Raw genomic sequence first — 71881 nt, 5'->3', positions numbered from 1 at the left:
GGGAAGGGAAAGCAACCAGTAATGAGTATATTATTAATCCAGCTACTACAGTGGGCAACTGGATCTCAATATCCTGGAGACACTCTGGGAAAGCTGTAGAACACACATGTCAGTGTTATCCCACCCAACAGGGCAAGGGAGTTAGGGCATTTATACTCTACCTCCCAGAGTCATTGGTTGAGGGCTGCTCCCAGTGGGTGTTACTTCTCAGTTCTTCCAGTTTGTACAGACATGTCCTTTTGCAGTTTTTTGTTTTGTTTTTTTTTTAAACTTAGGGGAATCCCCTGGCGGTCCAGTGGTTAGGGCTCTGCACTCTCACTGCCAAGGGCCCGGGTTTGATCCCTGGTCAGGGAACCAAGATCCCACAAGCCATGCGGTGTGGCTAAAAACCGCCCCCCCCCCAAAAAAAACCCCAAAAAAACAAACAAACAAAAACAGACACAGAGCTGCAGACACTGGCTTTTGGCGGTGAAGAGAGCCCACGGAATCAGGAAGGTGGACGGGTTGACCGTGGGGCACCGACAGTACCTCCTGCTGCAGGCCCAGTGCTTGCAAGCCATCTGCCGCTCCTCCTGGTGACAGTCTCATCACCTCCACACCTCAGCTTCCCCATCTCTGCAAGAGGGAAGGGCTCTCCAAATGTTGCAAACTGGAGGCCTGTGAACCAAATGAGTTTCTTGGGTGTGTTTTGTTTGGCCCACTTGGCTTTAAAAATTTTTTTTATAACTGAACCAACTTAAAATGAGGAGATTTTGCATGAAAACATGACTTTTTATTTTCTCCAGAAAAATCTGTTTGGCAACATTAGACCCCAAACTCGATGACCCCCAATAGCATATGGCTCTGAGAACCTACACTTTTTTCGACCCAAAGTCAAATGATTTAAGGGAAAACTTTTGCAGCTTGCCTGCAAAGTCTCTCTTATCCCCCTTTTTGTAAACGTTTTGTTTTTTTTTCTGGCTGTGCCTCACGCGCATTTCGGGATCTAGTTCCCTGATCAGGGATCGAACCCGGGCCCCTGCAGTGGAAGCACAGAGTCCTAACCACTGGACAGCCAGGGAAGTCCCTCCTATCCCCTTTTTTGAAAGTGTTTTTTTGTTTGTTTCAGTTTGTTTTGTTTGTAAAGGAACATGCAACTGTCTGCCTTTTTACAGAGTTGGGGGGTGGGGAATTGGGTTAATGCCCCAGGTAGCCTCCGCCTGCCCTGCCAGGGTTGAGAGCCAGGATGTTTGAGCATCAGCTGGCAGGCCGGCTGCGCGCAGGGAAGGCCCCGCCATCTGTTCCCAGAGACCGCGAGGGAGCCATCTTCCTCCCTCCACACCTGCCCCGAAACTCAGGCCCAGGGACATTTTATAACCTAGGAACAGCTCTGGTCTGAGCCAAATATAGGACCCCAAATGCCTCCATTCTTTGCCACATTCTCCTTCAGCTCCTCGCGTACAAGATGAATCAGCTGCTTCTAGCTCAAAGCATCTCTCCTCGGCTGCTGGGTTCCAGCCAACCCCCAGAGGCCACCAACTGTGCCCATCAACAGAAGTGGATGTCGAGGGCTCTCATCCCGTTGCTGCTCTGCCCTGGGAGTCGGCAGCTGATGACACGGGCTGGCCCCTGATTGCCAATCTAGATGACGCTTTCAAACATCCCATCCCCGGCGATCCCCTCAAACGCAGCTGTGATTAGTCTAGTCTCCAAGACCTTCGAGAAAAACCTCAGTGACAGAATAATAATGGGAAAGCCAGTCTAAAAGTGTGGAAAGTCTGAATCCGAGGGCCTTCTTGAACGCACTGAACTTTTATTCATTCTACGTGCGTGAAATAAGGGCTAACACGATGGTCGAGGAGCAGCTGTGACAATAAATGGATAAGAATCATCAACAGAGTCACCTTTTTTTTTAAGAACAGAAATGGGTATGATGAAAATGATGTTTGCATCCTTAGAAGCAATTGGAATTCTTGACTGAGCTGGGAGTTGCCTTTCCCTACATGATTGAGAACGCGGCTCTGGCACCAGATTGCTTGTGTGTTGAATCTGGGCTGTGTGACCTTGGGCAATTCTTAACCTCTCTGTGCCTCAAGATCATCAGCTGTAAAATGGAGAGAATGATAAGACCTTCCTCACAGGGTCTTTGAAGATTAAATGAAACACCCAGGTAAAGCACACCAGCCCCTTCTTCAGAGTCAGAACTCAGTAAATGTTATATATTATTGTCATGTTATTATGAATGACTTTTTTTTTTCAAGGATACTGCCAAGATTAACATCAGTTCTGGTTCTTCGTGATGAAAAAATAAATCCGAATTTCTGAATAGTGAGGTCTGAACGGATGAGCATCTTTCTTTCCCCTCCCCCCACCCCCCGCAGGCCCTTGTTGCACTAAATCTGATCAGCAGTGTGGGGGCGGGGGGGGGGGTTGCTTTCATTGCCAAAAGCCCGCTGTGGGGCTGGCAGCAGAGCCCAGTGTTGGCGGCTGGCCTGGGTGGGGCAAAGGGCAGGGGCCCAGCCACGGTGGAGCAGCGCCTCCGTGCAGTGCCCACAGGCCCCGAGGACTTGTGTATTCAGCTGGCCTCCCTGCTCATGCGCAGGTGGAGGTGAAACATCAGAATCCAATTTTTTGTCACCTTGTGAAATTACGAGCCTCCATTCCCGTTGCGTTGGTATCATCAGAGCACAGCGGACACGTGGGGTGATGGCTGTTGCTGGGTTACTCCTTGTAAGTTCAAACAGTTCCACATGCTGAATGACAACAGATTTGCCGTGACCTGGGTAAATCCAACCGATGCTTCCTGCCTAGGTAGACTTTGACGTGATGCCGTACATCTGCTTCTGATGAAGGGAATGCCTCACTCAGTAAAGCAGGAAGTAAAAACGCAGTCCTACCTTGCCAGTTGGTTTCCCTCCCTCCCTCCCTCCCTCCGTCCTTCCCTCCCTCCCTTCCTGCCTCCCTCCCTTCCTCCCTCCCTCTCCTCCCCCCTCCTTCCTTCTCTCTCTTCCCTCCTTTCTTCTTTCCTTTCTATTTTTCTTTCTTGGTTTTCTCTGTCATTTTTTTCCTAAAAGGAGAAACACCAGTGCCGGACTGCTCTGTGTTCTGGGCACCAGACCCTGCTCTCGTGTGTACACAGTCTGAGTCCCGTGTCCAAACATAAGACAGAAATGTGATCAGGGGCGGTAGAGGAAGGGATTTGACGGGCCTTCTGCATCCCAGATCTCCAAGATGCAAAGGTAAAGTCAGGCTCTTTTCTTAAAGGTTACATTTCACATTTTAATTGCCTCACACGGAGGCCGCTCTGAGCCGGGGCTCCCGCAGTCCGCTTGGCAGCCTTCCCAGCTCGCTGAGGCTGAGGTCTCCCACGGAGAGCCTCCCTCCTCCCTCCAGCTCCAGGAGAACTGGGGCCACAACAACCACAGATACCAAGGAGCTGAACAATAAGTGGGTCTGCAGCGCGAGGCGGATCTCGTGTTAGCCCCTCATGCTTGTTCCAGCTACTGTCTCTGGGTAACAAATCACTCAAAGACTTGGTGGCTTAAAATGATCATGACTGTCTCTTGGGTTCTGTGAGTTGACTGGATTCAGCTGGGTGGTTCTCACCTGGGCTCCCTCAAGTCATCGCAGCCAGATAGTGGCTGGAGCTGAAGGCTTCCAGAGGCTCAATAGGGCTGGACATCCAAGATGATGCCCTCACGGGGCTGGTGGTTGACAAGAGCTCAGGGAAGACTGTCCACCCGAGCACCTACAGGTGGCTTCTCCACGTGGCTTGGGATTTTCTCAGCGTTGCGACTGAGCTCCAAGACTGTCCAGAGAGGGAGCACGAGAAGCTGAACATTCCAGAAGCAAGCATTCCAGGGGAAGCAATCCAAAGGAATCAAGTGAAAGCCGTGTGGCCTTTGATAACCCCGGCTAGAAGTCATATAGTACGATTTTCTCGGTAGTCAATTGGTCAAAACAGTTACAGAGCCCACCCAGGTTCAAGGGGGGAGAACATAGACTCCACCTCTCAAGGGAAGAGGTGCCAAAGAATTTGGGGGACATATTTAAAAACTGCTACAACGTTCAAAACAACAACTCTGCCCATTTTCTTCAACTTAAAGGTCCTGATGGTGCTGGAGTCTTCAACACCAGCCTATTTGCTACTAATGCCTGAAGCATCTGGAGCGAAGGGTACAGGATTTGAAGGGAGAAATGAATGGCATATTTTATTTCTTATCTTTCAGCTGTCCTTTTAGGGCGCAGGTGACAAAACAGAAGTCTCCGATATGAGCATAGCCTGAAATGGGTTTTAAAAATTGATCCAATATTTTGAAGGTTGGAGATTTCCCATAAAACTCTGAATTTTCAGCATCTCTTACAAGATGAGATCTGAGCTGAATAGTGCCTGCACACTTTAGACAAGGCTGATGCACACCAGTTAGCCACAGTCCCACCCCTTCCTATCACCCAATACTGAGTGGATATCAGTACCCATCCATCTACATGGCTGCACTGTTTTTGTCTCCTTGCTTTTGCTTTAGTTAGAAAAAAAATTTATTGTGGTACCCTGTCTTTATCCAAAGTGAGAATACACTAGACCAGAAAGGCTACACATCCAACACCAATGGGGAAAGGCATTTTTAATGGGCATAAGAAAACATCCTATGTTATTTTTTTAATAAATTTATTTTCATTTATTTTATTTATTGGCTGCATTGGGTCTTTGTTGCTGTGCGCGGGCTTTCTCTAATTGCGGTGAGCAGGGGCTACTTTTCGTTGCAGTGCACGGACTTCTCATTGTGGTGCACGGGCTCTAAGCGTGCAGGCTTCAGTAGTTGTGGCACGTGGGCTCAATAGTTGTGGCTCATGGGCCCCAGAGCGCAGGCTCAGTAGTTGTAGCACATGGGCTTAGTTGCTCTGTGGCATGTGGGATCTTCCCAGAGCCGGGCTTGAACCCGTGTTGCCTGCACGGTGCCAGCAGGGAAGTCCCTGTCCTATGTTATTTTTAATACACACCAAAGAGGATTATGTTGGTTGTTCTCGCGCCCCTCCCTCTCTCCCTTCTTCTTTTCCTGTCTTTCTCTTTCCTGCCCTCTCCTCTTTCCGCCTTTCCTCCCTCCCTCTTTTCCCCGCTTCCCTCTCCCTGTCTCTCCCTCTCTTTCTTTCTCTTTCTTTCAGTAGTTAGCAGGAGAATGAGGAGAGGTGATCAATTCTTGTTAATTACACTGAATTGATTTTATTTTTAGTCTTCTGCTATTACTTCAATTAAAACAGTTTTTCTCTCTCCTGCTGTTTGTCTTTTACATGACAGCCAACCAAATAAACACGTGGGACCTCAAAACACTATCTTTGGTATAACAGACACATCAAGAGGCCTCCCGGACGAGTCTAAAGTGGTCTCCCAAATGATGTGGGTGGTCTGCTCTCTCCAGGGTGAGGCCCCTTGCCAGCCCGGCCCTGGGCCTTTTCAGCTGTGTTTATGTCCCAGGCCAGGAGAGGTAGCTACTCCAGAACAACCCCTCCAACTGTTCAAAGTGCAGCAAACTATGAGACAATGGACAAGTTGCTTCTTTTGACTGATGACTCTGTCAGGTCCACATTTGGGGTTCAATACTTGGCCACAGAGTCCCGCCGCCTTGGTCTGAAAAAGGCCTGTGACCTCCCCATGCTTGGCTTGGGACTTTTCTATTCCATCCATGTTTTCTAGCTCTCTTTTGATTGATTCCAGAAATCTGTTTTCCTCTCTCTCTCTCTCTCTCTCTTTTCCCCAGAAGCTTGAGGTCAACCCTATTGGCCCCCTGTTCCTAGTTCTCCCTGGCAGGGTCATCTCCTGCAGATGAACACTTACAAATCCCTGTACTCCCTTACCATAGACAGCAGTCTTCCGAGCATCCCTCCTGAATTTATCTGAGGAGGAGAAGTTCCTTTGAGAAGGAGCCTCAGAACATCCAAGTCCTAAGTAGTCCTAATGAGAACAAGGGAGGAGATGAGTTAGAAAAGGAACTTAATGACCATGTGGACCCCGCTGGAGGACACTCAATGACCCAGGTCTTTCTTTGTGGGACAGCCACCCACCCCGGCTCATGGCAGAGCCCCATGAGTCCCTGGGTGGATTCCCGGGTAAAGGAGCCAAGGTGCGGGGGATGCATCACTTGCCTCCATGTCAAGAAAACAAATGTTTGGGCAGGAAATGTCCCTTCAAGAATGATCTGCTTTTTGAAGGCAACATTTTTTCTGAATTATCTCCTCGGGGGAAACCACTCAGCTATCTCAGGAAGGAAAATATTCCTCCTTTGAGCTCAGTACGCCACTTTGACTCACAGGGGAGATGTGCCTGCGTAGTAATGAAACTGATTTCCCAACTCCTGTGAAAATCAGCTTCTGTGCGTGCATGTGTGCGTGCGTTCATGTGCATGCAGCTCTGCATTTGAGTGATTGTGCGTGTGCGTGAGATGAGTGTCAGCCTGTGTACATATGTCGATGTGTGTGTACATGTGCACTTGTGCATCACAATAGATCATAGAGACACTTAAAGGGAGAGAGGGAAGGCACAGGCTGCTGAAGGATGTGTTTGCCGGGATGCTGTGAACTCCGCATAGGGCTGTCGCTACCAAGCTCCTCCCATAACTGAATGCCTATGGCATCCGGCACCATGAAAACCAGAAGTAAAATCATTTCACATGTCCACAGGCCCATCGCTGACTGAGGCTGGGTCATCAGGGAGGCATGTCAGACTGTCCCCCAACCTACAGCCCCCCTGGCGCAGGGGGACCCCACGGCCAGATGTTTGCCCCCAGTGCCCCCTCCGCCCACTCAGAGCCTCCCTAGACCCCACCCTAGCATCATCATTCTGGACAGTTCCTATTTTATGACGTAAAGAATCCTAAAATTATGAAGTTGACCAAGAAGGAAATGATCTGAATTTAAAGATTTGGGGCAAGGACCTTAAATTCTCTGAGCTTCAGTGTCCTCGTAAGTGAAATGAGAATAGTCACATCCCCTGCCTCCAAGAATTCAGTGCGTATGTAGCTGGTTAGAAGATGTGTGTGAAACTAGCCTAATACGTGGACTGAAGTGGATGGGGTCCTAATAGGAAACAGAGAATTTTCTCCAACACCTGCCTTTACACCTGTAACCATCTGCCGCCTCCCGCCATCCCTTGATCACTTTACCAGCTCCCAGAGCTTCCAGTAAACTTTGGGGCTGAAATCGCTAGATCTGACCTCCTGAGGCTCGGCCTGAGGTTTGGGGACCTGAGCTGAGAACCGGGAGGAGAATCTGTGCTTTCTCTGTGCTGCCATTTCTCGCTCCTCTACCGCTCTCTTTGGCTGTTTTGGAGTCGTCCTTCTTTCCTTCCCTGATGCTTTGGAGTCTGGGAGGAGGGAAGGGAAAAAAAGTGCACATTTCATACCAGACTGGCCTGCCCATAATCCTACCATCAGTCTCTCTCCAGGGAGGGACCCAAAAGATGCCCTCCACACAAAGCCCTCAGCGGTCCCTGACGAGTGTGGGTGGCACACCATCTGGCCGTCCTTACATGGCGCCCCCTCCATCCCTGCCTACCGTGGTTCACCCCATCACCTCGCCCTGTGCCCCCCTCCCCCCAGCAGGCAGCTTACCCTTCTGCAGGACCCGTGTGGTCCCCCGGAAGCTCACTCACCCTTGCCATGCCAAATCCTGGGAGTGCCGTCTCGCTGCCGCATCCTGCCCTCATGGGTGATGATTCCAGCCCTCCTTCCTCCTCTGGATTCTGCAGACAGGAAGCAGGAGCTGGTCTCTGCTCTCAAAGCCCTCTCCTCCTAGGACCAAGTCAGGCTCTCGCAGGAATTCCAGGGCACTGGTGTGGGCAGCCCGCTCATCTCTGCAGCTCAGGATCACACCTCTGAGGGAGTTACCAGGTGCCCCTCCTGGTAGCTTCTCACGGCACAGGTCACAGCGCTTCTCCTGAAGGCCCCGACCTGTGCTGGTGCCAGCGGGTGTGGTGGGAAGTAGAGCGTGGGAAGGGCAGGAAAAATACCAAATTCTTCCTTCCAGATGAATCCCCTACACACACACACACACACACACACACACACACACACACACACCTCACATTTCTAGGCAGCCTGCTTACATAGGCTGACAGGCATGGGAGGGAGAGGTTTATGGGACAATTTCTCACTTGTCCACCTCTCTAAGGAGCCCAAATTTTGAGCCAAGGGTAAGTATAGTGTAGGCTGGGAGACAGCGTGTTGAGATCTAGGCTCTGCCCCTTCTCAACTGTGTGCCTTTGAGCAAGTTACTTCACCTCTCTGTGCCTCCATTTCCACAATTGTGAATGAGGACCTCCCCCCTCTAGGATTATTGTGAGGGTTAAATGAGTTACTATGGGAAGAGGGCTTCATAGTTGCCTGGTACGTATTAGGTGCTCAATATATGACAGCTATTGTGGGATTTTTCCCACCGAGTTACTATATGAAGTGCTGAGCATTTAGTGTGCAGTAAGTCCTCAATAAGTGTTAGCCTTTAGCCTTGATGAAGTGCTAGAACATTTGGGGCTTAAAATATACATCTCGCAGCCCAACTTTAGTTGACATTTAAACTCCCAGTCAAGGAGATCTGATCATGCCATTCTCCTCCTTTTCATCTTTTAGTTACTCCCCGTCTGGGCGACCAAAGTCTAACCTTCCTCTAGAGGCCCACAGACATGATATTCAACTACTTGTCGCCACGCTCGCTCTTGCCATCATGCCTTCGCTCATGCCCACCTCCTCCACCAAAGTAATCTTTATTTAGTGTGGCAGCCATGGGAAGTCCCCACCCAGGCTTCCCTTTGGTGGAGAAGGTTCTGGAAGGAGTGCTCTTAGCTGTCAGCCCCCAGCTGCCGCACCTCCAGGACCCATAGCAGCTGAGGCCACAGGCTCCCCAGGCCGCCCCACCCAGTGAGAGCAAGGTGGGGGCACCAGAGCTGGGCTGTTCTGCCGGACAGCGGACGTCTCTGATGGGCGGTCTTTGCTCTGGGACTCCCCATCGGCCTGGTGCAGACTTTCTCAGAGCTGCGCTGTGTCTAGGCTCTTCCCACCCCATCCTCTTTCCTTTCCCCTCCTTTCTCAGGGATCAGATCTGCATCCTGAATGCTCTCCCACCTACCCCTCTCCCTCCTCTTCGAGCCTTCACGGGTGTTTAATCTCATCTTGGTGTCTGCTTCCCCCAGGACCTGACCTGACACACTTAGCCACCAAGGCTCAGCTCAAGCTTCACTTCTAGGGGGTACAAGGGACCCGCCTTCTCCCCATGCTCCGTGCCTTCTCTCTGGGTTCCCAGACCACCTTGTGACCACCTCAGCCAGAGAGCTCTACTCATCCATTTCCGGTCTGTTTCACCCAACAGCTGAGTTCCTCACCAGAAAGACATCGTCCTATTAATCTCTGAATCCACAGTACATGGATGTAAAATACCAGGTGCATAGCAGGCACTTAAGATTGTGACTGAATGAATAGGAAGGCCAGCCAGAGAAGCTGTGAGTATGGAGCTTGGAGAATGTGAGCATGGGAGACATTCTTTAGAAGGAAGAAAAGGAAAAAAAAAAAAAGGATGTAAAGGGTAATTTCCATATTGTTCATGAATTTCAAAAGCCTGAATTCTAGGGCCTGACTGTAATTCTAAAGTTTCATGACCCCAAATACGCGTAACAGTGTCTATTATTGCCAGTCCTTTTTGTCTTTTAATGAAAACACATTTTATTGGGTTAGCCAAAAAGCCCTTTTGGGTTTTTCCATAAGACGGTCTGGAAAAAACCCGAGCGAACTTTTCGGCCAACCCATAGACTGAAAGTTGCTGAGAACATAGGACCTGCTTTAGAGCAATTCGGTCCCCAGTTGTCTCAGAATTCAGAGCACCACCAGTTTAAGCAAAGATTGTTTGATTTTAGAAAACAGAAACCCCCCAGGGCTGGCTACATAAAGGGGCTTTAGGTAAGGAAGCTGGGGTCGTTCAGAGGCCTCAGGGCACACAGGGTCTCCTAACCCACCAGGCCATGCACTTCTGCCCAACAGGCCCTCCTTCTGCCTAAGACCAGCTGCTCATCACTTCCCAGAGCAAGCATTCAACTGAGGAGACCAACTAAACTCCATGGGCCATGATCTCAAGTATCGAGCAGGGGCCTAGCTTGGGCCAGCTGTCCACGCCTACTGGCTGTCAGCTATGGTCCCAGGGTGTGGTCTCAGGGCCATGAGCAGGACTCACGGCAGGACACTAGGAGAAAAGGGGTGGGGCCAATATGGAAAGCAGCCACCCCTCATCCCCACCTCGCAGCCATGGAGCAACTTAAAGAGGCGGAAAGGATGCCTTGTTTTCCTCATCTCTGAGATGAAGAAGCGGAGGGTACCAGGTTTAAACCTTGCTTTCCTCCAGAGCCCATAAGTTCATCACTACGCCCCACCCTTCCCGTAGACTTTAAATTAATACTCAGCGGCACTCTTTCCTTCGCATTCAGCAAAGCCATGAGCTCTTAAAAAAATACTGCATTTAACATTTTAGGGCAAATTTTTCTATAATTCCCTCATAATACCCCCAATCATTCAAAGCCACTTTACTGTCAGAAAAGAAATATCTGTGCATATACTTAGATCATTTAAGCCAAATGCCTTCTTAACAACATTTCTCAATTAAATATTCCGCAGAGATAATATTAAGTCAGAAGCATTTCATCCAGTTAAAAAAAAATCTGAGGTGAAAGAATCCAAAATGGGGAATATCAGAAATTAGAATGAAAGGACCATAGCATCTGATGTTCGTCCAAAGGGCAGAACCACAGGTCAAAGCCACATCTCTCTGGATTTTTTGGCATTTAACTAGATGCAAAATGTCAGCACAGAAAATGGCTTGTCCAGTGCAAATATTAACAAGAGAGGAGTGTGTCAGTGTGCAAATGGAGCTTCAGCTGACCAGGGCCTTTCTGACTCCCCCCCACCCTAAAGTCACTCTGAAGCAACAGGGGAACTTTCTTTTTGGTTAATTTTCACCCTCTTTGCTGGAGGTAAAGCTGCAGGGCATTTGTTTCATGGGATTTGAAAGGCAAGGCTGTTGCAGGAACCACTAAGCAAGATGGTTTTGTTTGCCTACAGGGAGGTCAGTTTATTCTATCCTATTGTATTACCTTTCCCTACCCTATCTTATCCTACCTTATCCTACCCTACCCTACCCTATCCTATCCTACCCTATTTTATCCTATCCTATCCTATTTTACGCTATGGGCTATGCTATTCTACACTATTCTACTCTACCCTATTCTATTCTACTCCTATTCTATTCTATTCTATTCTATTCTATTCTATTCTATTCTATTCTATTCTATTCTTCTATTCTATTCTTCTATTCTAATGTTTCTTCTGCACATATTCAGAGGAGACTGGCACTTAGCAACGTTAATTTTATCAAGACCAGGAAGAAGGCAGAAGAATAAGAAAATATTTTCCTTTCTTCCTTCCTCCATGGTAGCTCAAAGCTGCACATTGTGCTTTCTGTCCCGACCCTCCTCTGCGCAGTCTTCTCAGAAAGATGTTCCTCCTGGCACCTTCCCCAGCTCATGGCATTTGCCGACTTGCTCTGAAAAGGGAAGCTTGCGTGTGAGTCTGATGTGGTGACAGGTGGAAAGCTTAGAGCTGCTCTTTCAAATATAAAGAGCCTTGATTCGGGGGCCATGGAGGAGCGATGTCTGCCCATCCTCCTCTGAGGTGGCATTTTGGTGAATCCACCACCCATGGCAGTTAGATCCTCAGCCAGGCAGCCTCAGAAACCGGATGCTCTCAGCCCCCTGAGAATAGATCTGCTCACTCGTCCAGCTCAACAGAAACTTACATCTACAAATCAGGATGACTAATCAGACTGATGCAGAGCGCTGCCAGACGTTCCCGCCAGCCCGACGATCACATTCTCTGCCACGAGCAAATGATATGGGCAGCCACATTAGTTGACTGTGGCTTGGTGTTTAGCACGAAGTCTGGCTTAATTGGAGCATTAAAGGAATTGTTGAAGCGATATTAGATGGTTCATTCCCCAAGCTGCCGGTAAAGCTGCTGAGCTAGTCTTGCAAAGCAGGTAGGACCAGAGGGCAGCTGGGAAGCCAGACCCAGGCCAGAGACAGCACCAGTTTGTCCTGCCAACAGATGACAGACACTCGACTCCTTTGCTCACTGATACCTGCTGGAAACTGGATGTTGCCACCACAACGGCTGCTGCCAGAAAGAATTCTCACTGTCCCTGGCTCCGGATTCAAATCTCTGGCAGGTGGACCTGACTGGCCAAGCCTGAGTGTACATGGTCTGCCACCAGGAATGTTGGAAATGCAGGTGTCTTAGTTTGGGTTTCCCCAGAGGAAAATCCCAAGATAAGGATTCGAGTGCAAGTAGTTTCCTTGGGAGTGATCCCAGGAAGTACCAGTACGGTAGTCGGGTGTTGAGATAGGAAAAGGGAGGAGCCTGCTGTGGACAGCTGGGGCTCATCCTTCTTGGGAACCTCTGGACAGCAGTTAAGACCTTCTTGGAGTTGTCCCACCTGAGGGGTGAGGAAGCTGGAGTTTTAATCCATCAATTCCCATCTGTCATTGGTTGAGGGTGGCCTTAACCCCGCCCACCCAGGGGATGGTCAACTTTCCCGCCCTTCCAGCGTGCCCTATGTGGAGAGTCACACGTGCTTACATTGGCGCATACAGGGACCATGAGTTCCGAGTGTTTCTGCGTGGGCACGACAGCATCTGCTACAGCGAGTGTATGCAGTTTTAGCTGCTCAAGTGACAGTGGGGACTCTGCCTCCAACCTAGATTCACAGAAAGGGATTCCAATGCCAGGCAACCAAAAATATTACAACATTCTCTACATGTGGATGCCTTTTGCTTTATCTGCCGAACTCTCCTTTCTCCTCTGCCTCTGTCAGCTGCACCGCCCCCTGTGCCAAAACCTGGTGGCTCCTGTGTGAATGACCACTTTTCATCATCATCACTGGACGCTGTAATTGGTCCAGAGTGGTACCTGACCCAAGACAGGGCGAATTAGAACTCTTCCCTGGAGTTTTCCAAGCTAGAAAGGTATTGGGTTTTCTTTTTTTAAAAATCTATCAGAAGTCTGGAACTTAAGATACGAAGTTCAGAAGCTCACAGACCTGAGCAAAAGAAGGCATTTCAGTGGCGTTCAAGTCTCCAAGATGGAGACCCAATGGTTTCCATTTTTCCTACGTCTTCACTTTCCTGGGATTTTGTGATCCAACTCGTTGTCCTTTTTGCCTAAGCTTACAACCCAAGGAATCCTGATTAATGTGGTGAGCGTAGAAATAGAAGGAGGGAGGGGATGGTTATGGCAGGTAAAGCTTCCCGGGAAGCAGACTCCCCCCCAACACACACACACACAACAGAGGACTGGACACATGACATGCCATAAGTCTGGGAAGGAAAGCTCTTGGAGCAAATGCCAGTTGGGGAGTGAAGAAAACAGGATAGGGCAGAGGAGGAACTTGGGCTGCGATGCCCACAACTGAGAGGCCTCAGCCAACCCCATGGGGGCTTGGGAGCTGAGATGGCCTTTCAGAGTTGTCACGGTTGGGGTGAGGACCTGGGCCTGTGTACCCCTAGATGATCAGCCCTAGGCTGCAGGAGAAGGGGACTGAGCTGGGATGAGGCAGCTCTCTGCAGCTGAGACAACCCCTGCAGAGGCAGACAGATGAGGCCTTCCTGCTGGCGGCTCTCTCAGCAGCTGGGGAACCAGTCCTGGGGTCCCAAAGGGGAACGTAGGTGACACATCCCAGCATTCCCTACAGTGACTTTAAGAAACATCTCTCAGATAAGCCTGAACGAGGACTCCCTCCTAGCAGAGAGGACACCTTGCCAAGCTAGTCATAACCACATACTGAAGTCTCTATGCTTAGAACCCGGCAAGCAACATCCTCCTTTATCCCTCTCTGAGACTGGAACTGCATCCCTATTTTACAGATGGGGAAACTGGAGTTTGGAGAGTTAAGAATCGGTTCAAGATCACAGAGCTAAAGAGTGGCTGAGCCCAGATTCAAAGCACACCTCCCAAGTCCAGGGCAGGTGCCTTAGCCTCTGTGCCAGGGCTGGGACCCGGGTGCAGCCAGTGAGCCACCCACAGCACATCACGGTCGGTGCCCACCCTACACTTCCATGACCCTGACACCAAGTGCCTCCTTAAATTCGTGCCTTCTTTGGGTGCCCTGCTTGCCTTACCCGAGTCTCAGAGCCCTGCTTTTGGCTCTTGGGCAGAGGAAAGCCACATGCTCAAGGACCCCGAGCCAAGACTTCTGCCCTGGAGTTGTTCAATGGGCCCCACCAGCCTCTGCCTCCAGGTCCCATTTTTCTGGACCCACCTTTGTTTTAAGTCTTTTTTCCAAACAGAGAGTAAGACAAAGGATTGGATTTATTAATTTAACATTGCTGAACTTCCAATCACGTTCCAGGGCTGCCTCCCAGAACATGCCCTTATTCAATTTAGGTTGGCATTTGGGAGCTCATTTGCTCTTCAGCTGCCCCATCACAGCCCCTGGGTGGGGCTTCACATCATAGCTAACAAATCACATCCGTTCTGTGCACATCGTCCCAGGTTAATTGTGAGGGTAGCCCTATAGCCACTATTTGGTGGTGTCGGGGTGATGGGCAGGGCTTCACAATGGCCTCCATATGTGGACAGCCCCTGACAGTTATTTTCTGCCTATAAAGGACCCTCAGACCTCGCCGACAGCCGAGGCACATTGCATTGTAATTGTCATCGGCCTGCCCCTCTCCCCTCAGGGCTGGGTCCCTGCAAAGCCCAGTGGTGTACAGCAGTTTCCTCACCCAAGGGTGCTCAAGATATATTTCTTGAATGAAGATTAACCAGCCCTCTCTAGAGCTTAGCTCAGGTGAATCCACTGTCCCAGCTGGAGTGAAAATCATGCCAGGTCTCCATCTGTTTTTAAATGATAGAAGGGCATTCCTACTCTTTGGGGAGAAACTGCAAAGATTTAATGAAATGTTTCTGCAGTTGAGGCTACGGATGATCTGTTGACATGGTCTAAAGGGTTGTAGGTAGTTTAATGTCTTTCTGTACCATCAATTCTGCACTTTGCACCGACTCAGCAAATTGGTCTGGATGTAGGCTACTGACAAGGACCTTGGAAATAATGTGGCTTCTGCAGGCTTAAGAAATGAAAGAATTTGAAAGTGATCCTCACAAAGTCTGAGACTGTAATCTCTGCCATCCAGTGCCTCCAAGGACTTGGCCCGGGATGGACGACAGCAGCACATATGGGTTTCCTGCCTCTGGTGCCCCTGCCTGAGGGCTCCAAACCTTCCTCAAAGTGCCAGCCTGGAGACTCTATGGCCCTCACCTACCCCACCCTCTGTATTTCTCCTTGCAGTAAGAAACCCCAAAGGCACACTATTTCAGGGCAGGCTTCCAACCCTAGAGGCAGTTGTTCAGCTTGATGCAGTGGGGCAAGCAGGCTTTGGAATTAGAAGACTTGAGTGTGCCTCTGGCATAGCCATTGACTAACTGTGACTCAGCATTTCCCAAAAAAAGTTCCATGGAGTGCTAGGATTCTGACATATTAAATAGGAATAGTGCATCAGGTAGCTATTGCCACTGCTAACAATGCTATGTAACAAACACTCCCAAACCTCAGTGGCACACAATGATTAGCATTTATTTCTTCTTGTGCATCTGCAGGTTGACTGGGGCAGCTCTGCTCCACAGGTCTCATTCTGGGGTCCAAGATGGAGGGGCACCAGTGCCCTGGGGAATGTCTTCTCACAGAAAATAAAACACAGAAGACAAATTTGCACAGAAACATGCAATGCCCCTTAAGACCTACACTTGAAACTGCCACAGTGTCACCTTCACCCTCATTCCATTGGCCAAAAAAAGTCACATTTCCAAGCTTTTCATCAATGGGACAAGGAAGTTTAGCCTTTCCATGAAGGTTTAGAGAGAGTGAATGAATTTTTGTTGCATAATAACTGAATCTACTACAAGTTGCTGGGAAAAATGTTCTATGGTCAAATAAGTTAGGGAAATATTTTTTTTAATGAAAAAGCATTGGATGTTAGAGATGGGGGGGTGTCAATTAATTTTTTTTTAAAGTCAAGCAGTTCTCTGAGGCTTTCATGTATATGTGTGTTCTGAACCTCCAATTGGGAAGCATGGAGTGTAATGTTTTCTAACATTTTTTCACCATGCCACCAGTGTTCCACAGAACCCACTTTAGGAAAGGTTGCTGTAGATCATGGGCAAGTCACCTAAGCTGAGCCCCAGGGATCCAGGCTGTTTTAACAGGAATAATGATATCTCAGACCATTGAAGGATGGTCTGGTGATCTCGTGAGATAAGGTGTGTGCAGCATTGGAGCATATGGTTGGGTGCATGAAGATGCCTATTCACTCATGAGTTGAAGTCCTTCTAGAACCCCAGTTAGAAAGAGAGCTCCCTAGCGTGGGACAGGCCAGACCCAGGCCACTGGCGATTTGTGCACTGAACTAGGTAGGCACTGGGTGGTAGAACCAGCTGTAAAAAAGGGAGAGGTCCCCTGAACGCTGACAGTGGTGACATACAGCAGAGGCGTCACAGATAGGGGAGTCTTAGGAGGTTACAGGGTTGTGGTGGGGTGTGGGGTTCTGGGCCAGCAAGTTTTGAGAGGCTCTGGGCCAAACTGGTGTGGCTCAGGGAAGGCTCCAGTGGGCTGCTGGCCTGGACTGACCTCTGATTCTGACCCTGGGGAAAGGCTAGGCCCTCAGGTCAGAAATCAGGAGCCCCAGTCACAGAGCGGAGAGCTATGGGGGCAAGAAGCCAGACCTGGAGCAAGGTCTGGTTTTAGTCAGAACCCTGCCTTTTCCCAGCACCCTCCAAATGTCTGTGTCCTTTTGCTTCTGTCTCATCCCTGCCCAAGCCAGTGGGAGGCCTGGTCCTCTTTGCCTTCATCTTTCCAAAGCAGGACCAGCTCTTCCTGTGACCTCTGCAAACAATGAAACACCACCATCATGAGCATACGGCCATGAAGGCAGGAACAAAGTTCACAGAAGATTTCCATTCCGCTCAGGTATGAGTAGGAAATTCTCTAAGGAATGGCAGGCGTCTCCTTAGTTACACATGTGGTTTTCATTTCTCTGGGAAAAAAAAAAAAGACTCCAGGTGCTGTTCTCCAAAATCTCACCCCACCCCCGCCTTGGCAGGCTCCCAACTGCCCCAGTCAGTCTGTAGAAGTGCCAGTGCTGGGGCCGACAGCTTCCAGCATCTTCCACAGCCACAGCCACAAATATGAAAGACTGTTATACACACTGGCTTTCCTTACATCAAAAACACTCAGGGGTTTGCGCTCTGCATCTCTCAGGGTCGTACCTCCTCCTTTCTTTGCCTGTGGCCATGATGAACAATAGTTGAACGATATTTTCGGGTTTCTCCCTCTTGTTATTCAAGGATCCTTACCCTAAAATCTCAGGTAACGTGTCTCAGAGGCCCTACAGGGCTATGTCCTGGGTTCCAGTGTCTCTGAGCCACCAAGATGGCACAACATCAACTCGTGGGGCAGTGCGGGGCGGCGGGGGGGGGGGGGGTTGTTGTGTTTTGCCTTAGACATTTTTTAAAGGAAACAGATACCACATCTTTTTCCTTTGGGGAAATAACAGGGGAGGGAAATGAAACCCTGGGACCATGCAGATGCATCCTGAAAATGAAAACATATCATGGAAAGAAAATTATAATAGTAAGAGCGCCCTCAAAATATCTATTTGAAGGAAATATTGTTTGAATGAGAGAGCAAGGTATCTGCGCAGATAGGATCACCCTGCTGAGGAAGCCATAACGTTACTTTGGGGCTTACATAAAAGTTCTCATGAGCACAGCCTCTGCAGCCAGGTGGCCCGCTGGGGTTAGGATCCCAGCTCTGCTGCTGACCGGTCATGTGACTTTAAGCAAGTTACTCAATCTCTCTGTGCCTCAGTTTCCTCCTCTATCAAATGTGGATGCTAATATATTATACCACCTCATGGGGCTGTTATAAGAAGTAAATGAGTCCAATTGGTACTGTTTTTGCTACAGTGCCTGGTACATGGTAAGCACCGAGCGTTTGTGAAACAAAACTTCAGGAAGAAGGCTGCCCTGAGAACGTCATGGGTGCCAACACCCAGAACACACTGGAAATGCAGAAAGCACTCATCTTTCTTCTCATGGGTTTGTCTTCACAGACCTCACCCCACCTCCCTTTTCTCCATGCCCTTATCTCCACACTAACGCCCTCTTATGCTGACTTTTTTGTATTCCACTTCCTTCTTTTAAAAGGGGATATGAAAAAAGAAAGAAAATGTCATTCTAGGAACCACAGCAAGAGGTGTTGCATTTTAATGGCAGAGAAAACACAAAGTCAAAGGAATGAATCTCTGATTGTAGAATTTGTGGTTGCTGGTGAGAGGACTGCTCGGTGAGGCAGAGGTGACAGGGCTGAGAAGGATGGGAGGGGAGGACAGAGGATCAACCCGAAATTCCTCCAGCCAGAGAGCTGCCTACCGGACCTGCCAGAAATGCCAGCCCCTACTGTGTACAAGGAAACATACTTCCCGTTAGGTCACTCCCATTCCAATGGAAACCCATGCGTGTCCTGGACCAGTTCTTCCAATTATGGAAAAGGACCCCAAACCTCCCCTGATTGGCATACCTCAAAAGCCGCATCCCCGCGATAACGATAATGATAATAGCATTGGTAACAGCCGCGATGCAGCTGTTCCTCAGCCTCGTGCATTTTCCGAGCCTCCTGGGGATTGGCGGTATGCTAAGAATAGTCCTAGCACCAGCATTCAAGAGCAATCAGTTGACCCAAGTGAACCCCACAAGGTAGGATCCTGCTTGCTGAATGGGCTGCCAGGTGTGAGGGGAGGGATTTGCTGCAAAAGCTGAGTCCAAGAGGAGCCGCGGCTGTGGGTTCAGGCTGGGAAACCCTGGAACAAGAACCAGGGAGAGACTTTTCTAAATTGCAGCAATCAGATTAACCCCACTGTCAAATTGCACCTGTACCCTGGCTCCTAGGACCAGCTCCCGCATTGACTTCACTGCCCAGAGCAGAGAGACAAGTTGGTCACACACATGGTCAGTGACTAGTGTGGAGAAGAAACAGTGCCATCAGGCTAGATTAGCTCTAAGTAATGGAAAATGCCAACTAAGACTTGTGGAAGTTTCTTCCTCTCTCATGTGAATAAGGTTCAGAAGTGGATAGTTCAGGGCCAAAAGAGTGGCTTCACAAAGTCAACAGGATCAAGGCTATTATTATTACCATTATCATTGTATAATTTGTATTGTATTGTATAATTTGCATATGGTGAAATACACAGATCATGAAGGTATAGTTTGATGAGTTTGGGCAAATATATACGCCACGTAATCAACAACGCAACTGAGATATAGGACAGTTCCATCGTCTTAGAAAGTCTCTTCATGCCCTTTTCCAGCTGACCTCCACCACACATAAACAACCACTGTCCAGGCATCTATCACCAACGAGGGAGTGGTTTTGCCTGTTCTAGAATTCTATATACATGGAGTCATACAGTATGTATTCTTTTGTGTCTGGTTTCTTCCACTCAGCATAATACTTTTGGGTTTCACCCATGTTGTCATACATATCTTTAGTTTGTTTCTCTTGCTGAGTAGTATTCTATTGTGTGAATAAACCACAGTTTCTTTAATCACCTGTTGATGGAAATTTATATTGTCTCCAGTTTGGGGCTATTATGAAAAAAACTGTTATGAACATATGTCTGCAAATCTTTGTATGGCCGTAGGTTTTTAGTCTCTCTTGGGTAAATACTTAGAAGTGAGATTGCTGGGTGTAGTGTGTGATATGTTTAATTGTAAGGAACTGTCAGTTTTCCAAAGTGGTTCTACCATCTCAGGATCTTTCTATCTTGCTCTCTACCATCCAGTTTACATTACTTCCACTTCATGATATTAAATGGCTGCTTGAACTCCAGCCATCACATCCACATTCCAGCCCACAAGAAGGAAGATGGAGGTAATGGTATGTTTCTCTTGTTTTAATAACACTTCCTCGAAGCTTCTCACAACACTTCTGCTTACATGCCATTATCTAGAACTTAGTCACAAGGCCACACCTGGCTGCAAGGGAGGTTAAGATATATAATTTTTATTCTGGAGGTCTAAGCACCCCAGCTAGATAATGGAGGTTTTATTGGATGTTGGGAGGCAAGAAGCAGCATCTGCCAAGACATGTGACCAGAAATTGGGCAGGGACTATATCTGTGTTGCTCAGAGAGGTTTCTCCAGAACGTATCTTGGGCCTTGACTTGTGGTATGTGCTCAATAAATGTTCGTGAATGGCGGAAGGAGGGAGGGGAAAAGGGGGAGAGGAAGGAAGAGAAGAATGGCCCTGGCAACCAGCGCCGTGACTTGGGAAAGTTCTCTGGGACCATTATGCTCTTCTGACAAGAGGGTTGTTTTTAAAAGGCTTTCACAATTCTTCAATTTCTGAAGCTGTTTCAAAACATCTCTTGGAGGCAATTAAATGTCATTGTGGGAACTGTCAAGAGATTCCTTTAGTGGCCTGATAGGTAAGGGATGTTTTGACTTCTCTATCTGATGGAGATAGTTTGGGCATTTTGTTTTTCGGTGTACAGTAGGGGGTGTGTGTGTGTGTGTGTGTGTGTGTGTGTGTGTTTACGTGAGCACGTATGCATGCACACGGGAGACCTTCTTTGGACCTTTTCCTGTCAGAGTCTCACAATTTGTGTGGTGATAAACGTGCTGTCACGCAGGGCTGGTGCCTTAGATATTGAAATGAGGGCTGAAATGCCCGAGGGGAGGGAAAAGAAGAGCGAGACAGCAAGGTTGCTGCAGAGAAGAGCTGCGGCCGCGGCAGGCAGGCGGCGGGAACTTTGCAAGCGGCCTCGGTGTTTCCAGCCGGGCGCCCCTTCAGCAAATGAGAGGGTCATCAGGTTATGTTATTTTATGGTCCAAAAGCAGATACGGTCCGCTGCCTCCGCTCTACCCTGATAATTTTGTTTTCCTGGTGGGTTTGCCATCAAGGATCTGACATGCCATTAGGTTTTTATCTCTGCTGCCCAAGGAGGGGCAACGGTGAGCGGGGGTCTGCTTTTCATTAAAGTGAGACTGGTTGCACGAGCACTTCTTTGAACAAAACAAGCACGGTTCACGACAAGGTTAGGGGAAGGCGGGGCGGAGGGGAGGTTATTAGTTATTACCTCTGCTTCCTTAGCGGGAGTGGGGGCTTCTCTCCTGCGGGGTTGGGCCCCCTCCCTGGGGGGCTGAGAACTAATTCTGCGCTGGGCCATGATCCTCAGGCCCGCCTAAGAAGCGGCACCTTCTAATCATGCCCAGTCACCGGGCTGATTCGGTGACATCGACTGTTACCCATTAGGGAACCGGCTGACACCCAGAAAGACATCTTACTCACTATCTGGGCCAGCGCTGCAGTTGCAGCCCTGGAGGTGAGAGGCCTAATTTGACTGGAGGGAGATCCGCCCTGGGAGGCTCACCCTATCCTATCAGGGACGCAAGCCTCCCCGTCAGCTCTGAAGCTTCTGTCTGGTTTCTCTCCCCAAGTGAAAGTGGTGTCCGGGAGGGCCCGTGAGGAGGGGGGAGGACCGGGGGCCCCAAACAGCCTCGGCCCTGTGTGGAAGGGCTTGGTACGTTCTGGATCTTTCATCTGCATCACTTTCCTCGCAGCAGATCAAAACCAAGCAGAGATGCCACTCAATAGCAAGTCTGAGGGGAAAAATATTCCGCAAATATCTCCATTTCTTCTTTACAGATGCAGGAGATGATGCTGGTGTCAGGAGGGGTCCCAGCTGTTTATGGCGCTTGCATAAACAGCCTGGCTGACTTTAGTCAGTCCCGATAAGGGCTGCTTTAGTCAACCCAAGCACTCCAGGCCACCTTTTGTGTCGTTTCCATCCGCAACATCACGCCTCCCTCCCAGCCTCCCCTGCCCCCACCCTCCTCCTCCACCCTCTCACCCCACCCACCGCTGGGTGCCATTTATCAGCACGGAAATCCCCTTAATCTCTGGGCTACGTGGTTTACTTCACCCAAGAATTCGGAAAGCTGCGTCGCCTCCCTCGCAAAGTGAATTATAACACGAGCATAGAATATTGATTCCAGGCGTGTGGAATTGTAATCCCCAAGTTCCCACGAAATGCTCCCATCCATGGTGAATTGGCCCACCCTTTCCACGTGTGCGAGCAGCGAGGACACAGGACCCCCTCCGGCCAGTGCCGTTCACAGTCACTTGGCAGGGTGGGGGTTCTCTGAGCGCCCCCACATCTCGCTCACATGACTTGGTATCTGCTCTCACGTGTGACGTGCAATTCTGGTTTGTATTTCTGTGAAGCCTGACATCCACGGGGCATTTGAAAATCCCCCTGCTGCCGGCAAAGCCAAAGCCAGGCTGCCGTCTTCAAAATGCCACCAGCCATTAACTGCAAGCAGGGGTGAATTATGCTTGTCACCACGACCAGGTATGCTGCGGAGGGCACCTCGCAGAGGCAGCCTGCCATGCCCAAGGAGGCAATTCCAGCTCCAAGCCCTGCCCGGGCTGTCTCAGGACCACCAGCCTGGGTTTCCAGAGACACCATGGCCCTATTCGCAGTTAACTTGGGTTTTATTGGGTATTAGCCCCTATGATCTGCCAGGCCTTGTTTCTAGCACTGTGGTCCCAATAGCTCCCTCTTTCCTGGTTACGGGTGAGAACTGAGAGGCTCAGAGCTGTTGGATGCCCCGCTCAAGGTCACACAGCCTGTGTGTGGGAGAAACATGTCTGCTACCAAGATCAGTCTTTTATCTGCTTCTTTTTATTACAATATCACACCCAAAGGAGCTTCTGTCAATCTTCTGCACGGCTTTGACTGTGCCCCAGTATTATCACCAGACCTAGGCGCTGACATTTTACAACTGGAGCCCAGAGAGGTGAAGTGACCCGTGCAAAGACACACAGCTGTGTAGTTGGAGGGAAAGCAGGCACTGTAACCCGGAAGGCCACAGGCATTTATTGAGTGCCAGGTTTGTGCTAAACTTTGGGGACATCCAGCTGAATGAGATGCAGGCCTTGCCTGCAGGAGGCTGGCAATCACAGGGGCCAGACGGCAACGTACGTGATTACAGTCAGCCCTCGGTATCCGACAGGGGTGGCTTCCAGGACCCCCACAGGCACCAAAATCCAAAAGGGACGGATGCTCAAGTCCCTTATCTGCAGGATATAGAGGATATCTCCTCATCCACGATGTAGAGGGTCAATTGTGTATTTATTGAAAACAATCCGTGTATATGTGGACCTATGCAGTTCAGGGTGTTATTCAAGGGTCCACTGTATATGCAATTCCAAAGGTGGAATATTATTAGTATATGGCATGTAGTACAGGAGCTCAGGGCTGGAGTGAGTCATTTGCAGAGGAGGTGACATTTGAGTTGGTCCAGGGGAGGATGGGGAGGTATGAACCGGCAGCGAGTGGAGTCCCTGATAGCACAGCCCCAGCCTCCAAGCCTTTCTGATGGGTGGCTGGATCGCTGTGAACGACAGCCAGGGAATGTCCAACAGCCGGTGCCAGCCTCTAACTCGGCTCTGTCCAACAGAACTTTCTACAATCACGGAAATGTTCTAGACCCGTGCTGTTCAATATGGTGGTCCCCAGCTGCCTGTCCCTACTGAGCACTTGAAAGGTGGCTAGTGAGACTGAGGAACTAAATTTTTAATTCTATTTACTCTTAATTTATATTTTGATTTAAAAAGCCACATGCCGCTGGTGTCCATATAGGACAGCACAGCTCTGGCTGGTTTTCACTGCAGAGAGGCGGGAATACAAGATCAACCTTGTCAGGGGATAGTGGGCCCACCTGGGTGTGGGTGGCCACTGGACAGCTCTCCAGGACCAACAGGCAAAGGGGAGGAAGCTTGGATGGCACAGCCTGCCTCAGGGCCTTTGCACTGGCTGTCTCCCCTACCTGGAGCACTCGTCCCCCAGACACTCACATGGCTCACTCCCAAGCTTTCTTCACACCTTTTTTCAAGTGCCACCTTCTCAGTGAGGTCTTCCTTGGACACCTATTTAGATTTGCAGTGTGACTCCTCCCGCAATTCCCTGTCCATTTCCCCTGGTCTCTTTTTCTTCCTAGCCTTATCAGCATCTACCATACTAGATCTTACTTATTTATTTGGTTAAATATCTATCTCCCTCCACTTGAATGGGAGCTCTGTGAAGGTGGGTGTCCTTTTTTGTCCTGCTTTGTTCTCTGTTCAACCTTCAGCATCTAGAATGGTGCCTGGCACAACATAGGCTATCAATAAATATAGGAATAATAGATTGAAGGAATAAATGAATGAAAATCACCCATATCTCATCACCCAGAGATAATCACTGCTAAGGATTGGCTGTATTCCCTTCCAGACTTTCTTCTATTGAGCCTCCTTTTGGCTGAGTTAAGTAGAAGTCCTGTGGTCACCAGGAGAGAGGAGGGAGACAGCTGTCTCAGGGTCTGTCTCCACCTACGATCATCTTGGTGGAGGCCTGGGTCTCCTCATGGCAGGCAGAAATCAATGCTTTAAGTTCTCTCAGGGATAATCAGCCTCGGAAGGACTGACCTACACTAACCAGACTCACAAGAACCTGATGGATAAAACAAAAAACCACTTTACTAATCTCATTTCCAGTGATCCTGCCATCAAAGAACCCAGAACATTACACTGGAAATCAGGGCTTCACCTGGAAGAGATAAGCTTTGTTGATTGCCCACCATGGCTAAATTAAGATTTTAGAGACCTCTAAGCACTCAAAATATTATGGTGCCCTGCACCATTCCATGTGTTATTCAAAATAAAAGTAATGCTCAACTATAAAACAATGAAATTGCAGTGAACACACTGTTCCAAGGTTTCCCATTATAACTTCAAGGCTTTTAAATATATATATTAAAAATCAAAATGGGGATTTCCCTGGCTGTCCAGTGGTTAAGACTCTGCCCTTCCACTGCTAAGGGTGCAAGGTCTATCCCTGGTGGGGAACTAAGATTCCACATGCTGTGCTGTGCAGCCAAAAAAAAAAAAATCAAATTGCATCTTCTAAAAATCACCTTTTTTTCCTTCCTGTTTTATTGGTGCCCTGGGCATGTGCTTGGGATTCCTATGAGACAAGTCAGCTCTGGTTATCTCCCCAACATGCTTTTCTCCACCCTTGCAGCAAAAGGACTGTGATTTTTCCCTTGGGGAGCCCTCCTTCATTTTCAGCCAGAGTGATTTGTGGGGGTGAACCACACCTCCACCTCCAGGGGAAGAGTCAATGAGATGTGAGGAAAAATTGAGTGGAACATCTGAGAAAGCCTCTTGGGCAGTGTGATGTAAAGATGCTTAAGATTTGGTATTAAGTAGAATTCTGTTATCATAAGGAGGGTCTTGGAGCAAGTAGGGGTTAGAGCCAACATGGCATAATTCAGAGAAGAGAGATGAAGAGAAACCAGGTCCTTGATAGAATAATTTGTGCTGCTGGATCAAACTTTGCCTAAAGCCCACATTTCTGCTCAACTTTATTTTTCAGTTACATGAGCCAATAAATTCCATGTGGGTTTGTTAGTTTGAGTTAAATTTTCCATTACTTAAAACCAAAATATTCCTAACAGATATACCTTAGAAACAAGACTCATAGCATAGAAAATTGAACAGACTTTAGCACCTTTCTAGATGTATTAAAACTGACACATTTTTACGTTTTCTTTTAGACTCTTTGAAGAGTCTTCATAGAGTCTTCCCTTCTGTTAAGAGTCATATCATCTTGGTTGTATTATAGCTAATTAGATCAATTTAGAAACTCCATGAGGGCCAAAATTTGGTCTGTTTTATTTACTGCGGTATCTTCAACATCTAAAATGATGACTGGCCCCCAGTAGGCATTCCATAAATATTGGCTGCCTGCCTGCCTGAATGAATGAGTGAATGATGAAACCAACACAGAAGAGAGTCACCTGCCCAAAGTCACATAGCTAGTTATTGAGATAATAAGGTGGGAAATCCACCATATTACCCCAGCAACATACTTATAAGCATTTGTAATTCATCAGAAAGAGGGAAAAGAACTATTTGCTGTGCTCCTTCCCTAGAGCAGGAAGAGTGTGGGCGTGTGTATAGCCAGCATCTTATAGGTGAATCCTCCAGTATACATACCCTACCAAGAGCTGGGTATTACTACTCTCGTTTTGCAAATGGGGAAACTGAGGCACCAAAATTTAAGCTGCGTTCCCAAGATTGCAAAGCTACTGTGTGGCAGAAAATGCAGCTCAGCTTTTCCAACATGGAAAACACTGACAAGGGTGCCTGGGATGTGGTCAGCTCTTGGAAGATTCTGCAGATAGCGAAAGTGATGCATACCAGATAGATTTTCGTTAGCTTCCATTTCAGAAGCTGATATTTTGTGACCTAGACCCTCAGATCTGGAGGAGACCGCCTCCTCTGTACAAATTATACATGTGTGGGTGGGAGGGAGGGGAACACACAGCAGTGTGGCAGGTGTGGTGTCACAGTCCATGTGAGCTGTGTGTGGGTACGTGAGAGCATGCACATGACTATGTGTGTGTGTAAAGGAGAGAGAGAGAGAGAGACGGGGTGTGTGTGTGTGTGTGTGTGTGTGTATTTTTCACATAGTCTCAGAGCTACAGGACTATTATTTCTGTGATCCTGCCCTGGTGCAATGTAGACCCATCACAATGAAGGGAAGTGACAGAAGCTTCGGGTCACATCCAACCACCCAGATGCGTTGCCAGCATGGCCATAATTTAAGCAGAGCCTGCTTACTACCTCTGAACAAAAAACGGCAGAAGAGTCCGGGCACTGGTGCCTGGAGAAGCCAACATAAACCAGAACAGAAATATGACCCTTCCTCCCACCCTAAGCAGAGTGAATTCACACACCCTGGTCTGTCCAATCGCTTTCCCTTGCTCCCTATGTGCTCAAAGTGGCTGCATTTAGGAACACGTCAAAGGGCCACAAGGGTGACACCAAGTTCACTTCTGTGGGAAGGGCCCTGGGAGGGGTCAGAAGGACCCCCAGTGACCTTTACGCTTGGTGACCTTGGAAAAACCTCTCCGCTCTCTGGGCCTCGGTACCCTCGTTTGGGGAAAGGGGTGATGGAGACAGAACTTCCAAGCTCCCTCGTTCCACGGCCCCAGAGCAGAAACTTTAGGTCCCAGAGCTGAAAACATACTCGGACTGTGGCTCTTCAAATGGGGAAGATGGGGGTCTGGTTGGGATTGTCCACTGAAGGACACCCGTAACTCTGAGCACAGCTCAAAGCCTCCCCACTGGCCTGGTTTGGAGGCTGCGGGTTGGTGTACTGAGGAGACATCGGAAGGAAAAGGAGAAGTTGGGGAGGGAGGGATGGGAGGAATGCCCAGATTTCACAAACACTGACTTGCATAGGCGGCTGCCTGCTTCTCCCCACTTTGCAGGGAAAAACATAAAAGTGTATGTATGTGTACTTTTTTTTAACTCACGCAGGTCACAGGGGAAACTGAGAAAGTAAACATCTAAGAGAAAGAAAAGATTTCTCTCCTTTGTGTTTCTTCTTCTGCAGAGCCAAGCGCCCCAGAAGGTATTGCAAAGGGCGGGGCCTGGGGCCCGGGGAGAGGGCAGGGTGCTGTGAACACTTTGAAGGCGGCGGGGCCTCTCTGTAAACACAAGTGACTTCTGACTTCTCACGGCTCTAAAAATAATCAGAGTGTGGGGGTTCTAAATCAGGAACAAAGAAGAAACAAAGGGTTAATGAGAGGACACGAGTTTGATGTTTCGCTGGATAAACACAGAGTCAGCTAGGAGCAAAGGCGCCAGGGGCTGGCCTTTGCCAGGAGGTAACCAGCACCGCTTTTAGTCCTTGACAATCTGTGCATTGCTGGCTCTTCCTCACATTCGAGAAGGGCACCTCACACCCTGCTCTCGGGACCAGCCCCCTTCAAAACCGTTACCCCTCCCCAGTAACTTCACCCCTCCCCCCTCACCACCTCAAAGCCTTGCTGTAAGATCTAACTCATACTGACTTGTGAGTGACTGATATGGCCCCAGCAGCCCCACAGGCTCGTGTTTACAAGGAAGCTCTGTTTCTCCAGCCCTTTCTCTCTTCATTCTCAAAACACCCCTAAGGACCTCATTACCACGCCCATGTTACAGAAAAGGGGACAGAGGATGACCTTAACTTGCCCACAGTCCCAGCTCCAAGCAATCAGATCTGGGAGCCCAAACTCTTAACCCTCACTCGTCTGCATTTCAGGCCAGGGCACTCAGTAGTGAGGCATTTCCTAGAAGCTGAGAGACCCAGGGCTGACATTCAGGGCAGTCATTCCCTGTGCCTCTCAAAGACCCGCCCTCTCAAAAGGGGCGAGCTGTTGTCCCCTGGTGGTAATGAACTTTGGGGGATGTCTTCTCCCCACCACCCCAACCCCACACCCCATGCCAGGCTCTTCCAGGAATCCGGCGCGCACACACGCACCTGGCTGTTTGCAGTCCAACAAGTAGGTTCCTGTCCCAACCAAACGTCGTGTACCAGCAATCCCTCTGCATGTGCGGTGTGTGTTCTGGGGGTGGGGGAAGGAAAGAGAGAAAATTGACGGGGGGACAGGAAAAGCCGGGTGGTTAATCATTGCTAAGAGTCTTTTTACTAATCCTATTTAACTAGCAGGTCACAGCTCCCGGCCTAGAGGGGGCACTCAAAGAATACTTGCTGAATGAATGCTTAGAGGAAGGAAGGAAGGAAGGAAAGAAGGGAGGGAGGGAGAGGGAAGGAGGGAGAGGGAGAGAGGGACGGAGGAGGAGGGAGAGAGGGAAGGAAGGAAGGAGAGAGGGAGGGAGGAAGGAACTAATGAACAAACTGACGGATAGCTACCTCCCTTCTTTTCTTCCACTGTGTTCTCTAAGTCGGCAATATTTCCTCAGCCTGTGACAGTCAGACCCATCAGATGGCGATGCAGATTCTGCGTCAGGCTGTGGGGCGGCACCTGAGACTGTGCGCGTCTAACCAGCTCCCAGGTGATGTCAGTGCTGCTGGTCCAGGAACCACACTGTGAGTAACAAAGGTCTAGGCCAGCCGGGTCTTACTCCTGGCTGTTGTCACCGTTCAAGGTCACAGAAGAAGAGGGTCTCATCTTTTCCATGGAATTATTTGCATTAAACTTCCCCAGCTGTTTCATCACTGTTTGTTTTTATTTTTATGGTACAGTTTTGGTCTGAGGTGTGTGAAGAAGATTCCACCAGTGTTGTCTTTTATCTCCTGAAGCCAATGAAGCTTAAACTTCAGGACCCCTCACTTGCACAGGCCCCTTTTTGTCCACTTGCAAAAATAAAATTATTGTGTATTTGGACAAACCTCAGGCTCTATGTGAGCCTGACTCCACCCTTTTCACTTGCCCTATTGAATTTCATAGAGTAGATAAATATTTATATTGTACCTATGTCTCTACCAGAAAGGAAAAGAAAGGAAAAGATGGCCACGAGTTTTAAGAAAAATGTGAAAGAGCATAATTCTTTGAGGAAGGGAAAAATACACTTGTGTATTTAAATATGCAAGCACCTAGCTCTGATTTACGATGTGAGCTGCCCGCCCAGGCCCAGGTAGGCATCTGCGTTTGCAACCACTAATCTGGCCTTTAGTAAAGATGCATTGCGAAGAAAGACTTCCACCGGTGTCAGCCCGTTACCTTGTAAAAGCTCATCAACCCCATCAGCCTTGGGCTCCTGGACAAACGGGCTCCTCGCCTGTGCAGGGTGGAGGTGGGGGTGGGGTGGGGTGGGGGGGGTGCTGTGCATTCATGACACGGTCTCCCCGTGTAGACCCCCGTGTCAGTGAACTACATCTGCTCTATTTAATGGATTGCACAAACGAGCCTACGAGGGTGACAAACCTCAAAATAGCTGGTCTCACGTGTGGAAGCCACGTGGAGCCTGTGACCAGTTCTACTCAACCTTGGCTGCACCTTGGAATCACCTGGGGAACTTTAACAAATATCGTTGCCTGGGTCGCACCCCCAAAGATTCAGATTTAATTGGTCTGGGACGTGGTCCGAGCGATGGCATGTTTTAAATCTCCTCCAGGTGATTCTAATGTGCGGCCCAGGGCGAGAGTCACTGCCTTAGACCGTCAGATCTGGAAAGGAACCTAGACCCTGGCTCTTTGCAGTGAAGTCCTCATACCAGCAACTTCAGCATCCCCTACCGGGCTTTTAGAAATGCAGGATCCCAGGCCCCATCCCAGACCTACCCAATTAGAATCTGCATTTTTAACAAAAGCCCAGGGGATTTGCCTGCCGGCTGACGTTTGAGAAACACTGCCTTAGAAATCAGTAGTTTCTGGTGCTTGGTGATGACCTAGAGGGCTGGGATAGGGAGGGTAGGAGGGAGTCTCAAGGAGGAAGGGATGTGGGGATATATGTATAAATACAGCTGATTCACTTTATTGTACAGCAGAAACTGGCACAACAGTGTAAAGCTATTATACTCCAATAAAGATCGGAAGAAAAATAAATAAGTAAATAAATATATAAATAAATAAATCAGTAGTTTCCAGACCAGCCCCCTGCATTTCCTGATGCAGAAACTGGAACCCAATCACATGAAATGATTTGGCCAAGAGGCGCCCCAGAATCATGCCGAAGCCCCAGGTCTCCCATTGCCCGGCTTCAGCCAGATTTCCTCTCATTCAGCTGGACTTGGTGTCATTCTAGAAAGGCACTGAGAGTCTTCAGAGATCCCCAGTCCCTTGTGTGGACAGCCCCGAGTGGGAGACACAGCTCTCATGTCAGAGTTGTGGAAACCACCCGATCAGTTTACTGCAGGATTTCTGGCTTTTTCTTGCTAGGGGAAAAATATGTCTCGGTAAAATCCATTATGTATTCTGGGTATACGCAATGAGTTTGTCTTGAGACATATTTATGCCTGAGAATATTACGTATTCTCTTTATATACCATGCAAGGTTAAATTTTTTGAAAATTTATATTTGCTTTTTATCACCCAGACATATAAGCGATTTATAGCCAGGCCTGAATAGATTGGAATCAGATGGCAAAACCCAGATTAACCCCCTGCATCCTGGTGGCCGTTGGTCAGTCTTTGTGATTAATGATATTTTCACCTGAGTGAACGCATTCAAGACTTTCCTTTTAAAAGATAAATATGCAGGTGGTATCATTTTTGCAATGCAGCCTCTTCCTCTTGCTGCTTTAAGTTCATCCAGCATTTTTTTAAAAAGACAGACATATTGAAACAGTCATACACTGAATAATTCATGTGGAAAAATTTGGGGGAGAGCTAAATAGAGGTGACTCGTGGTATATTCTTACTTGCTGGTTGTTGGAAATTGGAGAGTTTCTGTATTACATAATTGCTATTCACCAGAAACGCAGTGGTTGAAGCAGCCAGGGACACTTCACATGGTTCCTTTTGCTCCAATCCTACAGTCACTCGACCGACTTTGAATAGTCCTCTTTTGGAAAGAAAAGATGCTGAGGACACTGGTCCAGCCCAGGGGAGGTCAGGTGGCACACCCATAGGTGCTTCCTGCTGAAGGCACGATTTGATCACACCTACACGTGCATGGGCGCGGGCGCACACCCCCAGCCACCAGTGTGATCGATCACCCACCGTTTTCTGCCAGACCGAAAGAGGGTCTTTATGTGCAAATCCCTGGCCCAGGGTGGTCCCGTAGAACCGCTCAGCATTCACCCAGGTGCAAAAGGCAGCCAGAGGATGAATCATTATTATTTTTTTAATCAAGTAACAGACCCAGGTGTAGCAGCAGCCCAGCTTTCTAATATCACTGTGGCTTTGATAAATATGTCCCATTCCTTGATAACTTTTCCAAATCCTTTAATATCCTGCCGCTCAGTCCCTGATGTCTGCCTGTCGCAAAAATGTGTGAAGGGAGACCAAATGTCAATAAAATCTCCCTGCCTGCCTCAACCCACTACATAATCAGCTCCAAGGTAAATAAATGGTAAGTTAGTTATCTGCTACTGGGGAGAGGGGGGATGCTCGGGGCTTATCAGGCTTTCATTTTTGCCTTCTTATGGAGCTGACCAAAACATCTTCTTATTCTAGTGTCTTCTGGGGGAAGGTTTTGGATGTTTTTCCCCTTTTTTCTTTTATTTTTTTCTTCCCCTTGGAGGGACAGCCTGCTCCGCTTTTCTGAAACGGCTGTCCGCTTTCTGCTTCGCTCTCCTCAACTCCATTAAATCACCTTTCATCACATTAAATACAGGTCTTCAGGGTGGTCAGAGAGCTTCGCTCTGAGGGATGATGTTATAATGAGGGCGACGTGTATGAAAAATCATTTTTCAGCTCAATCCCAGGCAGGCCACAGGGAAGACTGGAGGGGAGGGGCAAGGCGCCGAGCGGGTCTCATTTCAGACAGGAGCCAGGTTCCTCAGAGAGATTTCATTCATTCATTCATCAAACACATAGCAAACGCTACCCCGTGTCAGGCTCTAAAATACATCAGCGAACAGAAGGGACAGAAATAGGCCTTCCCTCATGGAGCTTCCATAAGTAGAAGCATTTGAAAGCCTTAAAATCAGACTCACAGAAAAACAGGAGAAGGGGCTGAGTTGAAAGGTTTCAGGTAGCCCTGCCCATAAATGTCTCCCATGCCAGCACCAAAGAGTGGTATTCTTCCAAGAGACACTCTTTCTTTTGAGTGAAATCGTCCTTTTTTCCAAGAGCAATTGCCCTTGGAAGGGATTAGCTGTTATCACTCTCTAGCACCTTAGTGTGAATTTATTTATTGGCTCCTCTTCCTGCCTCGATAGGAGGGCCTCCAAGGCTGCCAAAGACAAGAAAATCCTGAAAAGGCAGTGGCAAAGGAGATGAGGACGATTGGGGCCAGGCTTTCTCCTCAGAGTCCCCTGGGGTCCCCTGTTAGTGAGGCAGAAGCCTCATTCCCACCTGGCCCCAGTGAGTAAGAGTCCCACTCCATAGCCCAGGAGCCCCTTCACACGTTTTTCCCACTGAACGACCCAGGGACATTAAAGGAACTCTTTAGGGAAAAGGCCAAAATGACATTGAAGTTCTCCAAGTTCCGATAACTTCTAGCTGCCCTTCCTAGCCGTGATGACAGCTCCCCGCCATTGCTTAACCGAAAGTACTGCCCCATGCTTGGTTGGTGTCTTGAAACCCTGCCTGTACCGTTGTAACCAGTCTCTTGATTAAACGCATACCCTATCTTAGTGTGCCATCTGTTTGCTGTCCAGACCTAGATCCATGTAGGGGCAAAAGGAGCAGAGAGATCAGATCTAGGACCAGAATCTGGACACAAGTAGGGAAAAAATGGATGCCTGTAGAGCTTTATGTAAGGCATTTTTTTTCACCTGTAGTGGGCATAAGAATGTCCATAAAATGTAGATTCCTGTACACAGCCCCTTCGGACTCAGTGGTCTGACTGGTGACCTGGGAATGTGGATTTTTAACAAGCATCAAAAAAGATGCTGAGGGACTTCCCTGGTGGTGCAGTGGTTAAGAATCTGCCTGCCAATGCAGGGGACACAGGTTCGAGCCCTGCGCTGGGAAGATCCCACATGCCGTGGAGCAACTAAGCCCGTGCACCACAACTACTGAAGCCTGCATGCCTAGAGCCTGTGCTCCACAACAAGAGAAGCCACCACAATGAGAAGCCCAGGCACTGCAACAAAGAGTAGCCCCTCTCGCCACAACTAGAGAAAGCCTGCACGCAGCAACAAAGACCCAATGCAGTCAAAAATAAATAAATAAAATTTTTTTAAAAGTTGATGATTCTGACTTAAAAAAAAAATAGGTCCTAACTGAGCATGGTGACTCCCTTTTGCTGCAGTGTCGTTCTACTTTCTGCTTTATCGAAAATCTCTACTATCACAGTCACTGACGATTTAAACAGCAGGTGAACAGCAATAAAATACAGGAGAATGAAGAGGTGCTAAAGAAAGAACTATTCTGTTTTCAAGCGGAATTTAGACAAAATGTAAAGAAGCCAGGACTTGCTGGGTTCAAATATAAAACAGTTTTTCATCCATGGTCTTTTCTGGCAAGGGTCTCAAAGTAATAATTGGCATCCAAACCGCCACTAAGACCTGGGATCACAGTAAGATTAGATCAAGGGTACAGTCATAAGACCCTATGTTGAGATCTCAAAAGGCTTGATGCAATGCCTTATAGACTACCACGTGTAGTCAAAATGTTTTCTAAGAATCTTAAGGATGCTGTCCAACAAGCCCTGACATGCACCCTAAAATAGAGGCACCTGTCTCAAAGAAATTTGTGGATGTAGTTTTTGTCTAATGGAATACATTATAACTCGATACACAGGAAACCCACTAAGTTTTGAAAAGAATCACATTGGCTTGGACTATGGCTAGGATAGCTGCAAGTCACTGTGACCTCTGCAGTGACTTTGCTCTTGCTGGCCCTGCCACTGGAGTTGTCCTTTCACCTCTTACTCCAGGTAGTATTGCTGCATAATACAGTGCTCCAAATTTGGTGGCTTAAGACAACTGTTTTATTATGCTCACAGGTTCTGTGGGTCAGGAATTCAGTCAGGGAGTAGCGAGGATGATTCGTTTCTGCTCCAGGATGTTGAAAGCCTCAACTGGGAAGGCTCAAAGGCTCAGGGTCACTTGCAGCTGGAGGTTGGAATTGGGAATCATCTGAAGGCTCCTTCACTCACCTGTCTGGCACTTGGGCTGGGAAGACTCAAAGACTGCCGACCAGACCCCTACTAGACACCAAGCTACATAGTCTTCCACACAGCCTGGCAGCCTCAGAGGAGTCAGACTCCTTACGTGGCAGCTCAGGGCTCCAAGTGCAAGTGATTCAGTGACAAGGTAGATGCTGCACTGCCTTTTATGATGCAACCTCAGAAGTCACTCAGTATCACTTCCACTGTATTCTATTCATTGAAGCAGTCACAAGCCCCCCGCCCCACATTCAAGGAGAAGGGACATAGACCTCACCTCTCGATGAGAGGAGTGTTAAGGTCCCATGGGTTAGGAGATACTGTTGGCTGCTGTCTTTGGAAAATACATCCTGTCAGTCTGCTCTCTGACCACAATTCATATCTTCCTTCCTGTCCTTCCACGCCTAATTTAACCCCCTCCTCCAGGAAGCCTTCTCTGATCACTGCCGTCCACTTTAACTCCTATTTTCTCTCTGTAAGTTCTACTTAAAATGACAGGGTGGTGGAGGAATCCTCATACTAGTACTAGTGGTAGTAGTATAGCTAACATTATGAGGCATAACATTTCATTTATACTAACTCATCAAATCCTCCGAACAATTTCAACAGGTAGGTGCTATTATTATCACCCTTTCACAGAGAAGGAAAGTGAAGCCAGAGAAGTTAGATTACTTGCCAGGGCCACACCAGTAACAAGAGGCAGAGCCAGAGTTCAAACCCAGACACTCAGCTGCAGAGTCTACCTCTCCCCCGCCTCCTAGGCAGCCTCCCCGGAGCTCTTACTTATCACAGTGACTTCTCCGCAGCCAGGCGGTGACAGCCACCCTCCTCGGCCCTGCCACGACCCATGGCATGAGGCTAGGCTCACCCACGCCCTCTTCGAGGGATGTTTAAATGTATGTCCATTCATGGCAGCCACTCCCGACCCCAGGACTGAGCACATTCACGGGTGCCAGCATGCATGTTCCTGCAAGTGACCTGCTGACCCCAGCCCCGGCCAGGCCAGGAGCACATCTGCCAACAGGGGTGTCCCAGGTGTCTGCACAGATGCACCAAAAAGCCAAAGGGAAAGAAGTTGCTAGATGGAGAAGTAAAAAGTAGATTTCAAGATGGTTTTCATTCTGGGCTGTGAGAGTCCTGGGGACCAGAGTTGAGTAAGTGAGAGAGAGAGAGAGACAGAGAGAATGATTTAGAATGGCAGCGTTTTTATGGGCGGCAGGGCCTCTTTCAGCCTGAGCAGGCAGATTGAGAAATCCGTAAACAACTAAGGAGAAAGCCCCAGATAGAGCGTGCCGTCTAAGAGGCAGAAGACTCACAGTGCGCAAGTCCAGGGAGGCCCTGAGCCACGTGGAAATGATTCAGGGAATAAAAGACAGCGCCTGGGCACTTCATATCTAAACAAAAGCATTCCACGTGCACGCAAAAGTGGCTTCAGAAAAATAACAGGTTTTCCTGACTTGCCATTCTGGCCTATAAATTTGTGCCTCAGACCTTTCCCTCGAAGCTGCTTTGGCCCTGGAAGAGCCAGCCTTGGAGGTGAAGTTGGGTGGGGGTGCGGTTCAATTTTAGCCAGAATTTCGTCAAGCAGCCTAGCGCCTGAAAGCATGACTTCCAGCAGCCGTGGCCAGTCTATGTGACTCTGGAGAAGCAAAGGGCAGTGAGGGCAATGACCTTGGCCTTAGGCCATGGAAGCAGGAAGACATGTGGAGGTGGGCAGGTAACTTTGTCATCCTTAATGGGCTACTTAACTCCTTGGGGAAAGTGTCCAGGAGCTCCCAGGGGCACGCCCTGAGCGGCAGGTGGCAACGTGGGCAGCCTTATACGAGGGAGGGTGCCTGAGGTTGGGTTACCGCAGAAGCCAACCCTGAGACAAAGAAATGAGTGCCAATGAGTGATTTCTTTGGGAAATGCAAGAAACACTGGTGGTGGGCGGGGTGGGGAGGTTGGTGGGTAGGGAAGGGAGACAGTGAAGGGAAGGCAGCCAATAATGGGTGTGTTATCAAGCCAGCTGGCACTGCAGGCAACTGGGGAAACTAGGAAAGAATAAGACCAGTGCTTCTCAAGGGTCAAGGCTAGGTTTTTTGGTGTTGGTATCAATCCATTGTAGATGAATAGTTTTGTAAAGTACAATACAAATGTCACAGCAATGTCAAATTGCTCTAAAAGTTCCTAAACGAGGACTCTCTTTGTGGATTTATTTCAAAAAGAATGAGTATTAAACATTTCACAGCTTGTCACCGGTCCGGGGACCACACTTTGAGTAGCACTGGCGTGGAACACACACCTCTGCTTATGTCCCCCGCCCACCACCACTCTATGGCTCTGGGCTGTTTATATACCGACTCCCATTTGTCATTGGTTGAGGGGGTGTTTGGGAGTGGGGGTAATTCCTCTGGGCACACAGGCAGAGTGGTGGTACACACTTTCTAGAAAGCCATTGGGCAGCTGGGAGAGAGCCTGAACCCACCCACGGAAGGAACAGGGCGGGGTGTTGACAGCATCTGTTACGGGGGGCGGGGGGTTGGTGGCAGTCATCCTGTCCTTTCCCCCATGTTGCCCTGGTCAGCAACGCACTGGAGCTTGAGGCAAGAGCCAGGCAGAGGGCAGAGGCTGTGCCCAGAATGAGGGTGCTCTGAACCCCCAAGTCAGGACTTCACTATGGCCGATGGTAAATGAAGAGGCAATACTGGGGGACCCTACTTTAGCCGCCCAGCCCAGCACCTGAACTCAGATCTGATCCAAGCACCATGAAAAACAGAAAGCAATGCCAGCACCCCATGTGAGCTCTGAGCAACCCCGAAATACAGAGGGGCTGTTTTTTCCTGACCTAAGGCTGTTAGAGTTGCTCCTGCCTGGAGCTTGTGTTGCTTATGCCTCTTCTGCTGCAGGCTTGTCTTCCAGGGCACCTGGCAGCTGCTTGTGGTTGTGCAATAAACTCTTGTTCTGCCAGTTGGAGGCATGGGGTGACCGTGATCGTGGCGAGGATCAGGGATTGAAGAGTTTATCTCAGCCACCCAGGTGTCCTCAGAGAGAAGCCAGAGAGAAACCGGACCAGCCTGGCCACCCTGCCGTCAGCAGCCCTCCTGGGACAGGTCATTTCAGGGCACACAGGATGATGAGAGCGCTCACACGATGACTCCACCTGGCATTGACCTTCTGCTGGGCCCTTTATACACCCGAGTTTATGCTTTCCTGAACAGTTCTGAGGTGTGTGCTACAGTGACTGAGTGACAGCTCGGCTGTCACACTGCCTGGATCTGGACACCGGATCTGCCACTTCGAAGCTGTGTGACTTGGTGCGCCTCAGTTTTCTCATCTGTCAAATGGGGTTCTACCTACCTTTGAGTTGTTAGTGTATTAAATGAGCTCGTATCTGTGATCCACCCTGGTCAGGCCCCCAGCTCAACTCGCTGGCAGCTGCCAGGCCTCCGGCCAGCGGGGCCCTGGCTCTCTGGGGAAGTGACTAGTAGCAGGTCACCTGAGCCCCGCTGCAGCACAATCTCCCCGTTGTCACGCAGATGGCAGCCAAAGAAACAAGTGTGACTATAACTTTCCATTTTCGACTGTGAGGACATGCAGGCCCCAGACCAAGGGTTTCCGCCAAACTGTTGCTGTTGCCACTCCTAGAATTGCCACCTGGGAAACTTCTTATGCCCACTGCCTCGAAGGCCAGGAGGTTTTCCACCTCAGGGGACAGACCCTGGGCTCGTGGCCATCCCCTTAACCTCTCTGGGTCATGTTTCTCCCCCACCGTCCTCACAGTCGGCATATGCGGTGCCCAAGGGGATGATGGGATGCAAACCATTCCCAGATTAGATAGGTTAAAGGTTACAGGTTCGCAGGTCTGTCTTCTGCAGCCCAGAGTCACACACAATCCAGGCCTCTGTAATCATTTCCAGTGTCCTAATTAGTTCGCCCTTATTTCCAACCATGGTTCAGGGTACCAGATAAAATACAGGAAGCCCGGTTAAATTTGATTTTCAGATAAACAGCAAGTATTTATTAGTACAAATACACCCCCCAATATTGCATAAGACATACTAAAAATGTATCCATGGTTTACCTGAAATCCAAGTGTAACATTGAAATAAATACTGGGCATCCTGTATTTATTTGCAAAATCTGGCAACCCTCGTCCCGGGCCATAGAGTGGGTCTCTCAGTATCATCAGTAAGCTTGGTCCCCTTCCGTGTCAATTTAGGTGCTGTGTTGGTCCATTCAGGCTGCTGTAATAGAATGCCGTGGACTGGGTGACTTATAAACAATAGACAATAGACTTTCTTTTCTTTTCTTTTCTTTTTTTTTGGCCACACGGCGCAGCCTGTGGGATCTTAGTTCCCCGACCAGAGATGGAACCTGCAGTGGGAGGGCTGAGTCTTAACCACTGGACTGCAAGGGAAGTCCCTAGACAATAGACATTTATTTCTCACAGTTCTGGAAGCTGGGAAGACCAAGGTCAAGGCACTGGCAGATTCTGTGCCTGATGGGGGCCGTCTTCCTGGTTCATAAATGGCCTTCTTTCTCACGGTGTCCTCACATAGTGGAACAGACAAGAGAGTTCTCTGGGGCCTCTTTTATAAAACCTAAATCCCATTCATGAGGGCTTCACTGTCATGAGATACTCACTTCCCAAAAGCCCCACCTCCTAATGCCATCACACTGGGGGTTAGGTTTCAGCATATGAATTGCAGGGACACAAACATTCAGTCTGTAAAGGTACCCCCAGAAGCCAACCCTGAGACAGGACTCAGATGCAATAAACCAAGCACAGCAAGGGAGCAGAGAAGGAAAAAAAGCTAATAAAAGGAGCATTAATGAGAAGATTAATGTGGGCAACTGGGACTCAGTTCCCCCTGGAAACATTCCAGAAAACACGCAGAACATGCCTTAGAATCATCCCACCAGAGGACAGGGAGGTTGGGGCATTTATCTACTGTCTTAGCTCGGGTGGTCATATTAAAATACCACAGACTTAGTGGCTTAAGCAGCAGACGTTAAAAAAAAAAAAAAAAAAAACCCAGCAGACATTTATTTCTCAGAGTTCTGGAGGCTGGAAATTCTAAGATCAAGGTGCTTCCAGATTTGGTAAGAGCCCTCTTCCTGGCCTGCAGACGACCACCTTCTTGGTGTACCTTCCCATGAGGGAGAGAGAGAGCTCCAGTCTCTTCTTATAAGGACACTAATTCCATCATAAGGCCCCGTCCTCCTGACCTCATCTAAACCTAATTACCCCTAAAAGGCCTCATCTCCAAACACCATCTTCCCAGAGATTAGAGCTTCAGCGTATGAATTTTGGAGGGACACAAATATTTAGTTCATAACATCCACCACTCCCGTTCCCCATGGCTGACAGTTGTCCTGGGGACATTAACTCCCCAGCACGTCCTGGTTGTACCTGCGCTCAACTGCGCATGCCCAGGACAGAGACGCAGGGAGAGGCAGGCGCTGGAGGGGAAAAGCTGTCAGCATACTGGAAACTGTCTACCACAGCTGCAGGTGGACAGCCCTACATCTGAGCTAAGAGAATAAACTCTGGGACATCGAGAGCACCTGCTTCATTCTCCTTTGTCCAAGGCTGACCCTTCAGTCACAGGAGAATGGGAAAATGTGCTCCGTTGGCCTCGGAGGGTTGTTTTCAAGATGGGATGAGATCATGTGTGTGAGAAGGTGCTATCGACTGAGTATGTTTATCCCCTGCAAAATTCATATGTTGAAAGCTCATGCCCAGTGTGATGGTATTACCAAGTACCTTTAGGAGGTGATTAGGTCATGAGGGTGGAGCTCTCATGAATCAGAGATTAGTGTCTTATAAAAGAGACCCCTTGCCCTTCTCCCACGTGAAGGCACAGTGAAAAGCTGGCAGCGTATGAAGAGGCAGGCACCCACCAGACACTGAACCTGCCGTACCTTGGTCTTGGACTTCCAAGAACTGTGAGAAGGAAACTTCTCTTGTTTATGAGCCACCCAGTCAGGGGTATTTCCGTGGTGTTACAGCAGCCCAAATCGACTAAGACAGAGGGTGTGAAAAACTCTAAGGCACTACAGAAGTTGAAGGTATAGTGAGCGTTCTTTACTTTACAAAGGATGGGAAAGAGAGAGGGGAGAAGGAGGAGGAGGAGGAGGAGGATGAAGAGGAAAAGGAAGGAAGGGAGGGAGGGGAAAATATACTGGTTAATAATAACATAGAATAAGACCCAAGGAGAGAAATTAATTGTATGTATTTGACAAGTTTTTATTGAGCACCTTAATTTGTTCCAGACCCTGTTCAAGGTATTAAAGGTTCCATAGTGAACCAAACAGTTCCCAAGTTTTGCCTTCCCAGAGCCTACATTCTAGTGGGAGAGGAAAATATAGAGTGACTTGATAGAGCGCTATAGAAAAACATAAATCAGGAAGCGGGCCAGGGAGGACAATAAGGTGGTCTAGGAAGGCGTCACTGAGAAGGTGACTTTTGGGTCAAGCCCTGAAGGAGAGGAGGGAGAGTTTTTCAAACAAAGGAAGTGCCAGGGCAAAGGCCCTCAGACAGCTGTGTGCCCAGCCTGTTGGGGGCAGGGCAAGGGAGCCATCTTGGCATGGGGGGTGGGGAGAGCACTGGGGAGGGTGGTAGGAAGTCAAGTTGGGGCAGTGGGGCAAGGGGAGATTGTGTAGGGCTGCAGAGACCACTGTGATGACTTTAGCTTTACCTAAGGTGAGATGGGAGCCATTGGAAGGTAGAGAACAGTGAAGTGACACAGTCTGACATGTTCTAAAGGAGCAATTTGGCTGCCATGTTAAGAACAGGTTCTGAGGGCAGTCACCTGGGAGGCTACTGCTGTGATCCAGGTGACAGGGGATGGTGACCGGACCAGGGCAACGGTGGCTGAAAGGGTGGGACATGACCAGATTGTGGATCTGTATTTTAAGGTATTACCGACAACGGGATTTACTGCAAGACGGGATGAGAGAAAAAAGGTTAGGGGTGAATCTGAGGTTTGGGACCTGAGCAGCTGGAGGACTGAAGATGTCAAAACGGAGATACAGAAGACTGGCTGGAAAGGCTCGAGTCAGGGCTGGTGGGGAGTGTGGCTGAGTTTGATGTGCTGTTGGGTGTCCCAGTGGGGATGTGTGCACTGAAGACGGGCATCGGGCAGGGCTCGGGGTAGAGATTCAGCACCACGGGACTGGAGGAGCTCACCTAGGGCAAGGGTGTAGACTGAGAAGAGACGAGGTGCGAGTGAGTCCCGGGGCACCGCGAAGGTGAGAGGCTGGGGAGGGCAAGAAGGAAGCAGCAAAGGAGGCTGAGAAGGAGTGGCCAGAAGGATGAGAGAAGCCGGGGGAGGGTGACACCCTGGGAGCCAAGTAAAGAATGAGGTGACCTTAGGATTAAGGCATCACGAGTGACACCACAACCACCAAAGTTCCCTCAACAACAATTAAAATCCTTCCAGGGAGGCAGGACTCCTTGGGTTCTTTCTGCCTGGCTCAGCGCTTTCTCGGCCTGCCCTTGTAAACACAGCTGCACCTAAGCCCCCCCATTGCCTGCTCCTGGTTTCTTTCAACATCCTGCCACTTGATCACCTACCTGCCCACATCTCGGCCTGGCTTCTGTCCTGCCTTCTTGCATTGTATCTCCTGGCATCTGGCCCAGTCCTCAGCCATGCACCCACGAGCCTGTCTGCATGTGTCTATCCCAGCTCCACTCTGGTTCCCCTAGTTCTGGACCCATCAGCCCCCCCCGCCTTCAAATCAGCACCTGCCAGGGTTCGCACCTGCACCAGCCTCAAAGCATGTGGAGGAGCCTGCACAGCGCCCCATCCTGGCACAAGGCCTGTTTGTGACTTTTGCTCTTTGTTGGCCGACGCGATGTCCATCTACCGCAAGCGCCGTCCTTCTGGAAGCTCTCCAGGAAGCACACCTTCTTTCCTCCCACTTGGTCAACCCCAAAGGTGCCCAGCACTAAAAAGACCTGATAAGCAGAGCCGACTTGGTTGTGAAGAAGCACAGACGCGCGCACGTGCACACACACGCACGTTCACACACCACTGCCACCAGCATCATCCTTTGCAACCAAATCCATCGCCGAACCACTCAGCTGTCAACAGCTATTGGGAATCATGAGTGAAGAGGCCCAAATTGCGTGTGTACCTCTCTTCTCGTCTTGCCACTCCGAGGCAGCAAGAGCCCTTAAAAACCAATTAGAACATCCTCCCCTCCTACAGAGTAAATAAATGCTGGTCTCTGAGGAAGCAGCGGGGAAGGGAGGCTGGGAGGCATTGGGTGGGTTTTTCCCTTGTCACAGCAACCTCTTCACTCCTCGGAGGCTGCCTCAGAGGTTTTAGAGGGAGGCAGCGCCGTAACTCACGAGATTAAAACATGCCCGCTTCTCCTCAGACATGTATTCTATATGAAAATGTGGTTTATGGGCATCGGGTCCACAAATCTAAAGCCCAAGCAATTCTACCTATGACCATCCGTCATGGAAGTTACACTCACTGAGAATGAAAATTTACACGACCACTGTTAGCCCATAACCAGCAACGGAGCCTCTCCCCCTCCCCGGGAGCTAGGTCTCCCTGACAACAACTACCCGCCCCATTTTTACGGGCTGGTACCCAGACTAGTGGCAATGACTCTCAAATGTGAGTATTTATCATGAGACGCTCTCAAGGCCCATCCCTTCTACTTTGTAGAAAGGGGACTAGATTAGGAATCAGAGAAAAGAGGTCAATTTCCACCTCTGCCACTTACCACCCAAGTGAAACTCAGCCATTGACCCTCTCTGTCCCAGTTTCCCCCTCTGCCTTAAAAACCTCATTTGCAACAGTTGTTACAAGAATTATCTTAATTCAGCAGAGCGTAGTGGCAAAGCTCTAAGGCTCTGGAGTCAGACTGCCTCTTAAATTCTGACTATCACTTGCTCTGCAACCTTGGGTAAGTTACTTAACCTCTCTGTGCTCAAATTTTCTGCTCTGTAAAATGAAGATAATAACAACACTTGCCTCACAGTGGTGTTATGAGAACTAAAGGAGTTAGTATTTGTGTAGGGCTTAGAACAGTGCCTGGCATATCTTACTACACTCAATAAGTGTTATGTCAAATTCATTCATTCAAAAAACATTTACTGAGCACTGTATGCATTTCCTGGGGCTGCTATAACAAAGTACCATGAATTGAGGGACTTACAACAACCGAAATGTGCTGTCTCACAGTTCTGGAGGCCAGAAGTCCGAGATCAAGGTGTTGGTAGGGTTGGCTCCTTCTGAGCGTGTGAGGGACAATTTGTTCTATGCCTTTCCCCTAACTTCTGATGGTTTGCTGGAGATCTCTGGGGTTCTTTGGCTTGTCGAGGCATTGCCCCAACCTCTGCCTTCATGTTCACATGGCATTCTCCCTGTGTCCAAATTTCCCTTTTTTCTTAGAACACCAATCATATCAGGCTAGGGCCTACCCTCATGACCTCACCTTCACTTGACAACATCTGTAAAGACCTTATTTCCAGATAAAACCACATGGCGGGGTCTTGGTAGTTACGACTTCAGTATATTTTTTTCTGGGGGACACAATTCATCCCATAACAAGAACTTACCAGTGATCAAGGACTCTGCAAGGCGCCAAGAATACCAAAATTCATGAAACGTGGTCATGCCTGAGGAAGTGCATATCTGAATGTGGGAAACAGACTTACGCGCCTTAACTCGATAAATACTGTACCAGGGAAATATACAAAAGACAAAGGTGAAAGGAACAGGGGCAGTGACGTTGGAAGAGGGATTTCAAAAGAAATCCCATGGGTGCTGAGTCTTCGAGGATGACTCGACTGACATGCCCCAAAGGTGTAACACACAAGCAGAGCCACAAGCGTCTAGAAGCACATGGCCTTTTCTGGAAATTAAGTCCTTGATGTGGCTGCAGTGTCACATGGAAGGCGGCAAAGATGAATCCAGAAACAGTATTAAGACCAGATTTTGAAGGATCTTGATTTCCAGATTTAGGAGCTTTTTTGTCCTCAAGTACTTGCCTTAGGTCAAGGTCTGCAGAAGCTGACTCTTAGACAAGGATTCTTGTGAAAGTGATTTATTAGATGTTACCAGCAAGAGCTGGAGAGAAAGTAGGATAAGGTCAAAAGCTAAGCCAAGGGGCCATACTAAGCCGAGTCCTTCCAAAGGCAACTTTGGCTTAATGCTGCAGGGGAACACTGGAGACAGAGTTGTCCAGATGGCAGCAAGAGGGTACTTATAGCTGCTCACCCATTAGTCACTGGTTCAGGGCTGCCCCCTGGGGAACTTAGGCTGTCCTCGCTCCATGGCAGAGGGGAAGTGGCTCTGGCAGCCTGAGGGCAGTCCCTCAGCAAAGAGACACTGGCTGTCAGGAGGAAAGACACATTGGAAGCCCACATCCACACAACTGGAGAAGAGATTAGAGGCTAGAGTGCTGGGAGTGTCCGCTACAGTTACAGAGAGTCATTCCACTGTTTTAATCAGGGAATTGAGTGATCTGATCTTTGTGTCAGAAATCTAACTGGTAATGATATAAACAAATGGAATGGCAGAGAAATCGGCTGGCAACGAGGAAAGCTTAGAAAGCCATGGCCCCGGTCCAGGCAGGAGTTACTGGGGAGCGAAACGAGGATGGGGATGCAGGAGACTAGCGGGGAGAATGGGGATTAGAGAGACATTTCCGGCTACAATCTGATGATCATTTGGCTTTGAGGGATAAAGGAGGGAAAGCAGATTTACCAAAGATTATAGAAGGATGGTTTTGGATATGGTGAGTGTATACAGGATCCGCAGCTCAAGATGCCCAGTAGGCTGGTGGAAGTATGGGCCTGGAAATCAGCAAAGAGGCTACAGCAGGAGCTATAAATTTGGAAGGCATTGGTGTGTAACGGAAGATGATGGTAGGAACCAGGCAGGATGGGTAGAGTCTGAGAAAAGATCAAGAAGAGAACAGTAGAGCATGTCAACCTTGGAGAGATGAGCAGAGAAAAAGAGAGGAAGAGAGAAATAAGATGGGTTCAGAACTGCAAGAGATGTGTAGCAGGAGGCAACAGAGGAGGGAGTTTTTAAGACGGAAAAAGTGGTGAATGGCATTGAATGATGCCTAGATGTCAAAGGAGGGTAGGGAATGAGCAGAAGTCAATAGTCAATGACTATTACGCAATCCTGGTGGAGGGAAAAATCCCATTGTACTAGGCTGAAGGGGGAATAGAAGGAGAAACAGAGGGACCAATACATACCAGTGCTACCAAAAGCATGGTCCACGGACTGGCAGCATCAGCAACATCTGGAAGCTTGTTAGAAACACACAATCTTGGGCCTCACTGAATCAGACCTACTGAATCAGAAATTCTGAGGGTGGAGTCCAGGAATCTGGTTTTTAACAAGCTCTCCAGGTGATTCTTCTTTTTTTAAAAATAAATTTATTTATTTATTTATTGGCTGTGTTGGGTCTTCGTTGCTGTGCGTGGGCTTTCTCTAGTTGTGGAGAGTGAGGGCTTCTCTACGTTGTGGTGTACGGGCTTCTCATTGTGGCAGCTTCTCTTTGTTGCGGAGCACAGACTCTAGGCGCACGGGCTTCAATAGCTGTGGCACGTGGGCTCAATAACTGTGGCTCGTGGGCTCTAGAGCACAGGCTCAGTAGTAGTGGCACACGGGCTTAGTTGCTCTGCAACATGTGGAATCTTCCCGGACCGGGGCTCGAACCCATGTCCCCTGCATTGGTGGGCAGATTCTTAACCACTGAGCCACCAGGGAAGTCCCCTCCAGGTGATTCTGATGCAGGCTAAAATTTGAGACCACTGATGCATACAACTTTCAAGAAGTTTGACTGTGAGCAGAAAGCAAGGTGACAGCTACCTACAGGGGAGCCAGTGCACAGTTAGGAGGAAACATTGGACCACTTCACAAATAGAAGGAAGTATTGAGAGAACGTACAGATAGTCCATTGGTTTTGTAACTAACAAAGACAGACAACCTGCAGGTTAAGTCTGACATCCCTGGGCAAACTGCTAAGACAAGCACCCAGTGCAAATGGCACGGCTGTTTCTTTCGGTGCACGAAATCACCCTCTGGACCGTGTCACCTAGATCCCTCACAGCATTTTATAATCAGAGCAGTGACTGATTATGGCTTCATGTACCCAGCGCAAAACCAATCGTCAACCAGGTCACGAGAAACAATGGAACGTCTTTGTTTGTACAGGCTGATAAGTTGAGCTGTTGAAGTGAACTCATTGTGGGACATCTTGCAGTAGTGCCCAGACTTCTAATTCCTAATGTCTGACTTCATTCTAGTTTTCTATTCATGTGAAACAAGCCACCCCAAACCCACTGGCACAAAACCGTGACCATCTATTGGGGATTGGCTGGGCTCAGCCAGGCGATTCGAGTTGTAGTTTCTGTCACAAGGTGGCGGAGGCTGGAGCCATCTCAAAAGGCTGCTCATTGCTTGTCTGGCTATAGATGCTGGCTGTTATCAGAGACCTCAGTGGGGGCTGCTGTCAGGAACATCTCCATGTGGCCTCTCTGTGTAGTCTGGGCTTTCTCACAACATGATGGCTGGGCTCCAAGAGTTGCGTCCCAAGAGAGAAGCAGGCGGAAACTGTACTGCCTTCTCTGACCCAACCTCGGAAATCACATAACCTCACTTCTGCCGTGCTCTATTCTTAGAGGCTGCCATAAGGCATCTGATTGGTGCCCAGGTTCAAGGGGAAGGGACTTAGAGTCCACCTTTGCATGTGAGCGAGACAAGGTTCCCGGAGAGCGTGTAGGGCAGAAACTATTGTTTTAGCCATTTGTGCAAAATACAATCTGCCACAGGAAATAAATCCTCAATGGTCAACCCCATTATAACCTTGCTCACTCTGGCAGGTAAGCTCCAGCACGTCTTTAATTACCCATGACCAGGCTGATTTGTCATTCCAGTGACCTTCCTTCAGAAGAGGGGCGTGGACAGTTGGAAGGCAAATCCTCAGAAGGTCTCCATGGCCAGAAATACTGCCCCTTCCAGGCTGGAAGCTCTGGAAACCCCCCCACGGAGAGTCCCTTCCTCCTTTAGGAGTTAAGCATGGGGAGGGTGTGGTCGCTGGAGGGACAAAAGGAATTGATCAACAGCCGGAATTACATCACCGCCTCTCTTTGTTCATTTTTCTTTACTGTTGTTGTTCTTTTTCCTGTGTTTAATTTCTCTCCTTCCTCACTCTCCCCTAGGACCTCCCCCTGAGAGATGGGGTTGGGGGGGTTGATTGATTGGTGCTGAAAGCAGGGAGGTTGGAAGTAGAGAGAGATCACCTTACCCCAGATAGTTTCCATGGCAACGGGGACAGGTTGGTGGGAGGGGCGGGCAGATAAGGGCCCCACTTTGGGGTTCAGTGTGCGGTAGAGGTGAAGGCTGGAGTGTTTACAGTGGAGAGGGAGAGAAAAAAAAACCAGCCTGTTCAGCTGTGTCAGGGAGTGGAAACATAATTTGAGACAGCTTGGAAGCTGGCCTTTGCTGACCTTGCGCCCTTGCCTCTCCCCTCGTTCATTACCCACCAACCCTGGCAGCAGCCGCCACCCCTCGTCCAGACTTGTAGCCCTTCTGGTCATTATTTCCTCCAGAAGAAGCTCTCTCTTCCTCTTCTCCTCCTCCTTCCTCTCTCTGCTCTCACTTCTCTTGTTCTGTCTTGGGTTCTAACCTGAAGGAAGCAACAAAGCCTAATTTGCATCCTGCCAGGGCCTTGGGTGAGGGAGACAGCTCGCCTTGCTTCCTTCTGCAGCCTGGGTGGGGGTGTCTCCTGGCCCACCCTCCCACCTCCCACAACACCCTTCACCTGCCATTGTTGGGCAGGGGATGGGGGGCGGTGGTGCGGGTGAAGGTCATAGGGAAAGAATCTGGAAAATCAGCAAAGGCTATTAATTAGCCCAGAATACACAGGAAGCCCCTGAATGGTGACCACCCAGGCATCGACCACCCTCCCATGCCTAGCACTTCAATTCCGCCACCAGACCTGACCACCTTAGGCGAGGTGTGGCCCAGCAGCAACTCTTGAAAGCAAAGAGGGATTTTCACCCTTTTACTTCAAGGCTACTCCTTCCCCAAGGATGGATCCAGAAATCGACTCTCCCTCCCTCTCTTCCCCCCACCACCTTCTTTCCTCCATCTCCTGACTCACTGGCACCGATGCCCCCACACTCTAGGACTACAACACACTTTCATGCTCCCTACTTGGTTTCTTTAGCACATGTTGGTTCCTTCAATGTAACTGAGCAACAGAAATCTCTGGGACTGGCTTATCCTCGAGTAAATGTTCCTCCAGTTCTCGAAGGAGGCTGCAGAGCAGGGAAAAGCAAAAAGGAAGCTCTCCAGCCTGGGCTGGCAGCCAAGGGGACTGGGGGGCACCTGGGCTTCAAGGGGCAGGCGCATGGTCTCACCCCTGGTCAGATGCCTGCAGGGGCAGAGTCCAGGTGATGTTTCTCTCTGGAACTGAAGGGTTTTTTCAGTGCCCAACACACAGGGGGACTTTAAAATGAATGCTGTTCCCCAACAAGTTAAATGTAGAACTCCCACATAACCCTAGGAGCAATTCCGCTCCTAGGTACAGACCCCAGAGAATTGAACGCAAAGACTTGAACAGATACTTGTACAGCAAAGTTCATAGCAGTGTTATTCAAAATGACCACAGGTGGAAAGAGCCAAAATGTCCATCAGGGGATGAATGGGTAAACAAAATGTGGTCCGTGCATACAATGGAATATTACTCAACCATAAAAAGGAATGGAATTCTGACACATGCTACAATGTGGGTGAACCTCGAAAACACTATGTTAAGTGAAAGAAGCCAGACATAAAAGATCACATACTGTCCGTTCCATTTATGTGAAATGTCCAGTATAGACAAATCTACAGGGAGAAAGTAAATTAGTAGTTGCCAGGGGCTGGGGAGGAGAGGAAAATGGGAGTGATGGCTAATGGGTATGGGGCTTCCCTTCAGGGGTGTAGAAAACTTCCAGAACTACATTATGAATCTACTTAATGCCACAGAATTGTACACTTTAAGTGGTAAATTTTCTAACATTTGTATTTAACCACAGTAAGAGAAAAAAATGCATGTTGCAATGATGCTGTGTGCCGTAGGCAGAGCCCCAGAGACTTGGCGTTATCTGCACCTATGGTGACCAACCGAACCCGCACTGGTTTTCCTGGGGCTATCTTGCTTTTAGCACTGAAAGCGCCTCAGTTCTGGGCACAGAGGGCTGGTTTCTGACTGTCTTTGCACTGGAATCCTGCGTCCTGTGTGTGGGAGCTGGGACGGCATACTTACCTGGTCTGAGTGTTGGTTTCCTGCCCTGTGGGTGTGCTGTGGGATTAGATGTGATAAGAAATAATAACACTCACCACGGCCAGTAGTTCCAGAGTGCTTACTCCACTCCAGGCGCTGCTTCCAGCCAGTGCTTCTAGCATGCATGTGAACCCCCTCGGGGTCTTGGAAATATGCAGATTCGGATTCAGCCGGCCTGGGACAGGGCCTGAGCCCTACATTTCTCGTGGGGGATGCAGAAGCCGCTGGTCGATGGACCACACTTTGAGTACCAGGGTTCTAAACTCTCTATGCAGGTTAATCCTTCTAATTCCCACAACACCCCAGTGAGGGAAGAACCAGTATCTCCCCATTCTACACACAGAGCCAGGGGAGGTTCCGTGACTCACCCCAGGTCACACAGCTGGCATATGCTGGTAGAGTTGGGATTGGAACCCAGGGCAGCCTGGCAACAGGCCACAGTGGTAACCAGCTCCCTTTTCTGCTGCACAGATGCCATGAGGAAAGGATTCAGCACCAGGCCTGCACAGGGTGACTTTTCAAACACTAGGAGCTATTGTTGTCATGAATTACATTAGAAGCCGCCTTGTCCTTGAGAAATCAGTCATCTTTTCTGATTCCTCACTAAACCACACAATCTCTAACGGCCCTCCAGCTCTCATCTAATCTACAGGCAAGGGACAGCCCTTCCAGCCACAAGTTCAGAGCAATCTTCTTTCTCTGGTCTTTGCTTTTCAGTCATTTGTGTGGGATGCCCCAGGGATGGGCTTCTCTACATACAACTCTCTCATCTACAGGTCACAAAGCAAAGAGACCAAGTCTCGCACCCTCTCATTGAGCAGTAAGCCCCCCACCCTGCCAGGACCAGGGTTGATGACATCCTCATCTTTGTAATCCCCAGCACCTAATCCCAAGCCTGGCACGAGTACTCAATAAACACCAAGGATCTATGAGCTACCTCTGTGCCGCCTCTCAAGTCTCGGCTTCCCAATCTGTAAAATGGAGCCATTAATACCTACCTCAAATTCTATCCCATGAACTGAGGCAATTGAAGATCAAGCCTTTTGCACAGTCCTGTGGATCTGTGATGAAATACCTACTGTGTGCTTAGAACTATGGTACAGGCAGAGAAAGAGAGAGACAGAGAGACACTGGAAACAGAAACCTCCTGTCCCCATCTGGCAGTTTTATGATTGCTCACTGCAGATGGTTCTAAGGGAGTCGGGAATCAGGAGGCGGACTGCAGAGCACAATGGCATGTTCTTAGGCATTCTGACCGGGGTGTGGGAGCCCGAGATGGCTCTGTGAGAAAAGGAGGAGGACAGACTTGATCTGAGTCTTGATCAAAGTCCAAAACAATGTTTGGATTTACAGAACAGAGGAGGTTTCCCAAGCCAGACAAATACCAGGAGCTGACAGCTGTCACCCTGTCCCCTATAGGCCCTGTTCAGAGTCTCCTAGACGGCTCTGGTCTGGGAGGGAGCATGAGGCCGGAAGCCTGGCAGAGAAGGCAGCCGGGAGACCTCCATGGGCTGGGGCTCCTCAGAATAGGTTTGTGCCAGATGAGGCGGTCCTGAGGTGGTCCCCTCCCGCCCGGCCAGAGCCAGAGCCCCTGCAGCCTTTTCAGCTCCGGCTCTCCCTCCCCCACCCAGGCCCTCCACAGGGACAGCTTCCAGAGGTCTCCCTGAATCCATATGTGGGTTTTGGCTCTTCCTGTTTTTGGCTCTGCTTGGCGGCGGGGGGTTTGAGGGGTGGTTGTGTGATTTGTACAGCTGTCATTAGGGTAATTGCACGATATTTTCCCCAGTTTCTCCTGCAGCTTCAGGCTGGGTTTCCAAACTTCCTGCCCTAACAGGGGCTCTGGTGAGAGGGAGCTGGCTCTGAGCCTGCCCGGCAGCTGTCAATGTCACCCAGGGGCAGCCCTCCCCACTTTTCCCAGGGGACCAGGCACCAGGGCGCTGGGAAAGAGGTGGAACGGGGCCCCTGGATCGGAGGCCTGGTGGCTTCAGAATAAAAGGCACAACTGTGGCCACGGCTAATTGTACCCAGTGTCCCTTCCCCCTCTCAAAATGGAAACAGCTCCAAATCAACTCGCGTCTCTTCTGACAAAGCAAAGACTGCCTCGTCGTGACACCTGGATTTGGAAAGTTCTTCCCTGTCGTCAAAGAAGGATGACAGACCGAATCCCTGCACCCTATTTCTCAGCAGCTTATCAGCCCAGCCCTAATGATACACAGAGTGAGGGTCTCAAGCTGGCTTAGGTTAGTGCCAGACAGCTGGCGTTGAAACAAAGTAGGGAGCTGCGTGGGCCTGGCCCAGGTGGGAAACAGGAGCCTTTCAGCAAGGCGAATTAATGGACGGCAGGATGAATGGATACTGGGGACAACTTTGCATCTGACGGGTGAAGGATTACCTCCCTCCCTTCTCAAGCACACTTGCCCACTGGCTTCTCACTCAGCCTGACAGGTTAATACCCTGGACTGGCTCCTCTACCCTTCACACACACACACACACACACACACAAACAGAGTGAGAAGGAAAGCAGCCCCTTTTTTCTGCTTGTGTCTGGGAACTGGGGATGCGAAGAGGCTTGGTTCAGGGCTCCAAACCCTTTCAAAAAGTGAGAAAGGGCTTGGAATGATGCTCTCCGGACCTGGCTTCCTGGACCTCCCGGGAAAGATTCTCTGCCCTGGGTCATCTGAGGCTGGAACAGCCAGGGAGATCACGGGGCAGATCTGCTGGCTTTAGGCCTCAGGGCTCGTGTTCCTTTTGACCCGCTGGCTGGGGAGTGGGATGCACCGTGGAGAGCCTCGTCACTTAGCGTCGCGTCTGCTCCGACATGATGCCTCCGAGTAATGTAATTTATATTTCATGCACAATTGAAGCAGCTAATGGTGTAATTCTCCAAGGGGGAAACAAGTTGTTATAGTGTTAATTACATTGCAGGCGTGTTCCTTCTCCTTTGCCCCCCAAGTGCTCCAAGGGAAGTTACCAGGTAGCAACTGAGTGGGTGTCCAAGAGAGTGGCTTTGGTGGGCTTCACTCATAGCAGGGCTGGGCAGTGGCAGCCAAGGGTGACTTCTTCCTCCCTGCTGGGGGCGGGGTGGGGGAGGGGACGGGATGGGGGAATGGCTTAAATTGCCTGGTGGTCTGGATTTCCTTGTCTAGCCTGGTAGTGGAATCCCACTGGGCTGGGCTGCTTCTTTTATTCACTGGGACACTGCTGGCGGGGGGGACGTAGAGATGATACATTTAGGAAAGGAGGAAAAACACCATCAGAGCAAACCAAACACAGTCTACAGGTCAGCAGAGGCCACTGTAGAGTGCGGTGATTGAGCGTGTGGCCTCTGAGGAGAGACTGCTGGGATCTGAATCCCAGCTCTGCCACTGGTAAGCTGGGAACCACCCCCATACCCCAGAAGACTGCTTCACCTCTGTGTGCCTCAGTGTTCTCAGCTGTAGAATGGGGATAATAAGTCACCAGCCGCATAGAGTTGCAGTGAGAATTAAATGAGTCAGTACAAATGCAGTACTTAGAACACTGGCACACAGCATGTGCTCAGTAAATGTAAGTTATTATGGCAGGAGGGAGTAAATGGAGTTAAACTGTTAGAAGGTTCTAGTGTTTTCTGTGAAGTGGTCGAAGTATGTATTTTTTCTACATTCATGGAAGCTGAATCTACTGAAAAAGAATCTTGCATTTCAAAAAAAAAAGGAGAAATGTAGATTTTAGAGGAATTATAGAACCATAAAATTAAGAATGATTCCTAGAAAAAAAAAATTTGTCAACTACTTAAGAGGTGTTTTTTTTTTTTTTTCAATTCCTGGCAAAAGAAAGAAAGAAAAGAAGGCAGAGGAAGGGAGGGAGGGAGGAAATATCATTGAGAACCAGCGTGGATTCATTACACACAAGTCAGGCCTAACTTACAGTACATCTTTTTTATAGATAAATCGGAGTAAGACACCGAGTAAAGCAGGGAAAAGTAACACACATAATGATTCTTGATTTATGAAGGCATTTCACAAAATCTCACAGCTTATTCTTATGGAAAATATGGACAAACTTGGGTTGGCTGGTAGTATAGTTTGCTAAATTATAGCTGATTAAATAACTTTATGCCCATGTGAGTTTAAACTCCATCTCTCATCCCCATTCTGGTATCAGTCAGGGTAGGCTCACTGCAGTAACAAACATCCCCCAGATATCAGTGGCTCAAGCAACAAAATTGCCTACTCACATCACAGCACAATGTAATCAGCAAGAGGGGCTTTGCCCCTGCATAGTCATTTGGACACATATGTCCTTCCATCTTATGATACTGCCATCCATCTTTTCTGGCCTCCAAGGCTTCCAGAGAAGGGCAAGACAAGGGAATTTTGTGGAGGAGATGTTTGCAAGCCAGGACTAGAAATGGTGAATGGCATCTCCAACCACATTCCACTGGCCAGAAAGCAGTCACATGGCACCATCTGGCAGCAAGGTCTGGGAGATGAGGGTTAGGCATGGAGCAGGCAAGAAGAGGACAATCAGGATGGTGGTGACTGCTGGCAGCACCTTCCACAAATACGAATATCCACTGATGCTGGTCTTCAGGCAGGTCTCTGGTGGCAAGCCAAACTCCATCACTTACCTTGCATTAAGCAATATTATTTTTTTTCAGTGACTCGGATGAAGACATAAAATGTGCCTTATTTTCCATTTTGCATGTAACTCATTCAGGCAACCTTATGTAAAGGCAGCTCACTGGGAGTGTCCAGCAAGAGAGGGCTGTACAGCCAGATCTCACACTGAAGGGATTACCGCAGAAATAAAAGAATTCATTACATCTGTAGGGACTGCATTATCACATAGACCATCTCCCTGCCCTCAGGCAGCAGGAGTTTAAGCATCTCCACTTGATGTCTTCTATGTGACTCGGCCACTTTCCCAACTCGCCTCTCTCTCTGTCCTCTCCCTCCTCTCCTCCCACCAGGCCATCAATTCTCTAGCGTGTCCTGAGTGGGAGAGACAGGGCACATTTGATCTGTTCAGGGAGTGGTGGTGATCTCTGGTTAGGCACGTGGGGAGATTTTCAAGCCAGATCTCCTTGGAGGCACTTGGGCGGTGTAGGACTTGGCAGACTTTGGACAGGAAATGAGGCTCGTTTAGCAAATTTCCAGGTAAAACAAAGCTGGAAATAAAAGCTTTTATGATGGCTGCAAAACTAAGCCCGGAAAAGATTTCACTGCACTGGAGTGATGAGGTGAAGTCAAGAAAATTAAATTATATCTGTCAGGGACCCAGCAGGAACAAATCACACACACAGAAGGTTTAATTGAAGAGATCAGAATGAAGGGGCTATTTACAGAGGGGGAGGCAGGGTTAAGGGAATTCACAGTGAACGGTGACACAGCCAGGGGCTAGCAACAGCAGGATGCTGTGACCACTCCTGTGGCTGCAGATGACATGTCCATCTCCCCAAAATGCATATATTAAAAACCTAACCCCCAAGGTGATGGTATTAGGATGTGGCGCCTTTGAGAGGAGAACAGGCTATGAGGGTGAAGCCCTCATGAATGAGGTTAGTGCCCTCGGAAAAAAACACACAAGAGAGCTTTCTTTCTCTTTCTTTGCTGTCTGCCATGTGAGGAGACCAGGAGAAGACAGCCACCTGCCGGCCAGGAAGTGGGCCCTCACCAGACACCAGATCTCATGGCACCTTGCTTCTGGACTTCCCAGCCTCCAGAACCGTGAGAAATAAATGTCCATTGTTTAACCAGCCCGAGCTGATTAAGACAGCTTGAAAGGGCAAAGGGAACAAAAGGTTTGCCACAGTTCGGCACGGCAACCACAGAAGAGGGGCCATCAGACAGGCTGTGGCTATAGGTAGAGAAATGCAGCCACTCTCAATACTACGACCTGAAAAATAGATTCAGGGGGTAGGATAAATGCCCTGCCTCACTCTCCTCTCTCACTCCAAACCCCTGTGGGTACCTCCCGTTGGCAACACCCAACAGGGAGCCAGAGGACCAGGGAACCCACTGATGCCATCTGCAGAGGTCAGCCTCCCAAGACAAGAACAGAATAAAGATCAGAGAATGGACATGAGTGGTTGGAGCGGAAATCTCCCCATCTGTGCAGACTCCTCAATGCACTTTCCCTTGTATTTGACACCTGCAAATCGCTTAGGACAGCACCCAGCCCATTGTGAGCACTGTTAGTGGCAGTGCTATTGCTGCTGGTGACTGTTCTCCCCATCATAGAGTGTCCGGGAGGTCAGAGGCCAGCTCTGGTGTCCCCATGTAACAGACAGGAGGCTAGGATGCCAGGGAGTCAGGAACGTCAGGGCTAGGATTCAACCTCCATTTGCTCATTCAGTTAATATCATGTAATTTGTGTATCAGGCATTGTACAGAATTCTGAGGATCCATGTTGTGAGCAAAATGGGTATGATCCCTGCCCTCATGGAGCTTACAATCTAGTTGGAGAGACGGACTGTAATCAGTTAATCCCATAATACTTGTACAATTGCAAACTGAAACAGTTCCTTTGCAGGAAAGGAGCCCAACCTACTCTCAGGTGGAAGTTGTCAGGGAGTCATCCCTGAGAGCTGAAACATGGTGTGAGAGCTGAAACATGGAAGACGATGACAGGTTGAGTGGGCCAGGAATTCTTAACTTTCAGCCGGCATCAGAATTCCCTGGGTGGCTGGTTAGAGCTCAGAGTGCTGGGCCCCATCTCCAGAGTGTCTGATTCAACAGGTCTGGGGTGGGGCCTGAGAATCTGCATTTCTAACAAGGTCCCAGATGAGGCTGATGCTGCTGTTCTCAGGACCTCACCATGAGAACCACTGAACTGGCTCAAAGGGGGTTGGAGGAGCATATTCTGAACTGCAAGAACAGCATGTTCAAAGGCCCTGGGGTCAGGAAGGAGAGTCTGAGGCTCTGTCAGGCCAGCATGGCTAGAGTTTTGTGGGCACAAGGGAGTGCCAGAGGTGGAAGGTGAGTCTGAAGATGTCCATGGGGGCCAGATTTGTGCAGCACAATGTCCCCAAGTGTGGTTTCTAGCCCAAGAGGGGTGGGAAGCTATTGGGGACTTAAAAACAGGTTGGTGCTATCATCGTATTTGTATGGCTCTGGCTGCTTTGCAAAGAAGGAATGTAAACGGACACCAGGTGGCCAGTTAGGCAGCCTCAGGCTTACAAATGCCCCAATGAAATTTTTTCCACTGCCTGGTTGCTGCTACCTTAGAAAATTGACTATAACCCACATTCCTACCCTTTGCCCATTGAGGCAGAAGATTTTGTTGCTGTTCTTGGCTACAAAGTGAAAGTTTTTCTCAGGGGTTGGGTTTACAGAGATGGCATGGCCTCTCTCCTTTAGGGGTCTTGTCTTTCTTTCCTTCCTTCTTTTTCTTTCTTTCTTTCTTTCTTTCTTTTTTCTGGTTGTTGTTGTTGTTGTTGTGCCGTTTGGCATTTGTCCCAAAAAGTAGTAAATTTAAGAACAGAAGCTGTAAAATGTGGACTTTAAAAAACATCGAAACCACTGCAAGAATCAGTACAAGTTGACATTCAGAGTTTATTTCTAAAAATGGAGTGTTTGTGGAGGGATAAAAGTCAGCATTTCTGATGCTGGGTGATGGGATCACTTCCATGTGTTTCCGACCACATGTGGGAGAAGACTGGGTGTAGCATGATGGTTACAAATGGAGTTCCAGAGCCAGTCTTCCTGGGTACAAATCCCTGGCTCTGCCATGTACTCATCGTGTCTTCTGGGGAGACAATCTCTATGCCTCAGTTTTCCCCACCTGTAAAGTGGGGATAATAATAGTAATACTTCATAGGGTTGTTGTGGGGATTTGATGAGTAAATAAACATAAGGCATGAGAATTTCATACCATCGAAATTCGGATCAAGGGGGTCGTATTTGCATCATGTGGGTAGACATCAATGCCCTCAAGTCAAATAATTAAAGAAGGCAGGAGGAAAGAACAGGGTCCATGTGTCAGGGAAATGACCAGGGCAGCACCAGGAAGCCTTGCTTCTGGGATGTGTTCATGTGTGTGCATGTCTCCAACCTGCTCAGAGAGCTAAAGCCTCCAACCAGCAGACTTGGAGCTAAATGTGGTAAAAATAGTCTGTGAGCCCAGGAGGTGAGGCTGCCAGATCTGACTACAGCGCTCACTGACTGCTAGGCTAGGAGGACTGAGCAGGCAGGGAGGCAGGTGGCGCTGAGGAAGATGCTGCATGAGGAAAAGAAATACTGTGCTGGGCTCGCTGGCTCCACAGTCACCACAGGACGCACGCTCAGGCTGCACACTGCCACAGGATCCAGGAGAGAGACAGGAAACAAAGAGAGACAGATAAATTAAGGCAGTGAGGGGCAGGGGGGAAGAAAAGAGAGAGAGCAAGAAAGATATAGGTAGAAATAGAAACAGAGAGACAGGGAGAGGAAGAGAGAGGAAGTATGAGACACAGGAAGAGACCGAGAGATATGCAGACGCCAAGAGATTTGGGGACACATGCGAATCGCAGCCAAGACACACCAAGACAGAAAGGAGAGATACCCAGAGAGGGGATGGAAGTGGGAGATGCAGAAACAGAAGAAAGAGAGAGAATCTGAGAAACAGAAGTAGAGGAGAGAGAGCCAGGCAGCCATAGAAAGAGGCCAGGGATGCTCTCAGGGGCTCATGTGGGAGCAGGCAGTCCCAGAGCTGGGGGTGGTGACTGCCCTCCACCTCCTCCAGCCAAGGGGCAAAGCTGCAGCATCGTGACTCACCTTGACTCCAAGTTGAGGGTCCCAACATCCTAGAAAATCCTTAGGGCCCCAAGGACCAACTGCCATCTCTCTGCTGTGCTGGCACCAAGCTGAGAAGCACACAGGGCCCTGCCCAGTCCATCACCCCTGCCTCCAGCTTCCACCCAGCTCAGGGGGCTCAGAGACACCCACCATCAGCGCCTGCGCATGGAGTCAAAGCCCACAGAGCACATGATCTCCACCTCAGAAAACCCCTCCTTAGCGGTGGGGTGAGCGGTGGAGAGAGGCCAGGGGGGCCAGCATTGTCAGGGAGCTTGTTGGCCCGGGAGCCGTCGCTGTTCAGATGCGCCATGAGCAATTGCCACTCTGCGTGCCTTCCCCTGGCAAATTATTCTGCTGGAGTTTCTTCCAGCGTTCAGAGCTGCGCTGCTGTAAATGCCAGAAATCATGTACATTAAGCCCAGAGTGACGGCAGGCTTATGGATGGACTTACCTTCAAACAGAGGCCGCCGAGGCGCTCGGTGTGGGGGGCGGCACTTTATAGATGCTGTTCGCCGCTTGCCAAGGCCTTAAGCGGTCAAGTTGCCCGTGTAATCAATTTCTCATGTAGGCCTGGCTGGGGGCCACGTGCTCCCAAGCGGGGATTTGGGACACAGCCCCTCAATCCACACCTCTACCTCCCCCGCTGGAGACATTCCCCCCACCTCCACCCTGAGAGGGCTGTGTCATTGCCTGCCTGGGATGCTGGTGGCTGGGGACCAGCCAGGGGTGACACCCCGCTAACTCAGGGAAACAAAGAATTCCAGAGCCTGCCTCTCCTCCTCAAAGCCCTTTCTCCAGTGCCCCTCGCGAGGGCAGCAGCCATCCTCAATGCTAATTCGCCATTCTGGGCCAAAGCGGGGTCTGAGCTCTCCGTAGGGTGGTCTGAGCTCAGCTCCTCTAGATCTGCGATCCGCTATTTCACCTCTCTGATTTGGGATGCCTAGGTCACTGGCTTTGCCATCTCTCCTGGATGGCTGTCACTCAGCCCCTCCCCTCTGTCACTCAGCTCCTCCTGTGCCTTGGGACCCCTCCCCCAAATGCCTTCCTTCAGCCCTGACCTCCCAGGGAGCCTACTCCAGGCAAGCCTCCATCCAATTCCTCCCTGAGCAGTCCCCTCGGGCAGCTAGGTGCCCAAGGCTTGTAAGTATCAGGGACACAGCCTGGGTCAAGAGACCCCTGTAGGGCTCTCTCATTGTCCTAGAGCCCCTGCCATCTGCGACAGACTGCATTTCCCAGAGATGGCTCTTCTTGGTGACTTGGACACTCCTTCCATGGAGAAGTGAGGTCTATGTTCCCTTGCCTTAAACCTAACTATGGGGGAAGTGACCCTATGTGACTTCCAAGACTAGGTCACAGGAGGTGATGCAGCTTTTGCCTGGGTCCGTGGAACACTCGGGTTTGGAACCCTAAGCTTCCATGTCTCACTATCCTGAGGCCACTTGCTGTAAGGAAGCCCCAAGCAACCCAGGCTAAAAGACCACGTGGAGAGGCCCCGAGGCCACAGGCAAAGAGAGAAATGGCTAAGTTACCCCCCATCCCCACCATTCCAGTTCCAGCCCCTTTCCAATTGCAACTGTATCAGAGACTGTGAGCAGAATGGCTCAGCCGAGCCCTTCCTGAATTCCCGACCCAGAGAAACCATGGGAGATCATGAAATGGCTGTTTTTGTTGTAGCCCACCAAGCTTCTATGTCCACAAAACGACTTTTCAAAGGTCGATGAGTATAAAGACAATAAAAATAGAAGATGTACAGTAATTACTAAACCAAGACTCAACAATCCAAACTTTCTCTGATCATGAAAAGGCATTCAGGGAGGTGCAGGGCGTGGCGGGGGTGGGGTGGGGGGGTGTCTGTTGTCATAGCATAGGGCTCAGGTATTAGAGGCAGGTGTCCAAGCTACGGTGACGACTCCCACACCCTACCTGGGTTTATTCACAATGTGCAGCAAATGGGAAAGCACGTGTGACCAGAATTGGTAGCTTCTTAACTCCTCGGAAGTAATGAACAAGAAAATGGCATAAAGGCAGGAATCATTTCCAAAAGCAATGCCTGTGGGTCATACATGTTCAGTCCAACATTTCCAGATGTTCTCTTTGATATCGGGAACTGTGTCCTCTACTGACTAGAGGGGTTTTGGTAACTGGTAATCTGGACATGAGGGGTCTTTTTTCTTTTTTTAACACGAAATGTGGATTTCCCAATGGCCCGGGCACTGTTCTGCGGCTCTGCAAGGGGAGATTTACAGAAGTCCACTCCTACTTGGGGAAAAGCTTTTCGTTTTCTTCTCCCGCTCAGGCCAGAGGCCACACTGAAGCACCAGAAGGTGATGACAGACACTGTAGTAGAGTGGTTCCAAGTATTCGTGCTGACACTTCTGGCATGAACTACCTGAAGTGAGTTACTTAGCCTCTCTGTGCCTTGGTTTGCCCACCTGTAAACTGGAATGATAGTAGGACTTTCTCATGGGTGTTGTCGGGGTTAAATGCGTATACATACATGATGAGCTCAGAACAGGACCTGCGCATAGCAAGTGCTACTTACGTGCTACCTATTATTATTATTGCTGTTGTTTTTGCATTCCAGGTTATTAGCGCTAAGAGATCCTGTTCAGTTTATTCTCAAGACACAGCTGTTGGGAGAGAAATGCAGCATTCCTGACACTACCCTGTCCTCGGCATCAGCTCCTCTCCCTAACGCATGTGCCTACACACAGGTGCACACACGCACGCGCACACACCTACATTCAGGAACCGCTGCTGGTTGCCCCAGGCCACACCACAGTCATGTATCAGTGCAGGAGGAACAAGCCGCTTTATCTTCCTCTCCAGGCAGAAGCACGTGTGTAGAAGATGGATGCGCTGCACAGCATCCGCCTGCATCGACAGAGGAAAACACATCCCGGCTGGCTCCGCAGCCCCTAGAGAAGCAGGGCAGAGGCTGCCCTTGGGGACCAGACGTGAGTCCTAGTGGGACTTGGAGGCCAGGTCCTGTGGGTCGCTACCACTCCTCTCCTAATAGCAAGCCCCGTCTCCCGGCACCTGCCGGATTTCAAAGCCTCCTCCCGCTTCTGGATGTTATGTCTGCTGCAGGCATTCTGCTGCGGACACGGTCTCCAAAGGGACAGCGTGTGGGCTGTGGGGCAGAGGGGCAGGGATGCGAGCAATATGCGGAGATGAAAGACTTACAGGGCCTTTCCCTCCAGAAGCAAGGGAGCCTCTACTTATTCCTTACTCGTGGCAGATCTGACCCCAAGGTGGCTCTGCTGGACTAAGGCTCTTCCCGAGTGAGAGAATTCAGCAGGGCCGTGCTGTCCGCACACGGCGGGAAAGGCCTCGGGCCTCTCACCCTGTAAAACTTTTCACAGCGGGCTGCACCAGGCCCTGGCAATTTTTGCAAACATAGATTAATGTCACAAAAGGGAAAACTATCAGGAAGAAAGGAATCAGTCTCATTGGGAGGATCTATGGAGCAAAAGGAAAGCAAACACTTGGGATGGATTCACTTTCCAGTTCTGTAGTCATTTAACAAATATTTATGGAGTGACAACTACATGCAAAGCACTGCAGTTGGCTTGGGGCCCCTGTCCCAATAGAATTCAAGGGCTTTCCCCGTCTGGTAGGCAAATTATTGGAAAGCGACTGTACTGGAAACTGTGCCTCACAGCCCTCCAACTTCAGGGAACATAACTGCACCAGGGCCCCAGCTGCCCAGCTCTGAAATGCATCCCAGCATTTGAGCCGAGGCTGCACCTCCCACTGGCCGCCCCAGCCAATGACAGAGCGAGGCGCGGTGCTAAGGAGAAACAGGACTCTTCTGACAGTTGAGTTTGGTTTGAGGACAGCCTGCCGGCCTCGCTGAACCTTCCAGAGGCTGCAGGACAGTCTACGATGGTCCCTGCCCTCTCGCCTTCACTCAGGTCAGACCGCATCACAGCCTTTGTGTTCTCCCAGCTTTGCCAGCTCCATCCCAAGTTCTCTCACAGGCATTTCCCTTAATAAAATCCTGGCACATCCTCTCCTGACATCTGCTTCTCGGAGGACCCAGACTACTCCAGAAGCATTGCCACGTCCTCCTCCTCCACCCTCTGCACAGCCTTCCCAGAAGGACCACCCTGCCTCTAGCCAATGTGAACCCCTTGCAGACACCTGAACTGGCTTATTCCTTAGGATTCTCTTGATAATTTGGCATCTCCCTGGTAGATTCTAAGCTCTGTGAGAACTCACAACATCCCTAAGGCTTCTCTCTTTGCTGTTTCTCACAGGTGTTCCTGACCCATCGCAGGGAGGTCCTTGCCACCAAGCTCTGACATCATATTTCAAGATACCTCTGTGATTTATTAATATAATTGACAATTACTATTGCCCAAGGAGTGCAGAGCCTGATGCTAAGCTGTTAATATGCATTATGTCACTTGATGCCTAACCCTCTTAGCATGCACCCCCATCACCCCCCCATCCATCCAGAAGATGCCCTTCTTCCAAACACAGCTCTATGGCTTTACTCTCACTTGGCAGCCCTCCCCCCACCCCCACCCCAGCGACTCCAAATCAAGACATTTGCAGGCAGAACACAAAGATCTGATCTTACAAAGTATGAGCATTTTCCAAGAGACAACTGATACCCAGGTTGAGAAATTCCAGGCACACGGCTTAGTAACAAAGTCCAGCTTTGCCTAGACTTACAGATGATATAGTCAACCCCTCTTTTTAATCCTATTCTGTTTTTATGCCGTCCCCACCCCAGCCCCACCCCCAGCCATTTCTTTCCTCCCTGTGTCTCGGCTGCTTGGTCCTTGAAAACCCAGGCCTCTGGGCACACATCCAGGACACATCCCAGGCATCCTCCAACCCTCCGAGCTGGATCCATCCTCCCCAGCCCCCACACTCGGAAATGTTCTCCAGCTCACTCTGGGATACAGCTTTACATACTAAACAGAAAGCCGAGGGTTGGCTGGCCGGTAGACCTCACACAAGGCACTTGGCATCGGTGAGCCTCAATTCCCTCGTCTGTAAAACAGGGTCAGTGTGAGAATTAAAGGAGAGAAGGCGTTTGAAAGTTCCTGTAAATCCTTACTACTCAAAGTGCGGTCCTTGGACCGGCGGCAGCTCCACAATCATGCTAGAAAGGCAGACTCTCAAGCCCCGCCCAGACCTACTCAATCAGAACCCCCAGGCTCACAGCACCTCTTTCCTTCCGGGTGATTCCGGTGCACACTGACAAGCCTTGTTTTGACAAGCCTTGCTCTCCGAGCTGTAGATCTTCACCATTATCCTCCCCTCCTGGGAAACGCCTTGGGGAAGGCTTTCGGAGCCGAACCCGCTGCCTGTGCTGTGGCTCCTGCTCCTCCCAGTTATCCCTCGTCTTTCTCTTGTCCCTCCCTCCTCTTCCTCTCCCCCGCCTCTTCAGGGCTGAGATCTGCTCTCTACCCTATTCCATCACTTCCTCTCCTTTGGTCAATTACACAGTCAGCACTCCCCAAACCCACTATTTCTACCTACTCAGCAAAAAGGGGAAGGCAGGGGGAGACGGCAATGTATGTACACTGGAAGGGGCTCACTCATCACAGCTTCACGGCCTGCAGGGCACGGAGAGAGGGCTGGAAATGTTCAGAGGGGCCCGGGCAGGGATGGAACCTGGGGCCAGCCCCGGGTACCCATTCCCCTCTGGTTCCAGGCCATGCTGGGTGGTGAATTGCCCCCATGCCATGTGCCTGATGTGTAAGAAGTTTTCTGTAATTATGGGGATGCCGTCTGTGTATATGTTAAATGACTATAGCAGTTAATTATTTGTGGGTAAACAAGGGATGCCTCTTTGCCCCAGGAGAGACTGAAAGACATCCGGTTAAAGAACCACAAGATCAAAGAGAGAGGGAGGGAGAAAATGAGAGGAAAAGTCATTCTTCCCTGGGAGCTTCTGGGAAGGAGGGGTGAGCGGATTTGGCCTTCGAGGAGATCTCGAGCAAGGCCAAAAGACCCTTGTAGTAAGAGCAGACTGTCCTCAGGGATCTCCGCTGAGGTGTCGAGATGAGGGATGATTTCCAAAGACTAGCAGGAGAGCCTCAAATGCCTGGCAGTCCACACACAGCCTCTGCCCTCCCTGGAGGTCCGCACTGCCCTGAGTAGCTTTGTGGTGGGCACACATCCAGAGATTCCTAGTTGTCGCAAATATCCATCTTCTTCTCCTCCCTTAGACATAAAATCCCCAGTATTTAGTGGGACACGTGCTCCTCTCCCTGAATAAAGACCACATGTGCCCCAGCCTCAGTTTGCAGCCAAGTGTGGCCATGTGACTAAGTCTGGCCAATGGGATATAAGCAGAAGCCACTTCTGGAATGTGTTCTAGAAGAGAAGTGAGTGCATCTCTCTTTGCCCTCTCCTCCTTTCTACCCGCTGGAACAGGGAGGTGATGGGAAGCTAGAGCAGCCATCTGGAACCATGAGGTAACTTTGGGACTGGAAGCCTTGCTGGGCAGAGCAGCAAGATCAAAGGCACCTGAGTCACTTGTCTTACTTCCAACCGCTGGGCTTTTATGTGAGAAATCCATTTCTGGCGTGTTTAGGTCATTGTTATTTTGGAGGGTTTGTTGTTCACAGATGACCAAAATCGAAATGAAAAAGGTATGCAGCATGGCATCTTAGATCAGGTTCTCCAGGACACACGCAGACTTTGAGATGGAAATTTACAAGGAGTAGGTATACTGGCCTGTGATCTCAAGATCAGCACTTGTGTTGGAGTGAGAGAATTGGGCAGAAAAGCCGAATGGCAATGAGATCACAATAGTGGCCTTGGTGGATCCCACAAGGACCTCCAGAGTGAAGATGGCCCTTCTAAGTGCTTCTGAATTGAGACAAGAAGGTTGAGGCTTTGGACTTCTCTGCACTTTGGTTTCCTCACCTGTAAAATGGGTGTGTTACTGATCTTGCACTTGGAGTGAGACGAAGACAGAGTATGTGTGCAGGGTCTAGCTCACGAGTGAACAACCACAAGAACCAGCCTGGGGAAGACTTCAGAACTTTGTCCATGTCCTCTGAGGGCTCATGTCTGCGTCACAACTCAATGACCTGTCTGTGCATCATAGAAGACAAGGAGGTGACTGTCCTTCTCCAGAACCTTCTCTGACACTGTCACTTTCCCCAAATGGGAGAATTCACAGTCTCCTCCTTCGTGTTCCCACTATCCTCCATTCTTAACACCATCATGACTCTTAGCACATTGAAAGGGGCTGTTTCCCTGAGCGCTGTGATCACCCCTGTATCTCCAACTGCCAGCTCTGTGCCAGGCAGGCAGAAAAGGTCCAATGTACGATTGTTCAGTTGATGAGCATCACCGAAGGGGCCAAATCCTCATGATGTCAAGAAGACAAAGATTATTGCCCTGAAGCCAGGAGACACGGCTTTGAGTCTCTGTCTTACTCTCCCTTACTTATAGCCCCGCCGAGCCTCGATGGGAATCATGACAACCAACAGGGCTGTTGCGATGGTGAAATGAACTACAAGTTGAACAGCTGCAGAACATGACATAGATGTTATCCTATTGGAGGTGGGATGGGGGAGGTTTTCATTGGATCTAAATCTGTGATTCCAAGGGGTTGTTTTCAGCACATACATCTGACCACACAGTTCTGCAAAATCAGGCAGCCACCAAAGTGTAGGACCAGGGATAGCTGGCAGCATCCCAAGGGTAGCCCTAACTCCAGCCTCTGTTGCCTGGAAACGCAAAGTGTTTGGCCACATAGGTCACCAGGTAAGGGCCCTCCAGTGGGCCTAGCCCTGGAAGGACAGATGCAGAGGGGCAGCTAAGACACAGCAGTTAGACGTGGGACTGGAGCCGCTTCACACCCCTCCCCCACAATGACAAGGGGGTCCCTGCGTAGCGCACACGGGCCTCAGGGACAGGACAGGCTCCCTCAGAGGACAGCTACAAGAGACAGTAAATAAGCCAGGCTCTCTAGCTGTCACACAGCAGGCACAGGTGAGGGGCCCGCTGTAAATCTCAAGGGAAGTCGTGATGTCCATAGAGCCATTTGGCAGGGAGAGGAATTCAGATCGTGAGTGGGAGCGCTGGGGGCCATTGGAAGAACACAAAGCACCCTGGACCAAGAAAACAAGTGACGTATCAGCCAAACTTTTAAAAGGCTCTGTTGGTCAGTGCTTAGGGGCAAACTGGCCTAGAGTCAAATCTTGCCTCTGCAACCAATAAACTGTGTTACTTAGGTCGCGTATATAACCTTCCTATGCCTCAGTGGTGTAACCTTCCCACCTCAGGTGGCTGTAAGGACTGGGCCGGCATAGGTAAAGCTCCTAGTGCCTGGCACCTAGTATCTGCGCCCAGGGGCTGGGAACTGTGAAGAGGCTGTAAGGGGCGGTGGGGGTGGGGGTGGGGGGAGGAACCACCTGCAAGCCCGTCAGTGCTGAGCACCTGCAGGCTGCTGGCACACAGGAGACAGCGCCCCCCTCAGGAGGGGCTCAGGCCAGCTGGAGATAGGACTCTCCCCCAGAAAATCCAAATAACCCCACAAAGCTGAATGCGGTCACAGCCCAGTGAGGGGTAGGGGAGGCGACGATCTAGAGCCACAAACTAAGAGAGGTCTCTCAGGACCGAGGCACGCAGGACTCTTCTGGGTGTAAGGCAGAGAAACACCGCTCAAACTGGCTCAGGGGTGGGGGCGGGGAGGGAATGGAAAGCACTGGCTCCGGAAACCAACACGTTCAAAGGTGCTTGGCTACAGGCATGGCTGATTCCAGGCACTTATCCGAAGTGGTGACGAGATGGCCACCAACAGCCTCAGACTCACATTTCATTAGTAGAGCAACTGGGACAGAGAGGATGCACTTTCCCAACAGTTCTAGAAAAATCCTGGGTCTGCCACTGCCTGGCTGGAATTGACCAGCTCAGGCCATGCCACCCCCCCACCCCACCCCAAGGATCTTGGGAGCATGACTGACTTCACTTGATCCCTACAGGCTGGGGGGAAGGTGGGGAACGGATACTGACTGGTCAGGCAAAATAACTGCTCTCCCCTTCCAGAAGGCTTCTCCAAGGAGGTGAGACTTGAGCCCACCCCACCCCCTCCCACTCTCGTTTAAATAGTAACCAGCATTTGCTCAAAGCCACAAATTGCAAAGGCCTGGCACCTACACCGTTTACTCTCTTAACTCACTGGAATCAATTCTAGGTGGGGGAAACCTGACCACGCAGAGGCCCCCACAGGGGAAGGTGGATCCAGCAGCTGCGTGTTGGAGGGGCCAAGGGTCCAGAGCCTCGTGGGTTTGGTGGAGGTGGGGGTGTTCTTTTCAGCCGGAGGGGAGGGGGCCCATTCCTGTCTCTTTCCAGTTCATCAGTAAAGTCCCAGGGTGGCGTGGCAGGAGGGACACGCAGAGGGAGGGGCTGCAGAGATAGGGTGACAACCAGCTCGGATTTGGAAGCCGGCTCTGAAGGAGGGGGCAGGTGAGTCAAATACGCTTCTCAAGTGTGGGCTGAGGGAATAGTGACAGCTGTCTCTGACAGAAACGGGGAACACTGGGGAAAGAAGGGGGGTGGATTTGATTCATTTGAATCAAAGGTGCCACAAGAGCATCCAGGTGAAAGGGACCGTGGGCTGAGGCCAGGGCTGTGGATTTCAGGGTCCTGAAGTCACCGCTGAGCCCTGGGGAGGGTTTGGCCTGGCTCCTGGGGGAAGTTTGGGGAGAGAGGGAAGCAGGAAGTGGACAGTGGGCCTTGGGAGATGCCCACATCGAGGGGATCAGACCTAGCCACAAAGAAGCCAGTGAACGCTCAGCAGAAGTAATGAAAGACACATGGAAAAGGGGCGGGCGCTCGGCAGGGCTGGGGACAGGGACACGTGTGGGGAGGGCTGTTGATGAAGAATGAAGTTTCCCAACCCTGATGATCTCGGGTCCTTGCAATGAGGCAGCTGCTCTAACAAGGGCTGGTGGACCAGGGCTCATGTGCCTCCAACAGGTACATACTCAACAGAATTTGCCTCAGCCTAGAGAAGGAGGCAGAAAGATGTCTAATCAATGCTAGTGACTGGAGAGGAAGAAAAAGGGACAGAACGAAAGGGAGAAATAGGATGGGAGTAACTGTGGCACCCCTACACACACACACACACACACACACACACACACACACACACACACACACACACACACACGGGGGCCTGAGAAGGGGAGAGAAATCATTTCTGTTCTCAAAGAATTCCTTGGAGAATCCTCCCCAGACACCATCTTCTCCTGAAACATAAGGGTCTCACACAGGGGCGCGCGTGCGCACACCCGCAGGGACCGGCTGTAGAATGCCACGGGGGTGGGGAGAAGGGAGCGGGAGGGACGGGGACACAGCATCCCATCTGCACCCACCCTTGGTCGAGGAGGCAAGGGATGGGGCCGTGGGTCTGTGCATGGGTGGGTGGACGCTCAATCCTCCCTGCTGGCAGGCCCGGGCAGGCGCCTTCCCCAGATGTCAGCGCTAATGCCTTGATAAACAGGGAGCTTGCTGGAATGTGGCTGTTAATTGGGGATAGAGCCGCAGCCTTTAGCTCCGGGAGCAATGGTTAATGACGGGCCCGCTGGGGGAAGCCGCAGACGGTTGCCACCGTTCGGGTTCTGTCCTCTCTGCTTCTTAAACAGCAGTTTATCTAAAAATTGAAAACACTTTCCTGGGAATAATTATTTCTTGGAAGCTACAGGGCTGCTATCAGATTTCACAGCCTGCTGGTGAGTTGACCTTCCATAGGCCAAGGGGCCGCTGCCTTTTGGGGCACAGCTTCACCGCTGCTCTTCCCTGCGTCCATCTCTTTCCTGGGTCCCCACCGCGCAGCCACTGTGGGCATGTTGGAAGGGGCTTTGCGGCTAATTTAGGGCTGAGCGGGAGGTTCATGAAGTGCACGTGGGCGGGAGAAGGAGGAACCACAGGAAGGTGGGAGAGAGTCTTCAGCCTTCCAGGGGAAGATGCTTCTAGCATTGCCAAAACCCACCCGGACGCCTCAGGGTGTCTGTGCTGGCTCCAGGTTTAAGCCGAGCTCCAGGGCTCCTGCGGGGCAGAGTGTCAGGGGAAAGGTGCGGTGGTCACCAAAAGACCCTCCGTGGGCCCCGTTGCTTCCTCAGAGGCTGTTTCCAGAACCACCAGCTTGCAGCAGCAGGGGAGGGGCAGGGGGAGGAGGCACAGGGACCCCGAGGCCTCGCCAGCTGTTCAGATGAAGGCAGGGGCAGCCCTGCCGGAGGGGGCACCTCAGAGCCAGAGTTGGCCTTTCCTTCCGTAGTCGGTCCGGGCATAGCTGCCCAGGCTGTGACAGAAGGTCAGCCCGGGCCAGACCATGACAGGGCACTCAGCCTGGAAACATGGCCACGGGCAGCATCCTCCTTGGATGTGGAGGGCAGTGACACAGGCGGTTAAACTCACTGTGCTGGCCACAGGCCAGCCTTCCGGCTTGGCAATTACACACTGTCTACCTCCGCCTCTCCCCGCTGCCCCATCACCTCCCTGTCAGGCGGCCTTAATGCCGCTCGCCTCTTCCTGTCAGCAAATGTTTGTGTGTGCCGTTGCTGGGCGACAGTTGAGCAGGGCCTGCCTTCTCCCAGCCCCTGGGCCCCCGGCGGAGACTTCCCTCCAAGGGCTTTGCAGGCCCTACGTGTCAACTCCACGGGAGCCGCAGCGCAGAGAAGCAAAGGCCAGGCTCCTGCAGGCAGGGTCGCTCTGGCCAGATCGGCCGAGGATAACTGGAAGGTGGAGCTGGGCCTTTCTCAGGCTCCTGGCTCCCCGGGGAACTGTTCTGTTCATCCCCTGTCCCCTTCACAGACACATCCGGGGAGACTGGAATTCATTTTGCCAAATACTGATAAAGACAGGAACCATGGCTCCACCCCAGGGAGGTCACGTGTGGCTCCCTGCCCGTGGGAATCTGGACTGCAGAGTGGACCAACAGGCATTCGGTAAACATCGTATATTTGTGGAGATACCCCGACGTTTAAGTGGCAAACTTGGATTTCAAGCTAGGCTCTGCCAACCACCAGCTGTGGCCTCAGCCTCTCACACCACCTGTCTGGGTCTCTGCTTTCCTATCTGGAGTTTGGGGTGGTCATAAGAACCTTGTTCAAGCCGATGGGGCTTCTTTCTTGCTGTGTGTACGGAGAAGCAGGACGGAGATGTCAGAGCAGGGAAGGAGCCTCTATGCAAATGAGGAAAAATGCAGGGGGAATAAGTGAACCAGGGATCTGGAAAGGAACGGACACTTTTTGTCTTTGGCGGGGGTAGGACCTGAGAGAATAGCGCCTGATGGGAGAAGATGTTGACGCGATAAAATGATAGCTGATGAGCTTGGGTGAAGGGCAGCAGGCCTGGTGCAAGAAAGGCAGCAAAAAACACAGGTCTTCAGGTCACACAGACCCAAGTCCAAGTTTGGCTGTGTCCTGTCCTAGCTGTGTGGCCTTGGGCAAGTTGCTTAAACTCTCTGAGCCTCATTGATCAAATGCACTCCAAGTACTTTACCTTATAGGGATGCTGTGACAGCACAGCCTCAGGGACAATTGTGAAACTGAAGGCATGCATGTGAGTGTGATGAAGCTGGCTCCTGAGAGCAGAAGGTCCCCTGCGAGCTGGGAGGGGTGACCCAGAGGCAGCTAGAATGGGAGATACTGGGTGCGGGTGCTCTGGAAACTGAGAGCATGGCTGAAGGAGCAGAGATTAGGGTGACCAACCATTTTGGTCTGCCAGGGACTGTTTCAGTTATAGCACTGAAAGTCCCATGTCCTGAGGAACCCCTCCATCCCAGGAAAACTGGGACAGGTGGTCACCTTGGCTGAGACAGTCTGGCACCAGCTCCCAGGAGAAGGCAGATTCTAAGCAGAGAAGCAGAACAGAGCCTGCCTAGATGGAGCAGAGAGATGAAAAGAGAAGATGGTGCAACATCCCAAATATTTTAAGAGAAATGCTTGCACCCAAAATACACACACCAAGAGGTCTACCAGCCTCATCTGTCACGTTGAAAAATTAGCACCACCATAATTATCTAATAATAGGAGAGTAATTAGGAACAGTTAAAGAAATGGTATATCCATACTGCGGCATCCTTGGCAGTTAATCACGAGCAAAAAGTATCTCTAGATTGTCAGAGTTTGGGTTTCTGCAGAAACAGACCCTAAGACAAGTATTAGAGCGCAA

Source organism: Hippopotamus amphibius, chromosome X (genome assembly GCF_030028045.1).
Source record: "Hippopotamus amphibius kiboko isolate mHipAmp2 chromosome X, mHipAmp2.hap2, whole genome shotgun sequence".
Classification (NCBI taxonomy): domain Eukaryota; kingdom Metazoa; phylum Chordata; class Mammalia; order Artiodactyla; family Hippopotamidae; genus Hippopotamus; species Hippopotamus amphibius.
Note: the sequence above shows the minus strand (reverse complement) of the source record.